The sequence below is a fragment of the Brugia malayi genome (assembly GCF_000002995.4).
Source record: "Brugia malayi strain FR3 genome assembly, contig: Bm_v4_Chr4_scaffold_001, whole genome shotgun sequence".
Taxonomy (NCBI): Eukaryota; Metazoa; Nematoda; class Chromadorea; order Rhabditida; family Onchocercidae; genus Brugia; species Brugia malayi.
This window is the reverse complement of record NW_025062478.1, coordinates 10,545,186-10,615,340: the sequence shown is the minus strand read 5'-3', so window position 1 is coordinate 10,615,340 and position 70,155 is coordinate 10,545,186. Positions and strand designations below refer to the sequence as shown.

Genomic DNA, 70,155 nt, shown 5'->3' with positions numbered 1-70,155 from the left:
TTATTAAATAAATAATTTGTTTAATCTGTGTTATTCGAATAACAAATGAACAGTTTTCATATTGATATACTATCAAAAAGTTAGGGAAAATTTGTGTTCCCGATAATTTAACTCACACCGCTCAAACACTTAAATGTTTCCAACTTTCACTCTTAAATAAATAAACAGCACCAAAGGCGCCAAAGCATCTATCTGCGGATCATTTCATTGCTGCTAAATACAAATCGTATAATTCTGAATATTTCAGCGATACATAAGTAAATATCTTATTATGAAGTATTAGGACGTAGACTCAACTGTGAGATGATCCGATTATTACGAATTTACAATTCTTTAAGCCATATTTTGATGTCTCTGAGAATTATCCATTTATCCTAAGTTTTATATCTCTTGATTTTTCGTTATTCTTCTTTGTATCTTAAAAAATTGATATTATTTCTCACACTCCTTTGTTTTATTGCTAAAATTTTATTTGTAAGGTGAAATTTTTTCATGGTTTCATTTTTGAAATTATGAGAAAATACCTTCAGCATTGATCTATTTATTAACTCAGACTTTGGGCAGAATTAATTTTTGATTTTCATCGATATGCACATTTTTCATCTTTTTTATTCTTTTTTTTTAATGGTTGAATAAGATTGGAAGACTGAGAAAAAGGGAAAAGAACTTTCGGGTAATTTAACCAATTTCTTATATTTTTCATTTCAAGCATAATATGCGGGTAGATCGATATATATATATATGTGGCACAACATGTGGTAATATGGGTTTATCTGCTTAGCGGGTGGTTTATGGCTTTTTCAAAAAAAAAGAGAAAAGAGAAAGAAAGAAAATAATGGGATGAGCAGTAATGAAAATAATACTAGAATTCTTCAATTTCTTTTTTTCTTTCAAAATTAAAAAATTAGAATTGAAATGAATGTTTGCGCAATACTTTCATTCTCTTTCCTTGCTTGCTAATAAAGTTTCAAAAAAAGAAAATAATAATAATCATTTCTTCATATAATAATTTTAAAAATTAATTAAAGAGACAAATTTTTGAAATATACTTTTTGCATAATTGGAATTGAAATGAATGTTTATGAAATTATTATTATTATTATTATTAAAATAAGTTTTTGTTATTAAAATGCTATTTATAAGAATGAAATTAATAAATATATTAAAAAATAACTTATGCGACAATTTACAGTTTATGCGACAAATTAAACTGGAAACTGCGAAGAAGCTAAAAGTAATAAAGTTTATCTCTTAAATAAGATAAATCAAATGATAAATAGTGATAATTGTATGGTTTCAATTGCGGAAGCTATATGATTAAATAAAATATTTTTAAAATGAAACTATCATCATTCATCTTTCTTTTCCATTGATGACATATGCTAATTAGAAATTGCCATGATATACTATATCCTTGTTACGGTATACTGAACTGAAGGCATTATCATAGTTGCGATTTGCGCACACAATGACGTCTGCGCCAGATGTCGGTTAATCCCATTCTTAATTCTTACCTTCCCGCTGTTTATCCTTTTATAGACTCTCTGGAAAATCCGTTTCTCTTCTGATAAACTAACAATTTACTGCACATCCCATCGCCCTTCAACATCAAAATCTTTTGTTTTAGTCGGCAAATATTTCTTCATTATTTACGATTTTTAATCCTTTCATTACTTAGCTTATATCATTTTACCCAAATTATTACCCAAATTAATGAGACTTTAAATTTTAAATTAATGTCATTACTGATCATATGACATCACTGATGTTCGCTAATTCTTTATTGAATTGTTTGATAACTATATGTGATGAAATGACAAGAAGAGAAGAGAGAATTAATTTTGTAATAGAATTAATAGCAGATGTATGTAATAATTTATCATATATATTATGTAATCATTATCATCAGATAATAATAATTGCAGAGTATCCCGGGTAAACCTATGATATAGGGGAGAAATTAATTTGGAATAATCTTTTTTTTTTTGGGAGGCCATTTCATATTTGCCCACCATCGTTAATTATGTGACACAAGTTGAAAACTACTGATAATCATAATTATAACTGCAGAATATCCAGGTAGAATCGCCAAATTTCCTGATATTACTTTTAACTTAATCAATAGAATTGTCAAATTTCTTGATATTACCTTAAAGTTAATCAATAGAATTGTCAAATACGCTAATATTACCTTAAAGTCAATCCATAGACTCAAATTCCTTGAAATAACCTTAAAGTTAATCAATAGAACTGTCAAATACGTTAATATTACCTTAAAGTCAATCCATAGAATCGTCAAATTCCTTGAAATAACCTTAAAGTTAATCTAATAAAATTGCCAAATTCTCTGATATTACCATAAACCTAATTAATATTTTCTCTCGTTGCAAAAGAAGAGAAAATGAAGCAATGACAAAGTTTGAAAATGAAAACATTATCGTACATTTAATCAATTTTTATTCTCATTTCAAAGTTTTGATGAAGCAAAAGTGAAAATAACACGACGAGATGGAATATATCAAATATTTCTGTTCAAATTTTATTATTTATAAGATGAAAGTATGATAAGTATAATAAGTAATTACAGTGTATTCCATCCAAAATAGGACATTCACAAATGTCCCATTAACCATTTATACGAGCACATTAATTTCATTGATTGAACAAAAAAGATTAGATTAAGTCTATGAGAGATATATGCAAAGAAAAGAAAGGAAAAAAAAAAAAAAAAGAAAATAAAGAAAAATTTATTACTCTTAGCGCCAATAAGAAAAAGTAAATATACTATGTGATATTTTTTGCTTTGTATATGCAAATTTCAGCTAACAAAATTCATCTTTCATTATTTCTCCAATGAATGTAAACTTTTAACTTTTGTTGAATTAAAGTAAACTTTTTTATTTCCACTGAAATTATCTCAAATTACAGTTTTTTTCTTTTTTTTTTATTACAAGTTGAAAGAAAGAAGAGAGAGAGAGAGAGAAGGACTAATAAAAAGTTAGTTTTTAATTGCAAATTTTCCTTCATTCAATAAGTAATATTTTTATTACAATCAATTTAAATGTAAATATATCAATTTAATTCTTAATTGTATTTTTTTTCAGCAAAATATTTGAATAAAATAAAATTTCTTTTTATGACATTTAGTAATTATTCAAAGAAATTACAGTGATTACTCAAAGAAATGTTTACTAAAAATAACTTTTTTATCCTTCCCTTATTGATGTTTATCATTTCAATGAATTGTTTTTAATTATTATAAAATTTATGCATTAATTCAAACTAGCAATTGAAATTTAGTAAACAATCCGTTTTGATCCATCTATTTTATGCCATTTACACTTCTTTCGTCAGCTGTTTCATCACTTTTTCCATGTAATTTAATTAGGATTAAATCACAATTCTATTAATTCGAAATGTTACATTTAATATCAAAATAAAACAACAAAACATTGTTGTAGTAATTAAATTCGATGAAAATTATAGCAATCATTTAATCTTCTCACAGTTTATCGATATTTTTTTTTTTACATTTTTAAAAAAAAAAAAATTCCGAATTTTATTTTGTTGATTGAGGAAGAAAAATTTGATTAATTGGTCATTTCAAAAATTTAATTTAATTTAATTTAAAAGGCACTATGTTGACATGGTTAATAATTTTAAAAATTCATTTCATAAAATTTTATCTACATAAGAGTTTAATTTAGAATTCAGGACGATCAATAAATTCACAAAGATAAAAAAAAAAAAAACAGAGAATGATGAATGTCAACGTTTCATTATCACATTTATTGGCTAACCCATTTGCGCCATCAGTGCACATTGTTTGTTTAAATTAGCTTTTAATATTTGAATTTTTGAAATGCTCAAGAAAAAAAAAAAAAAATCTCTACAAAAGATATTACCTACTACTCAAACATCTGCTTCTGTTAAACATTTCACATTTTTCAATAGTGAAAAAAAAAAAAAAAAAAAAAAAGAAAGAAGAAACAAAGATATTTTATCAGAAATTCTTTCTAAACTCATTTCCCATACATTTCGACAATAATTTCAATTTTTTAATTTGTTAAAAAATAATGTAAACGTATGCTTTTGGCTTATTATTATTTCAAAAATTTGTTTAATAATATTTAATAAAATAAAAATATAAAATAATAACCTTTTTACTATTGCAAATAATAAAATTTGCGATTGTTTTCACTACTATTTATGCAATGACAAATGTCGCCAATTTGAATTTTAAATAACAAATTGAAATAATTTTTTGTAAAAATATTTTTAGTAAGTTTTATGGTATATTTGATAAAAATTGATGGAAAATGTAATCACTTTTTGACTTTTTATATTTTTACACATGCAACAATTGATTAAGAATGTAATATAAAAAATGTTAAAAAAATGATTAAATTTTTCACTACTGTAAATAAAATTAAATAACTTTTACAAATAAATGAACAAAAAATTCAAATTGAAACATTTCTATAAAAAAAATGAAATTAGTTTAATTTATAAAAATCATTAAAAAAAATAACATTTTAAAAACTCATATTATAAATATATAAGTATACATATATAAATAAATAAATAAATAAATAAATATATATATAATATATAATATGGTATTTGTTTTCAATCAAGCTTTAATATATTATTTAAAACTCTGATTTAAATTCTTACTTTAAATTGCTTATTTACATAATGGGAATATAAAACGTTGAACGAGTGAATTTCAATTTTTTAACATTCAATAATCAGCTTGACAGACAATACCTCATTTATACTTACTTTTCCTAGTTATGGGCTAACTTTATGCTGATAACATTATACCAATTAGCTATAGCTATTCGTAATGAAAAACATTAATTTGGTATATTAAATTTAGTATTTAAATAGATATAATATTTAATATGTTTTTGTTTTTTTGTAAACTAAGAAGCGGAAATTATTTATTTTTATTTATTCATCAAAATAAAAAAAAAAAAAAAAATGGGAAAACAGAAATGTAATGAATATATTGTCTTTTGTTAAAAAATTCAGTAATTACTATGTATTATTAATTATCATTCCTGAATTTTAGTACTGGTAGATGTCAACGAATTAATAATTTGTTTGATTAAATTTTACAAATTTCATATTGTTATTGAAAATTATATAATTTATTAAATTATTGAAATGTTTTCATTCATTCATTTATCGACAAATTTACTTGTTTACTTGACTAAGTTAAATAGAAAGATTATCAACTGTTAATGGATAATAAGCAGTTGTTATTTGATACTAACACTACAACAATTGCCATTTTTATTGTTTATTGTTACGTCATTTGATACTTTCTCGATCGATAATAAACAAATAAATGAATTTGATAAATAACAAAAATAGCAATAAAAAAAAAGACAAAAATTCATTTAATCGATTCATTTATGTTTTGATTTATGTAAAAGTGTATTAGATAAATGTTTATTATCCTCTTTTTTTTTTTTTTTTCTTTGATCTTATTTACTCGATCGAATATTTCTTTACCCAAAGTAAAATATTCTTAATTTATAGTAGCATACCTTATGAGACAATAATTAATAAATGATTAATTAACATTTCACACTTTTATTCTCAATAATAATAGAAACTATTTTCCAAAAAATATAAAAAAGTTAAATGTTTTTTTTTTTTGGGAAAACTCCTACCTGTCTCTAATGTACAATCACTAATATAGGGCACAATGAAATTTTATTTATTTATTTTATTTTATTTATTTTTTTTTTTTACGGCTCATTTTGATCTGATTGATTGATTTATTTTTGTTGACATTTTGGATTAATGTATAGCAATCGCAAATGAATGAAAGTAATCCAAAAAAAAAAAAAATGAATGTATTCTACCTACTGCCAAATCCATCATTAATTGATATTGAATAAATAATTAAGCACTTAAAAAGGTGTGATGACAAATAATTGATTGACAACTTTTGTAATTGACAATTACACGAGAAAAAAGGAAAAAAAAAAAAAAAAAACAGGAAGAGAAAAAGGAATGAAAATACCGGAATTTCTATTCAATCATTTTAAATTTAACTACATTATCAGATCAAAATTTATGATTCTTCCTCTCAACGATAACCTAAAATATGATGGAAATGGACTGCGACGATTCAGAATGTTATTTAAATCATAAAATTAGATTATTTTAATATTGCAGAATCATTTTCTCTCTCTTATCATCATATCCTCGTACATAAAAAGTTTTTCAAAAAAAAAAAAAAAATTTATTTCAACTGAATTTTTCACGTTTTCAAATACTAATCTTAACTTTTTGCCTGAATTTAAACTAACTATTCTATCATTTTTAACTTTACTTATTCCTAACCTAAGCAAACTAAAATTTTTTTATAAGAATTAAAATATGGATATAAGCTAGTTTGTCCACAAATTAGTATTTGTATTTATACTGCTATTTTACTTTATTTATTTAAATTGGTCATTTTATCGTATAATTTAAATTAATTTCAATTTATCACTGATAATTTAAATTAGATTATAGCTAATTATATCAATAATCTATCAACTGTTCTTAGAATTATAAATATTATAAACAGTATGAGAAAGATGATAAGGAGGTGTATACATACACATACACACACACACACACACACACACACACACATACACATACATACACATACACGCACACATACACGCACGCACACACACGCACCTGTTCCATCTATTCTAAGCATTGCCAAAGTCATTTAATAATCTCTCAGCAGCGCTCTTTTCGTGCGGCAAAAAATAGCCCAGCAATTATTCTTAAAATTTATCAAATTTAAATTAGAAAAAATTAGTGCAGATTATTTGTTTGTTGTTTGTCGTTTGTTTGTTTGTTGTTGTGTTGTTTGTTTGTTTGTTTGTTTGTTTGTTGTTGTTGTTTGTTTGTTTGTTGTTGTTGTGTTGCTGTTTGTTTGTTTGAAAAAAGTGATCTAAACATTATCATTATTTCCTCATTTTTCATTCCTTATCACTCGAATTTATCAGCATACTCATTTAGCTGACAAAATTTCATTAGCCTATCCTCAAATACATCGCTTTCATCTATGCTTCATTGTTATTTTAAATTTTAACATTTAATTCTTTTACTTTCCTTTTGCCTTCTTATTTATCGCTAATACCCAATTTAAAAAAAAAAAAAACTTCAAATTTTGAAGATTAGAAAAATTTCAGCTTTATATTTTGCCTTGTGAAAATTTCTGCTTCTTCTTTTCTTCTTTTCTTTTTTTTTTTTTGTTGCTATTTGAATTTGAACTTATTTGGTGCTGCATTTTTTATTTTTCATTTCATTTTTTTCTTTTCTTCTTCAGAAATATTTTTATGCAATTCCTTTCATTCTTCTATCTTCCAAGAAAGGAAGAAAAAAAACTGAAAAATTTATTCAAATTATTAAAAAAGTTAAAAACTTTTTTTTTCTTTCTATTTATATTTATATAAAAAATTGTCACTTCTTTTCCGATGAAAATTTTTATGAAAATTTATAAGAAAAAAAAAAAAGAAAAAAAAGTTAAGTCAAATAAAATCTATTTGATGTTTAACATTTTATAATTTAGTAAAACTATCATTTTGTTGTTCGATCTTATCTCATATGAAATATAATAATTGACAGTTGTTTATGTTAGCTGAACAACTTTTAACAATTTAGACAGTTGTTCATATGTGACTCAAATCATAATTCTCTCTTTTTATTTGTTTATTTATTTATTTTTTCTTTTAAACAAACAATTTCTAGCTTATTAATAAGCAATAATTAAAGCTAAAAGGAATTTTAACAACTTTCCACTGCAATTTCTAAGTATTGTTTATTAGCATAATTGATTGTAGACTTTTATCTATAGAGTCTTCTTTTTTTTTTTAAATCCTTTTGAAATAAATTATTTCAATTTAGTTAATGCAATTATGCTTTTCATTGCTGTGAACAGATCATCGCTGATCACTAATGATAACATTTGATCTGATAGATCGAAAAGTAATGATTAATCATTAATTATTATCAGTAAGTGTTAATGATCAATGTTAAACGATTGAAAACTTTTTAAATTTATTTTTTCATTTCTTTTCATTTCGTTTTTTTTTTTTTTTTTTTGTCCAATTTTTACTTTCATTAAATGATAAGAGATTGTAATTGAAAAATTAAAAAGGATTAGCAGTAAAATAAATTTTTAAAAAAATAATTTCTGAGCTGTATTTAAAATGTCTAAAGTTGCAAATTGCTTTAAAATTAATTTTATTTTATTTTTTACATTTTATATTTTATTTTTTTTTTTAAAATTCATTTTACCTTTTTATATTTTATTTTTTTATTTTTTTTTAAAAATATTTTTTATATTATTCAGATATCATATCAAAATAATTCATAACTGCTTCAGTTATTTTTAATTTCTCTCTAATCTTATTATCATATTACTCTTATCTCTTCATTTTCAGTATTTTCAATTACTGATAAAATATTACAGCTAAAAGAAATAACAATTGTACATTATAAATTAATAAAATGTTAATGTTTTTCTTTTATTTTTTTTTTTATTTTTTAACACAACAATAACAGTAACAATAGTAGTAGTAACAATGACAATTGTTAGAAATGATTGTATCACAACAATGACAATTATCGAGAATGATTACCAAACAAAATTTACGATTCGTTACTTTCAAATGAAATTAAATCATTTCTTCTCACTGTTCAACTTCTTTCATCTCTTTTTCACACATTCATAAAACAAATCGTACCAACAATTTTTAGCTATTTAAATCATTTAATTTATTATATCAATTATCAATCAGATTTATCCTTTATCATTTTTCATACTTTATCATCATTATCATAAAACTCTAAAATATTTGTTAGTGAATTATTTATACATTCTTCATTTCCATTTCATTCATCATATTAAATGAATTAATACTTACACTATTCATGGCATAATTTATCAAATTTCCGGCTAACATTAAATTAGAAAGTGATAAGCAATAAGTGTATATTAAACTATTCATATATACAATAAAAATTATTTCAATAATTTGATTAAATTAGATATTGAATAATTTAATTAAAAGATGAAAATCACTTACATTATTTCATTATATCAATATTCTTTGAAAAAATTTTTCATCATTTTTCACTTGTTTTTATTCAAATTATTGGATACAAAAATTTCAACAAATTTTTACGCAATTTTTCCGCCAATTAATTTTTTATTTAAATGTGAAGAATTAGTGTGTTAATAAGGATGTGCTAAAAGATGAATGCTTAGTTAATAAGATCAAACAAGAATTGTAATTGTAATTGTAGTCAAAACAAATATACATATAAACAACAAGGAAAACGACATGCAATGAAAAGGCAGCTGTTGTCCCATTATCTCCTCTTCCTTCCAACAATTTCAAATTCCCATCATCATACTTCATCACCACACCCACCCATCCACCTTTCATTTGCAGGAAAAAGATCAGACTGAATTAGTTGTAGTTGTTGTTGTTGTTGCTTTTTGTTACAGCAAAAAGTAGTGATAGTAAGATGTTATGTTGTTATTGTTGTTGCTATTATTGCTGTTGTTGTTGTTATTTATGCATAATATTTATTGTAAAAGAAAAAAAAAAGTTATTCAATAATTTTCAGTATGATGTTCATTTGAGAAAAATAAAAGAAAAAAAAAGAAAGAAGAATTTTGATGTACTTCAATTTCATATTAATTAGTTGCTACTTGAAGGACGAATAAAACACAAACTTGTTTACTTTCTTGATGTGTGATTAAAAAAAAAAAAAAAAAAACATAAGCTTCTCTCTCTCTCTCTCTCTCCTTTTTTTACTAAGCTAAATGTTGTTTATTATTATTCAATTTTTTAAATCGTGACTGAAATTAAATATTTTGGAGAAATTTCAATGCTTCAATCTAATTTCATTTCTATACTTTGATATAACTCTGTGTAATACATTACATTATCAAGCATAAAATAATTGATTATTATTATTCATAATATTGTGATCTATTTACATAATAGATAGTTTCATTTGGTGTTAAAATTTATTTTTTTGTTAGAATTCTCCCACTAATTCAAGAATTATTTCCAAAATTGGCGAATTTTCAATTGAAAGTTAATCGTTGCTTCAAAATTTCTAACAAATATTTCAGTAAAACCTGAAAAAAAAAGAAAAGTTCTAGGAGTTATCGATGCATTTTAATGAAAATGAAATAAACTGGAAATGAAATAAGTATGATAAATTCATGAGTAAAGTTATTGCAGAAAAAAAAAAAAAATGCTTAAACAGAAATTTCTAGGATTAAATTTTGAAATGAAAATGATTGATTCAGAAATAATTGCTATTCAAATCTCAGTGGATTTCAAATGGTACCTTTAATGTCGCATGCTTGTAGCATAAACTTGCCTTTATCAACTTTATCGTTTTTTTTTTTTCTCCATATGACATAAAATAAGAAATCATTCATTCAAATGATGAATTAATTTTTAATGGAAGCTTTATTGAAGTGAAGCATTTTTTACAAAAAATAAAAAATAAAAAAAGAAAAAAGGAGCGGTGAGTGACAAATTAGAGGGAAAAGCTTCTCTGGGGTCCATATGTTAGCTCAAGCATTAAGCTTCAAAGCCTAGCTTTGAACCTTTTCCACTGGACAACGCTTTAAATCATTCTTCCGGGGCAAATTCACCCTCTCATCTTCATCTCTGCTTTGTTCACTACGTTCCTTTGTCGTACATTGCTGTTATTTCTGATATGTATGTGTATGTATGTATGTATGTATGTGCGGATGTCTGTGTAACACACAGCAAATATTCATTTATATTTGAAATTTTGATTTCTCAAATAATGATTGAAAAGGAGACTTTTTTTTTTTGCATTCTGTTACAGTTTTAATTAGAAGTAAACTTCCATCTTTTCCTAAATTCTCCATGTAATCACTTTCTACAAATATTAAATACGCCTCAAGCATACAATATTACAACGATTATTTCATTTCGTTTATATCACTTTGATCAATCATTCCATTCAAATTGCATCACTTTGATCAACTGTTACTTATCATTCATCTTTTTCTCAATTAACAACAATCTCTTCTCTTTTCTAATATGCATTCTGTAAATCTTTCCACGTTCAGTTTGAAATGCTGTTTCGATAAAATAAACTGATAAAATTGTTATCTTATCATTATCATCTGAACTATTCGTAATTCCAACAATTGAAAGGGGACGACTAATTCTGATTTGTACTTTAGACCTATTGAAATTATCAAATATCCATTTAGATTAAAATTATGGGAACATTTAACTTTTTTTTTTTTTTAAATAGATTTATATGTGACATTGCAATTCGGGAAAGTGCGAGTAGGCAAATGGAAACTGCAATTGTAGAAAATTTGATAGTTTTTTTTTTTTTTTTTGCTCTCTCTTTTAAACAATTTTTAGCAATAAATGATAGATGTTGTTTTCATTTTCTGCTAAAACTATTTTGGTCAGTTAAATAATTCAAAAGTTTTACTCTTCACTCCTCTTCCCACTTTATTATTCATTTATCTATTTTTATGGCTAATTATAATTTTGTTTTTCTTTTCTTTTTCCTTTTTTTTTTTTTGCTTGATTTTTTGGAAGGTGAAATGAACTTCATTTAATATTAAGCTTTTAAAAGCAAAATGTTAAGCTTTAGTTTTTTTTTCACAACGTTTTACTAATGCATTCAAAAATAAAAATTATGAACTAACAAGTAAAATGATAGAAGTTACGCTTGAAAAGCACGTCAATACGTGAACAGTCACGTTAATATGCATTAGTTGCAACAAATATGAGAAAGAATTAGTGAATGTTTATAACATTAAATTGTAATGCATCAAAAAAAATAAAAATAAAAAATCTTTCGAATTCCTGAAAAATGATAGGTATGTGAATGATAGTGTGAGCAGGAAAAATTGAAGACAATTTAAAAAAAAAAAAAGTTTTTAAGTTTTGAGAAATGATTCCACACAATAAAAAGGAATTGCACTAAAAATGTTTAACATTTCTTAAGTTTCAGTTGTACTACCAACTACTAAAGTATTTCAGATTTTGAATGATATGAAGAAATGAAAGGTCTTTTTCTGATAAGATGTGATATGATATGATATGATATGACATAATATGATGTTTTCTGATATCATCAATGTGACATTGATACAAATATGCAAAATATCTTTTCTAATATAATATAAGTATACAAATTATTGTTTTCAAATACTGATAATGCAACTTTAAAATTAGTTTTTATATTTTAACAATCAAGAGAAAATGAAAATTCTTAAATATTGTTATAAATTATGAATAGGCATTGTTATGCAAATTTATTTAAAATGATTTTTGCTAGTAAAATTTGTATGCCTTATAATTTTTCTTCTAATTTAGTTGCTATTATGAGAAAAGAAATATCTGAAATTAGAAAATATTTCTGCATCTAACAAAAGGCTATTTATTTTCTTCTTTTAATTCATCATTCTGTTTTTCGACAATCAGTAAATGTTGTAAAAACTGGAATGTTTCTATTTCCGTAAATGTTAAATGAGAAAAAAGAAAATAAATAAATAAATAAAAAATAATTTTTATTTTCCTAAAATGCTTCTTTCCTTACCACCGCTACTAATTCATAATTAAACGTTTAGCATTTGATTGTTCAATTGAAAAAAAAAAAAAAAAAAAAGTGCTTTTCGAGAATGTTCACTTCATTTTTTTCTTGTTCAAACTTTTCCGTTTCTCTTCATTTTTTTCTTCCGAATTCTTCCGTTTCTCTTCAATTTTTCATTTCATTTCATTCTATCCTTAAAGAAAAGAAAAAAGAAAAGTTATTTTGTAAATAGAGCATTTGATTATTAAAGTGGTTTTGTTATTATTATTGTTTTTTTTTTTTTATTTCCACTAAAATGTTTATTTGACTTAAAGGAGATTCAATGCTGATTAAGAAGAGATTAAAATCTGAAGAAAGACAAAACAGAGAAAGCGAGGGAGAGAGAGAGAGAGAGGTAAAAATAGAAGTTTAAGTTTAATTTCTAATCTTTTTATTTCTCTAGTTTTCATAAGTTTTTTTTTTTTTTTTTTCCAGGATATAACAATTGTTTATTTTACATTTAATAATCTTCATTTTAAAATATTAAATTTCCTTTAAAAAAAAAAAAACTTCATTACGGTGATAAATTTGTTCAAAAAAAAAAAAAAAAAGCTATAAATTGAATCATTTGATATAGCATCAACTAAAGCACCGGAAGAAAGAACGGAAGTTTATAAAAATGAACGATAAATTTTACGAAATTCAAATTTTCAAAATGGCTAATAGTTTGAGAAGAATGAAGGAAAAAAAAAAGTGAATGAATGAAAGAAAGAAAGAAAAAAGAAAAATGAAACGATTTTCTTTTCTTTTCATTCTTACTTACTTCTATTTACTATGTATTATACAAATAGCTAAATCTCATTGCTACTACTATCAATCATATCGAAAATGTCCCAACAAATTATTTGTAAATTTCAGAGATTATTTTCTTTAACGCCATGTTTTCTACTACATTCAAAAAATCTCTAACACAATTGATCATTTAGTTAAAAGTTTTTTCTTTTTTAAACCAAATTAATTTAAAATTAACACATGTTCATTTTGGTAAAATGATTATAGCATAAATACTTTTTATTTATATTGGTTTAGATCAATTGACAAATGACACACACTTAATCTAATCATTTCATTTATGCTCATTAACCAATCTAAATTTATTGTTTATTCAATTTTTCAATTCTTATTTCGAATGATTGAAAGTGATTAACTAATTTCGAATAGAAATTAATAGTTTATATCATATATTTGAATAATTAATATTGAATTAAAAAACAAAAAAAGACTATCAACTAGTATTAATTCAAAAATTAGTTTATTATTTTTTATATAAAATTAGATTAGAGATAATCGTTTAATGATTACTTTTGACAAATGCGCTCTCATTGATATCATCAAGTACAATATGTGTGACAAATATTCATGATATGAGACAGCAGATAATCTTGTTTATAATATTTCTATGTGATTTTGCTACTTCATTCATTTCATATATATTTTCGGGCATCAAATCATCGTCAAATTATCTTGGATTAATAAATATGCATTATCCGCTTATATTCAGATAATTAATTTGAGCTGAACGGTATGTCATGAACACCTGCGGTACCCTTCAAACCTAAAATATATCATCCATTGATGGTAATTCTCAGTAAATATTATAATTTGTGAAAATTTGAAAAAAAAAAAAAGTATATTTTATTTGAAAAACAAAAAAACGAAATAAATTATTTAGAAATGTTAGAAATAAAAATATATATTAATTCATTGTAACTGAATGAATGAGTAAATATCAAAATAACGTCAATTGATTTCCTTTATAGAATGAAAAAAGAGCCAAGAAGAAAATAATGGCCTAGGTTCTTTTTTATATATTAAAATCATTCAAAGGGAAATAATGGATGCTCTCTCTCTCTCTTTTTTTTTTTTTTTTTTTTTTTGCTCTCTTCTTGATTATTTTGTTGAATTGATATAAACTTTATATTTTTTTTTCTTTTCGTTTTTAATTTAAAATTTAATAAAAAAAAAATGTTTAGTCCTGCAATAGCTATTTTATGTGTTAATATGAGTAAAAATTGTGATGCATCATTATTAAATATTTATAATTTCAACCAAATGGATAAATATTAAAAATTTATTTGAGTGAGTGAAAGACAAAAATTAGTAGAATGAAAAATAATTTAAAAATATTTGTTTATCTAAAAATGAATTTAGTTGAATGAGCAATTAAAACTTTTAGTTTCTGTACTTATAATTTCTTTCATTTGAAATCAAATTCATTAAAATTTAGTAATTTGCTTGCAGTTTGCAATTTTTCCAAATTTATAAATTGCGGAAGAAATTTTGCAAATTACTACTGCTTATTGGTTTTTTACTTATATGCATTTCCTTTGCATTGAAAACTAGCCTAGCCTTATAAATAACGAGCCAACATATTTTAGAATATCCATTTGAAATTATTTGAAATTTTCAATGTATTTTAAATTGATACTATGATAAATGTTACAATCAATTACTGAAAAATTATTGTCATTTCTAAGCTTTCGTTTTAAAAAAAAAAAAAAAAAAGAATTCTTAAAATGAAATTTATAATTTCAATTATTCGTTGCTTAAAACAAATTAAAATTTCATGCATAAACTATTATTGTATTATTGGAAATAGCAAAAAAAAAAGAGAGAGAGAACACTTTTATTGAAAGTCAAAGCAATTAATTCGTTCTTAAATTAATTTCAGAATGCAATTAGTATGTTGGATAAATTCCTCAAAGAGTAATAAATTTCACTTTTTTTTTTCTTTTTTTCTTTTTCTCTCTCTCTCCCTCTTTTTTTTTTTTTTTTTTGGCAAATTGTTCGAGCAAAAGAGAAACGGAAGGGTAAACCTGTTGTTGTCAATAATAAAATGCTTCTTTCTCCTTAATCTTCCGATTTTTCACCTCCTTACTTTTCCTTTCTCTAAGCTTTTATTTTGTTCTGCTATTTTCTTATTAGCAATAAATTTGTTTATTATAAATTAAACTATAACAATTTGGGGGAGGAGAGAATGAATACGGGTAATGAGCGGGTAAATGAAATGAAAAGTAAGAAGAAAGAAAATGGGAGGGATGGAGGGAGAAAGTTAGTGGAATTTTAGTTTGTATTGTTGACCTTCAGAAACAGTTGAAACATATCTATGCTAATTACTCCTTTGTTCTTTTTTCTTCCCGCTACTTTACCCATTTTATTATCTTCGTACTTAGTAATTCATAATTCAATTAAGTATTGTTCTCTTTATTCCTTACAAAAATCGATCGATCATTTTATTACTATTATTATTATTATTTATTAATTATTTAATTATTGGCGTAAAAGAGTTGGGAAAAGTTTTTCCTTTTTCTGTCACATAAATTTTATAAATATCAATTTTTTTTTTCTATTGGAGACATTTAAATTTAATAAATTATTTCTAGTAACTTTAATTTCAAATTTAATTTTATAAATAAACTATAAATGTTCCATTTTTTCGATTGATTTTCTATCTTCCTTTCTTAGACTACTAATTCAGATATTTCATTTCATTATTGCATAAGTTAAATTTACTTTTTTTTTTCATCCTTTTCTCTTTTTACTCTTCTTGTAAATATTACGAGTTTTTTTTTTTTGAAAAAATTTCATTAAAAAAAAAAAAAAAAAAATTAAAGGAAATTTTTTACTGCAAAATTTTTGCAAACAAAGGTGGCAAATAAGAACAGAAAGTTTTGTGAACTATTTTTGCTACCAATTTATAGGATCGAAATACACAAAAGCTAGCAGCAATTAATCATTTTGAAAACGCTTATATAATCTTATCTTAAGAATCGATCATATAAAACATACATACCAGTGGTGCCTACCTCTGCCATTTTTTTCATCGGTATTTCAATTCTATATTTCAGTTATTTCAATTAAACTACCTCTATTTATTCGGTACTCTTTCCGTTTACTGTGCTATCTTTTGTTCCGGTATCAAAAATTTTCCGGATACTAACTGATATGCACTCATCATTGCACGACGAATAAACTAAAACGATCAACAAAAAGAATTTTCTGTTACAATTAATTACTGAATGAAAAATGGAGGACGAATTGAAATGTTTATTTTGCAAAGAATTTTTTACAGGTATAAATTGAAATTAATTCTTCCAAAATCCCTTCCAACTATATTCTAATCAATTTTTTTCTTTTATCTGAAAAAAAAAAAAAAATCTTCTAGCGATTCGAACAAAATTTTTTTTATCTTTAACCTTTTTTTACCTTTAACCTTTCCTTATCTGAATAATTTCAAAAGTTCCCACGCTAGATTATTTAGTGATTATGATAAGTAAATAGGAAATGATTTATCATCATACCTTTGTGTTCATGTCAACAGGTATGTCAATCATTTTTAACAAGTAGGAAGTAACTGTGTGACACTTGCTGGCCTATCAAATGACCACTTGTTAGTGGTCAGTTTGAGAAAACGCAAAAGTTTATTTTTCCCATTAGATACAATTTTTCAACTATAGTCATATACTTTTTCTTTTTTTTTGCTTTCGAAAAGCAATAATTTATCATATAATTTTTGTAAGAGCAAATCTGATAATTAAATCTGATAAGAGTGATATTTGATAAATATGTTAATACGATCAGTTGACAAAGATAAATTAAATCGAGAAAAAAAAAAAAAAAAAAAAAAGAAACGAAGTAGTTTTCTTTGCTCTCTTCGTTTTCGTGCTTAATTCTTTCTTCAAAAATAAATTTACTCTATGAACCGATAAAATCTTATCAACACCATTTAAAAATCAAAACAATTAAATGTATACTATTTGTATAAACATTTACAGAAGATTGTAATCATTAAAATTTCAATATTTATCAAAAATAGAACCTCCAATTATCACTGCTATACTATCGCTTATCAGTGATAAAATTCCACTATCATTGTTAATTTTTGTTCTTTCAATTTCATAAGATTCTGAATAATGATACTGTTATAACTAATTTATAAGTTTTTCTTAATGGTCAAAAAAAAATTCTTTTTTTATAGAACCAATACTTCTCAGTTGCGCACATAGCTATTGTCGTCGATGTGTGGTACAGTGTCAACAACCGGTTTGTCATAACGCATCAACCATATCACCGCCACATTCTCACAGCGGTACGACAACATCCGGAACGGCACCATTTACGCATCTTCATAATACCACACCGTTATCACTACCTTCAAGCAGCGGTTTGCAATCATTTACAAGTTATTATCATCAGATTATGCTCTCATAGGTTCAAAGGTTGACTGTTCCATTACTCCGTTTGCTTTCGTGAATATTTTAACTGATATAATTAGTTTAGTGATACAATAAGTGAACAAAAGTGCAGAACATAAACAATTAAATAAATTCAAATTTAAAAATGAAAAAAGAATGTCACATAATTGATTTAAATTAGTGGGTAAAGTATCTAACGATTTAATTAGGAATTATATTTATTATAATCCATAATTATTATCATCAAATAAAAGTGAAATTATAATATTTAGTGTAAGAATTAGTATTTTGTTACATTGCAAATAGCAAAAACGTTTATGTTAAAATATCTTGGGAGGTGCAACAGCTATCAATATTTCATTTTTTTTTTTGAATTTTTTAAAAAAAAATCTAAAATTTTCGAGTTTTAAATTTTTCTTTAAAAAAAAAAAAATTGTTAAGAGTAATTTCATGTGCTAATATTTCATTTTTATATACATCTATAAATGAAAAGTTTGATCAATTCCATTTTTTTTTTAGTAAATTTTTTAAAGCAAATTGAAATTCATATTTTTTTTTTTTTTTTTTTAAAGGTGCTAGTGATACAATCTCATTATGCATTTCGGATCAGGATATTGAAAGCGACAAACTTTCGATCATATCAGAAACTGATAGTGGGGTTGTTGTCTCCGGTAGAAGTAAATCTTTTTTTTTTTCTTATATATAATTAAAGTTTCTTTTAAACAATGTAATATTTGTTGTATTTTATTATTGCACATTATCAGAATGCTTTCTATAATTAGAATAACTTTTTCAGATTCTCGACCACCATCATTAATCGGTTCAGCAGCTGCACATTCTTTTCCTTCCGGTTATCTTGGTGGACATCGTCTACCGTCTATTTTAACACCGTCCACCTCAGGATGGATTGTTACCTGTAAAGCATGCTATAAACGAACAGTTTTTCCAGATGAACAAACTGTTATGCTAATGCCTATTAATAATGCACTTGTCAATGTTATCAAAAGGTATCTGAAAAAAAAAAAGAAGGGGCACTGATAAGTAAATTAGTGATATTCTTGCTCTAATGCCATGTTTATCACTACAAAACAATAAATTCTGAATGTAATGAATGAATCAATGAATTTCAGGTATCATTCAGGTAATCTATCAGCTCGAGATAAAAGTGGTAGTAGTGAACAGATCTATAATTGCCAGGTATGTTTGATCAGTTCATCGATACTTTTAGACTAATTAAAATCTGTACCTAAATGATTCATGAAAGGAGAAATATCACGTACGATCACGTTTAAGTATCGGAGAAATTGATGAAATACTAATTGATGTGTTAGATTGTTATCATAGATTTATCAGCCAATTGCTAAGGCATTGTAAAATTGATTAATTGATATTTTGATATGATAACAATATTTGTGATAGTTGAACATAAAGAAATGATTTTTTTCATGAATGTCAAAGAGTTGATGCAAAATAAATGCACCGAGGTAAGTCAGTGAGGTGTAGCTTTTGCTCAAAGGTTGCATTTCAGCTATGTGATACCGAGGAACCAGCAATAGCTAATGTTTTCTGTGAACAATGTGACATTTACTACTGTCAATCATGCCAAAATTCATTACATCCAGCTCGTGGACCTTTAGCTTCCCATAAATTGGTGCCACCATCTGCAAGGTATTATCTATTGTTACCAAGAATTAATTTGATTAATCGTTGTTTTTTTTTTTTTCTTTTTTTTCTCTCTACGAAAATGCAATAAATAATAATAAATCACAATTGCTTATTGTTAATTTTTCCATCAAAATGTTTTTAATTACAACTATTTTTTTATAATTTTTGAATAAATTATCCATCTGTTGAAATTTTGGAAGAATACTGTCAAATGTTTTTTTTTTTTTTTTTTTTTTTGAGATAAAAATAAATGGAAAATGTAAGCAATATGATAGAATATATGCAGGAATTTATTTTTTTTTTCTTTCCTTTCTTCCTTTCTTTTATTCTAAACTAGCACATGAACTTTGATTTGACCCAGACAATAATTTTAGAAGGTCATATCGGACAGCGATCGGTTTGCCAAAAGATTCGAAATGTCCAAATCATCCGCTTGAAAACCTCTCAATGTACTGTATGATTTGTCGATTAGCAGTCTGTTGTCAATGTTTACAAGAAACGAAACATTCCAATCATGATGTGCAGAGTCTTGATAAAATTTGCAAAACACAAAAGGTTCGATTAATTTTTCATATAAATACAAATTTTTTACAAAATTTTTTTATTTATTATTTTAATAAAATTTGCAAAACACAAAAGGTTCGATTAATTTTTCATATAAATCGATTTTTCATATAAATACAAATTTTTTACAAAATTTTATTATTTATTATTTTAATAAAATTTGCAAAACACAAAAGGTTCGATTAATTTTTCATATAAATACAAATTTTTTACAAAATTTTTTTATTTATTATTTTAATAAAATTTGCAAAAACACAAAAGATTCAATTAATTTTTCATATAAATCGATTTTTCATATAAATACAAATTTTTTACAAAATTTTATTATTTATTATTTTAATAAAATTTGCAAAACACAAAAGGTTCGATTAATTTTTCATATAAATCGATTTTTCATATAAATACAAATTTTTTACAAAATTTTTTTATTTATTATTTTAATAAAATTTGCAAAAACACAAAAGATTCAATTAATTTTTCATATAAATCGATTTTTCATATAAATACAAATTTTTTACAAAATTTTATTATTTATTATTTTAATAAAATTTGCAAAACACAAAAGATTCGATTATTTTATTATATAAAATTATTTATTACTTAGATTTAATTAATCATAATAGAGAACACTGAATACATAAACAACACATAACATCTTTATTGTATTAGCAACAACTATGCTCATACATCTTTATTGTATTAGCAACAACTATACTCATACATCTTTATTGTATTAGCAATATGAAGCTCACTATCTGAAAAATATTACCGAAATTTATTGTGCTAATAGATGACGAGAATAATTTCTCATCCAATTAAAATGTTAAAGATTTGAAATTCGAAATCTTTATTTTATTTTTAGATTTCTTCTCCTCCAATATTAATACTTCACAATTTTTGTTTTCTGTTTTTGTTTTTCAAAACTTTAGATGGCATATTTTATTACTTTTGAAATGTAGGAAAATCGTATACATGACTCAATTAAACATTAGACATTAGAGACATATTAATGACCTCTTTTATTGTCCTCAATTTTATTTATTATGAAGAATGGCAAATTGACTTTTAATTTATCTTTTAATTGATATCGATCATACTTTTGACCACAAAGACAATGGGAAATAGTAATTTCTCACTTTCTCATTTAATTAAAATTTTGAAGTGTGAAAAAAGAAATTTGAACCAATCGAGAATGAAAAACTTATTGATAATATCAAGTTTTGTTTAAAAATTTTTGATTTTTGTATATTATTAGCTGACAGATTAGTCTATGTAAGATGTAAAAACTAAAAGGGAAAATAAGATTTTTATGAAATTGTTTTATAATCTACAAGGTGTCTATGTTACAAAAGCTATGAAGTTTAATAATATTACTGATAATATAGGAGCAAATTCCATTATCTTCTGATAAGATCTTTCCTGCTGATATATATTAATTTTTTTTTTTCAAAATTTAATTCCAAAATTTCTAAAATTTAATTATTGCATGAGAATATTAATATTATTTATAACTTTTTCGTTATTTCTCTTTTTTTTTTTCGTAATTTTTTGCTATTACCTTTGATGCTTTTTTTTAAATGATTTTTCAGCTTTCAAAATTATGATGCATTTATGATTAAACTGTGCTATTCAGCAATCTTTTGCTTGCTTGCTTGCTTGCATGCATGCATGCATGAATGATTTTCCAAATAATTTCTTAGTAAGCTCAACTTTATACTTTGCACAATTAAGCTTCAGTTGAGAATTTAGGCTTACATTGGCATGCCAAGGAGTTAAATTTCAGGCCTAATCAACCCTTAACTTCACTTCGTCTTCTTAATTCCTTGTTTACTTCGTTCATAGCATCCCAACAGAATAATTTGTTTCACTTTGATTACCAAATATTTGATTGATCAATTTGCTGAATGAAAATATTAAACTGAATGAGGGACAGAATTCACATATTCCTCACAACATAATGAATCTAAATTATAATCAACCAATAATTTCAACATTAATCTATATTATAAAATGCAAATAATCAACATATATAAATAAGAAATACAATAAATAAATAATGAGATCAAAGATCACAATGATTGCAATATTCATCGATCATTTTGATAAAAATATGAAAATTATTGCAATAAAAAAAAAAAAAAAACTACATGGATGAATGTTTTGAAATAACTGATTTTTAATAATTTTTGAAGTCTTTTTTTGTTTTTGTCTGATATTTTTTGGGATATACTTCGAAATTAAAGCTTTTAATTATTTGAATATTTCCGGTTGCTTTCAGAAGCATATTTGTCTCTGATTTTCAAATTTTTTCCACTTCATTTATTTGCTCACAGCGCTAATTGAAAAACATCTTATATTACTTAGATTATAAATGATTTAATTGTCATTTCAATATTAGTATTTGAACGATTGTAGAAATCAAATTTTAACTTTCTACATTTCAAGAAATCTAAATTTAACTTTTTACATTTTATTATGTTAACGATCCATAATTATTTGCTATATCTTTTAATAATTCTATTTTGTTGAGCGAATTCTTACCTATACTTCTTACTTATACTGAACAGAATGCTTACTTATACTAGCACATGAGAAAAAAAGAAAGAAACATAAATATCATTTTACCAATTAAAAGTTTACTGATGAATAAAAAAATTTAAAGCGATAAAAGTGTTAATCAAAATTATTGATTGAATCTGATTGATTGATTGATTGATGAAATATTCGAGTCCAGTCTCGAAGATGACATTTATCAAAGAAATGACAATTATCTCAGCGATATAATGTCAGTAAGAAATAATTATGAATTTCATTACTTAAAATTACTGACAGAAATAAGTGTAAACGTGATAACACATCGGCGGAAGAGTAATGGCACGAATCTATTATTACTATTAATGATACTTTTTAATAATTTATAATTATCAAATTAATCAGCAGCTGTATATTAGGATTTTATTATTGAATTTTAATATACTTTTAATTCGATCTTAAAAATCATTCACTTATTTGGCTAAATTGATTGCTTTTAGCAAAAAATAAGGTGAAGGAGAGGTGAATTACTTCATTTTTTTTTTCTAACTTTACTACTAATAAGTATCGATTATCGTTTTATGAAATATTCGAGTTCAATCTCGAAGATAACTCGAAGATAATTCAATTTGATAGTATTAAATTTCATTTATATATTAAATTTGTTATAGTTTTAGTATAATGTGCAATGTTCTATCTCATTTAGATTCAAATAGCATTTCAAATAAATGATAGTTGTGAAGGTGTGAAAGGTAATATTTAAATTTAGTTTAAGGTTACAATTTTTCTCTTTGTTCCTTTTTGAAGGTGTGAAATTCCAGACGGTTTTAGAGATGAAAGAAAATACCGTGAAAGAGAGATTTACGATGCGGTATCTTATTTCGTTTTATTCCTTCGTTCACATCTAACCTTTTCCCAACAATGGAGTTTCAACCTTTTGGATGACCTGTTATTGCAACATATATTTCATCTCCAATCTTTTAAATTTAATTTTTTCAATTTTTCATAAACTTTACTTATTCCAAACATCCAATTACTTCTAAGAAAAAAAAGAGAAAAAGAAATAATGTGAAAACTATGAATGGAAAATGATTCGTTTTCCCATGAGAGAAAATTTTATCAATTTTTTAGATTAACCAATGATAGAAAAAACGAAGAAGGAAACAAATGACAGTAAAAGTTTATTAAAAAAAAAAAGATTTCAGAGAATAGAACAACTGATCTCTTCAAATATCTATAAAATATTGACAATGACAGTGACAATGAGCTGACATTTATTATCCATCTACCACCTATCAATCTAATCAAATATATCACTGTCCTGTTTTACAGAAATTCATCCTACCGCAAAATTTATGATGAAGAAGTGATCGTACAACTGTTCTCGATATTTGAAAGGATAAAAGAAATAATGAGAGAGAGAGAGAGAGAGAGAGGGAGGGAGAGGGTTGAATTGCACTTCGAAGCTTTCACATTTTAACAGCTTGTAACGAGGTCATATTATTCCATCTAACGACGATATATAAGCTAATTTGTCAGCGATTTCTCTTTGATCTTTCCTAGCCACAAGATAATAATAAAGGAAATGAAAGAGTGTGAGATAAAACTGTGATCAAAGGATAAAAGGGAAAAATTATTGATAGTATTAAAAGTAAGGAAGGGAATGTGTGCTAATTTTATTGCTATTTATTTCATAGTAAAGTGTTAATTACTCCAATATACCATAAAATGATAATTGGCTATTTTCGATATTGAGGAACCAAACGTGTTAATTTATCATGATTAGCGTGAGTCACGTGAAAATCTCGTAGTATATTTAATTTTAAATCTAAAGACTAATGTTAATAATCGAAAATTTGCAATAATTTGGAAAATGATTGATAAATAAGATAAAAATTTGAGAGAAATTAAATTTTAAACTTTTATATCTCTATGCAATTATGTGTATATTTTGCTCTATTAAATTATATAATTTTGTGGAAGATCATTTATTATCTACTTTGCTAGGAAAATTTAATTTCTTCATGGATTATTTCAGGCAAAAAAGCAGAAGAAACATTCTATGATTAATTGACATTAGAAGAAGAAATTTTTTCCTCCAATATTTTATTCCAAATTTCAATTTCAATTTTGTGATAAATTGAAAGTTAATTTATTGGAAAATGCAATCATATCTGACAAAGATTAAATGCTAACTTTTATAATAATGATGAATTTAAAGCTTATGGAAAATTATGACCAATAACGATTTAGTATTACAACTGGTCTATTTTATAAATGAATCATCATCATTTGACCTGATGATGATGATGATGATGAATTAGACTGAAAATTGTATAATTTTGGATTCTAGGGCATAGAATATCTGATATGACAGCTAAATCTCATCGGATTGGTCAATCAAGCTTCAGCAAGCATGTAATTTTCTTTTTCTTCCCTCTGAGCAACCATAAAATTGTGGTCATTAAATTGCCAATATCGAAGAACGGTGGCAAATCAATAGAACGAAACAGCTAACAGTAATTTACTTCTAGGCTTTTACTCTTTATATTACCTCATAAAATACTTAAAATCTTTGCCAATAAGCAAACATTAATAGAATGAGTTTAATAGCAAACATTTACAGAAAATAAATTTTTCATTTGTTCTCATATATCTTATTTATGTAAAATTAGTCGGAATACATATACCTTTTAAAGTTTTTTTTGTTTTGAAATTTAATTAATCGAAATTTGAAATTTGAGTAAATTTACACACGCTTACAGCTTTTATATCATTAAAATTAAACCATTCATAGCAAAATAATTTCCCAAATTCAAGGTTTAGTTTTGTTTAATGATGCTTGGTTACACATTATTTCATGGGAAAAAATTAATTTACTACATTTAAAATTTAATGCTCGAGTAAAAATAGTTAAAGAAGTGTTTCGGACTCGGATATATTGAAGGATAAAATTAGCCAGAATACATATATCTTTCAAATTTTTTTTTTTGAAATTTAAAAAAAAAAACTGAAATTTGTTTTTTCAAATTTTGAATAATTTTCAAACGACACACACACACACACACACACACACACACACGCATATATACATTGAGTTCTTAATAATTTGAAAAATTGTCTCGAAAGTTGTGGAATTGCTTTAAATATGTTGATGAGCTGTCCTGCGACTGTAAAATACTTAACAAAATTAAGTTTCGTATACTTTTAGCAAAATGAGTGTTACATAATTTATAAAAAAAAAAAAAAAAGGGAAAGAGAATTATGAAAATGATCAAATTACAAGTCAAAATTTTATTTGAATAGTTAACATTTCTGATAATGGCACATGAAGAATCGATGAGGAATAAATAACATTGTCAATTTTAATTTTGACAATTTTTTTCATATTTTAATGAAAATGAAAAGTAAACTACCGTCAATGTGTCATCTTATCATTTTGATCTCTCACAGCTGTGTGAAAGAAGAATGAAAAGATGGAAGAAGGAAGTAGAAAAATTATTCAAAAGATGATGATTTTTCCTTTCTTTCAAAATTGAATGAAATTGTGTGAAATTTATGAATTATTCATAATTGTTTTTTTTTTTTTTTTTTGTAAAATCTTACGGTATGCAATTTTGAAAATAATGCGGGAAATTTCATTATGAATTAATCACTCAACTTTTACATCTTTTTTTCTTTTTTTTTTTAATTTTTTAATTATCAAACACTATGAATATAGATTTTTTGGTTGAGTTTATTTGCATTCGCAAACAGCAATTTTAGCATTTCAAATATTTCAAATGTTCCAAATTGTTTTATTATCAATTTTCAAAAATATTTAGCAATGTCTCGGGATGTTCCAGGAAAAGAGACAAAGAGAGAGGGAAAGGGAGAGAGAGAGAGAAAAATTAAGCTGTGATTATAAATGGCTTTCAAAAGACTTTTTCCTTTTTTTTTTTTTTATAAGATGGTGGACAATTTGTGAACTGATTGAAACAATCGGAAACAATCAGCAAATACCACTGCTGTGCTATCCATCAGATAATGCAAGATTGATGGACAATTTCGGATTGATGTCTTTGCGAGTGATATGTCGTTGCTAATTAACTTTGAGATGCTTAGCTGCTAGTCTAGTAGTAGTAGCAAAATGATGAAATAAATGTGTGTTTTGTTGTTGGAATACAAACAAATGCAATGAATTTTAATCATTTAACAAAATTTTCTTCAATCAATCAATCAAGCAGTCAATCAATAATTCTTGTGTAACACACAATTTCAATGTTATAATTAATTGAACAGTGCTTCTTCTTGTTGTCCTCACCAAACAGATATGCATTCAATAAGAATTTAAATGAAGTCATATGTGATAATAATAATAATAACAATAACAATAATAACAATAATAATAATAATAAAATAATAATAATGATAATAATAATAATGATAATAATAATAATAGTAATAATGATAATAATAATAAGTAGATAAATAGATGAATAACTAAATAAAATAAATAATTATATCAATGGTAGTAATAACAGTGGTGCTAATGTTGATTAATTATAATTAATAATATAAATAATTGTAATTAATCAATAAGAATTTAAGTGAAATTATATGTAATAATAATAAATAAATAAATAAATAAATAAATAAATAAATAAATAAAATAATTGTAGCAATGGTAGTAATAGTGCTAATATTGATTAATTATAATTAATAATATCATTGCTAGAATTGAATTCTTTTCAACAAAAATTCTTTCTTCTCAACAACAATAAATCTTATTTGTTCATTTTAATTTATTTCAGGCTGAATTATCACAAATTCTGCAACTTTTAAGTGAAAAAGCAAAACATGCAACAGAAGATATTACTCGACTCAAGCAACTCAATGATGCTATTTCTGTATGTTAAAAATTATTTGAGAAATAGTGGAATTTCTAAAATATCTCAAAGCAATCGATCCTTTATTATTGTAATTATATGAAATTCAAAATATATTTGAAATAATTTTCAGGTAAATTGTTTTGATTTTCAACATAGATTAACCGTACAGGTGGATTCATTGATTGAACAGTTACAAGAGAGAAAGCAAAAGCTTTTGCAGTATGTGGAAGAAGAAAAAGAATTTAAGGTAATTACATTGAATTATTAGTAAAGTGTTCGTTGGCAATTCAAATTTTTAAGTTGTTAAATAAATACTGTTAACTGATATTATCATATGTTAAATTTAACTAACAACAGTGTAAATTTAAATTAGTCATTTAAATCAACAATAATAGATCAAATGATGATAACTGATAACAGTGATCACAGTATCAGCTATGCTGACCATTGGAAGGGTCGTGAAACTGTTATTATCACGAAGAGATGATATCACTCAACTTTATGCACTAATGTGATAATGTTCACTTGGCCGTCTTTCAGAGACGAATATTCAAAGAGCAAATCGGACGTTGTACCACAAAATTATCAAAGACAACCGCTCTCATACAATTTTGCATTGAAGTTCTCAAGGAACCTGATCCAGCAACTTATTTACAGGTTCGTTTATCTAAATTTCAATCGATTTGATCTGATGATACTAATATCTTTTGAATAAATTTTTCTTCTCGTATAATCTTTTGGAAACTTTCATCAAATTTTAGCTGAAAAAATTTCTATTTTAACTTTTCTCATAAAAATAAATGTATCAATCAATATTTTGACATTAAATTTAATCCTTTAAAAAGTTACTTAATTAATAATTAATTAGTAGTCAATCTACTGTCTATCAAAAGTTATTTTTTTTTACTGTTAATCGAAAAATCAGTCAATTATACTTGAAACAAGTAATAATGTGTAATGTTGTTTTTAACTGAAACAAAAAATATTTTAGGTAAGTAGCGCTTTGATTAATCGTGCCACAACGCAAGAATTCCTATGGCATAAGGAGATGCAGACGACACCGGAAGCGGATCCGGAATTTATATTAAACTTAGATGTGAACAATTTGCAGTATGCCATACAGACATTAGATTTTGCGCAATTGAAAGGTTTCTTTTTGGTTAAATTTAAAATATATTTTTACAATTTCGAGTATCGAATATCAACAGAAAATTATCATATATACAAATTTATATAACAATTTTCTGCAACATCTATTATTATTACATTCATAAAACAATAGCTAAGGTAGTAATGCATTAAAAAAAAAAAAAAAAAAACTTAAAAGTTTAATTATTAAAAAAAGTAAAATTAGCAATTTAATCAGAGCAATAAAATTAGCTTACAAAATTCAAAGCAAATTCTTATCAGATCAAACTAAAGATAAGTTTCAAAATTAAGCGAAACTAAATTAATTATATATTATAAAGAACTAATTTTTTAAGTGGATTCGCTAAAGGAATTATTTTTTTTTTTTTTGAGGGCATTTTAAGATAACGTTAAATGTACAAAAAGTTATAGCACAGTTTTTTAAATTTTCAAAAGTTTTTTTTTTTTTTTTAATCTTTTACATTTTCTTTTTTTTACGAAAGACAACAAATTTGAATACTTAAATAATATTTTTCTAATACTTAAATATTGTTAGCAAGAATTACCTCATTCAGGTGATCGATTGATAAGAAAGAACGGTGATTCAATCATTGGTAAAGTATATTTAATGGTGTAAATTTAAGTATAGCATGCAACGATACTAATTAGTATTCAAAGTTTTAAATTTTAATAATATGTTTATGAATTTGCTAAAATAAATACGATCTAGGAAGGTATCCTAGATAATTCCGAAAGTTTGCCTTCATTAGTTTAAAACAGTACTATATTGATAAAAAAAATGATTTATATCATTTGTTCATTTATATTAAATAATTAAATTGTTATTAAATTAAATTCGCATTAAATTGTTATAAATTGATCCATAAAAGGTTCAGAACGAATCTTACAAATTTAATTTATATTAGGAATAGAATTAATGTCAATTTTAATTGGTAATTTGTAATATTCTGTTGATCCGTCGTGTTGTTATTGTTATTGTTTCGTGGTTGTGGTGATTATTTGTTAAGCAAATTAAATATTTTGCTTAATTTGCCGCATTAAATTGTTATAAATTGACTGTTCCACTTTTTTTAATATATAGAAATAATTAAATACAGTAACATATAATTCATAAATTTAATTACTTTTTTTACAGCCCCAAATGCGCCTTTAATTGAAACGGCGGAATGTGTTGCGGAAAATAATTCGGTAACTATTGCGTGGAAAGCGCAAAATGATGATTGCGCAATTGATGGTTATATATTAGAGATCGATTCCGGTTCTGATGATGGATTATTCAAGGTTAATTTCCTATGCATATAATTTAACTGTGCTATAATACTGTAACAATTTCCAATTGCTATAAATAATATATACTGTAAGAAAGGATTATATTGCAATTAATATTTATTACAAATAAATGATAAAATAATTTATCTTTTCAAAAAAAAAGAAAAAAAAAATTCTAAATATTCTAAATGAAAAAAAAAAAATTCCAAATTAGTTATTCAATTCCAAATTTGATTTTTACAGGAAGTATATTGTGGCAGAGATACGATATGTACAATTGATGGCTTACATTTTAATACAGTTTACAATGCGCGTGTTAAAGCATTTAATGCAGCCGGAGAAAGCTCATATAGCGATATGATATGTCTTCAGACGGCTGGCGGTTAGTGTTCCGTTACTTATTCCGGAAATATAAATTCTGATAGAAAGCAAGACATATCTTAATTGTCAGTAATAATCTTATTCTCGAGAATTCATTCTGTGTAAAAAATTTTTCGTTCAATTCATCAATCACTGAATGGATTGATCGATCGATCGATCCATTCATTTGTTTATCCGGTTCTTACGTAAATTTACGTTTAATCAAGAATTTTTTTCTTTCCAGTGGCATGGTTCCAATTAAACAAATCAGCTTCACAAAATGATTTAACAATATCCAATGAATGTATGTCAGTAACCGGAACAACAATGGAATATAGAACCCTATGCGGATCCATTGCTTTCTCCCGCGGAATACATTACTGGGAAGTGACGGTAGAGCGTCATGCAGGAAATGCAGATGTTGTGGTTGGCGTAGCGCAAAATGCATTCAATCGTGGAATTATGCTTGGTATTAACCTTCAAACTTTCAACAAGAATCTTTTATCAGTTCAAAATAAAAAGCAATCAGAGAAACTAATATTTTATATTGCTATATAAAATGAATACGGATAATATCAGTAAATGTGATCAGGAAAAGATTTACACGGTTGGTCAATGTACATCGATGGTGAACGTTCGTGGTACTTGCATAACGGAATGCATCATAGTCGGATTATCGGTGGTATTAGTGTTGGATCGGTGATCGGAATACTACTAGATTGTGATAAGGGTACTCTTGCATTCTTTGTCAACGATACACGACGAAATTATGAAGGACAATTAGTTGCATTCCGGTATTTTAATTATATATTATTAAAAGATAAAGGAAAGCATAGAATAGTTTTTTTTTTTTTTTCTTTATTACTTATTTTACTGAAATTACTGCATTTTCATGTACTTAGAGGGTGCATCCTTTTTTGTGTAGTAGAAGTAAATAAGTAAAATACATATAAATAGAGAAAGAGATCTAAAAGTAAGCAAAGTAATGTTTATCTTTAAAAAATATGTCGCATGATTTTTATAAATAAATAAGTAAGTAAATAAATAAATAAATAAAGGGAGAGAGGGAAAGAGATATAAAAGTAGGTGAAGTAATATTTGTATTTAAGGAATATGCCGCATGGTTTGTATTATCCGGCGTTTAGTGTCAACTGTGATACATTGATAACGGTACATACCGGTTTACCTATTCCGTCGAGCTCAGGAAGCAGTGATTGCAGTGACACATGATGTATTCCATAGCAATTCCTTTTTTTTTTTCTGCTAAAATATTTCAAATTTTGTTTTGTTGTATAAAGAAATTAACACAGTGTTACACTGCTCTCTGTTTATCAATGATCTGTAATGATAACAAGGCAGGGAATATTGATTAGCATTACTGATTATTTGATATCTAATATTTTTAACATTACATCTGCATGAATTTAATGATACATTCAATTAATGTAACTTTCTAAACATTCATAAAACAATTCTTAATTACACACAAAAAGATACAATTATTGTCATTGTAGTAGGAATGTTTTCTTTTCTTTTTTTTTTTCTCCTTCTAACGAATCAGTAATTACTATCTTTTCTTACTTACTGCTAATTATTTATTAATTAAATATTGAACATTAGTATGCATTTAAAAACAGAAGCAATACAGACATCGAGAGCTATAAATATGCAATGATCAAATAATATATTAAATACTAAATTAGAGTAAAATTATTTCAAAGATATTCAAGAATGAAGTCTAATTTCAAGCGATTTGCAAGATATTCGAGAATGAAGTCTAATTTCAAGCGATTTGCAAGATATTCGAGAATGAAATAAAAATAAAATCTAATATTAATGAACCCAAAGAATGAATAGATTTTGTTATATTTTATTTGTGATATTTTGAAATAACATATTTTATAGTTTGTTGTTTTTCTTCGAGAATACTTCACAATGTTTTTTTTTCTCTTTTTTCTTCTTTTTGCATTTCTTTAACACTGCCACTATGTAATGTATAATTTTGTCAAGAAAAAGAACTGCAATGAAAATAAATTTTTGGAAAAATTTATTGCTGAAGAATGTTTTTTTATAACAATAATTTCGGTTTTTATGAGAGAACTCAAATAGTTTTTCATTTAGGATTACATTTCAAAATTTCCATAACAAATTTTCCCCTCTTTTTTTTTTTTCAATAAAATTTGATATTTACAAAGACTTTTCTCTGTCTTTGTTCATTCATTCTTTGTTTTTTTTTCATCATCGATTCCAGACACTTCAAACAAATTCCATTATTCTTTCTCTTTCTTTTTTTTTTAAATTATTAAATATGATAATATTTAAAATTGAAATCACAAATTAAATTGCAACATAGCGCTTTGTACAAAAAATACAACGTTGGAAATTAGAAGAAATATCAATTTTACCGCAATGCAATAAGTTAAATACAAAATTGGAGAATTTTAATTGTATCAGATTTGATAGTAAATGCGATTAATTCTATCTAAGAAATGATTGTGATCAAGTAATGCCAAAATTCTTCAAATATATCAAATATGCAAATGAAATGATTGAAATTACCGAAATGTTTACTTTACTTAATTCTTCTAATTCTGAATAAAGTAATTATTAAATGTACAATTAATTGTTCATGCTTCTTACTTTCTCATCAATTATTAGCATAATTTGATTGATTCTCGTAATCTTAGCTATTGACATTTGTTAATCGATATATTTGGTATATTTTACAAATTCTTATCAATGCTATCAGCAAATCTAATTTTTTATTATAATTATTTCGCTAACAATAATCTACAATTCAAAAAAAAAAATCCATGATTAATATACGATAGATTAATTTATGGATTCTTATGACTTTAACTATAATTAATGCTCTAAAGCATAAAATAACCATATTTAAATATAACATTCGAAAGGAAAAAAAAATTCAAATATAATACTTTAAATATAGCATTAATAATATATTATCTGTAATAGGAAACTAAAAAAAAAAAAAAAAAAGAAACATCAATAAAAATGTTAGATGTTTTGAATAATTTAAAAATGTACATACATTTGTGGAAAAGATAGTGATAATGTTTAATTTTACTGATAAGATATGAATATAACTGCTTAATTGTTAAAAAAAAAAAAAAAAACGAAATTGATTTTATTTTCAATCAATGAATTGCCTACCCACTGTATATGATTGTTTTTCACTACAACAAAATCGTATAATAACAAGGATAACAAGTATTATAAAACTAATGATGACAATTAAACTGAGAAAAATATTAAGCCAACTGTCCATTACACGTGACCATATCATCCACCAAGACTTTATCTCAGGAGATTGCATCGAATGTTGTAAAATTTGTCCATAACGATTCACCATAAATGTTAATCCATAAAGATAATTAGCATTAGCAAATAGTGATTCTAAAATTATACAAAAAATAATTATCATTTTTGTCATCTTTGAAATATATTCTCAAAAAATCGATGATATCGATGATATTAGTGATTAAATAATAATAAAAAAGATATTAGTGATTAAATAAGAATGGCGAATATCTAATCTATTCTTTTTTCTTTTTTCTTTTTTTTTTTTGGTTAAAAAGTACTGAATTTAGCCATTTCTTCTCCCTTACTGTCTTCGTATATCAAATAATATTTTCAATTTCTAAAATCAACTCAATTATTCAAAATGTAATTATTGATTATTTAAAATTTATCTTATACCTTAGCTCATAACGAATAAATATGAATGCTATTTGTATATGCAATGGATCATCGATCATAATTTGATCGATAATCAACTACTAATCAATCAATCAATCAATCAAATAATCAGTATCCAATTTTATTCTACCAAAATTTTTTGTCATTACACTACGATGATTTCAGTGTTATCAATTCAGAATCAAATAGTTATAATAAAACAATTACTGTATAACTTTTAAGTATATCACTTCTTTTTATTCTAACTTTTTCCACTGCATAATTTGATTTTACACAATAAGATTCTAAAGTTTCCATTAAAATATTAATTTTGAAATAAAAAATACCAGCTTCTCGATTTATTCTCATGATAATATTTGATGTGAGAGCTCTTCCTATCACTTCACCCACTGATGTATAAACCTAAAACAAATAGGTAATTGAAATTGAAGTTGAAACCAATCAATTATTTTCAAATTTAAAATTAAATTTGCAAACTAACAGCTTTCCAATCAGCAACTGCAACAATCAATGCATCATCAGCACATTGACCACGGTTTTGTCGTCGTCGTAACATTTCAGCAAATATCTGAATTGTATGATTCAGATCCTCTCCATTCCTGAAAAACGAAATGGTTTTTTTTTTTTTTTTTCCTTTATTAAAGTATTTTAAAGAAATGAATACATTATGTTTGAAATTGTCTTAATTGCATATTTTTAGATTCTACTCAATAAAAAAAGTTTTGCAAAATTAGATTCAAAATCACTATCATATCAAACAGTGAAATTATTTGTGATAAAATTACAAAAGAAGAAAGTGATTTATTGTAAATAAACTAAAGATAATTAAATTAATCAAATAGATATAAAGCATACTTACATCGTCTTATCACCGTTCATTCCAATTGATCTGATAATAGCAATTGATATTGTATATCCATGTGAATTATTTGGAGGACAATAACCATACGATTTATCCACATCCAGGCATGGACAATTTGTCGCATAACGAATTCGTTGCAAATGCTTTGATAAATATTCTGCTCCTAAATAGAAACATAAAAATTATTGTATCAGTAAGTAAAAAGAAAGCAAATATCTGAATATGATAAAGAGTTAGTCGAACTTACCGGAAAGTGTATGATTGAAACGTTTTAGTAATTGATCCGGATCACATGCAAATCCTGGAGAGCTAAGATTACAAAGATCCGGTCTAACTAATGAATCCGGAAATGTTTCAACAGTATAATTCGATGAACAATAAATGAATGGAAATATCAATGATAACAATGGTATAATCATAATAATATGAATAGACATACTCTCCTCGAATATAATTAATGCATTACTGTAAATCCAACATTTACATTTTAGCGTGACGAAATTTTAATAAAATTTTTTTTTTTTGGAGACATTTAATAGCAAAAATTAATAATGCAAATAATAAATTCCTTTATAGAATGTTGAAGTGAATTTCACAGTTACTCTTAGCAAATACAAAAATTTGCAAATCTTTAAAGATTGAAAGTGAGAGGTGCAGAAATCCATCAATGTTGACAGATGTGACAAAGATATGTGCAATGAAATGCAAATATTACAGAAGTAAACAGAGGAAGGTGAAGTCATACTTCTTAAGTTTCACTAATTCTCTTTACAATCATTTCTATCGATCGATATAGAAGCAGTTTTATTCCATTACTCTACCTATATTTGCTAAAGTTCATCTAATTTTGAAGTATGTATGTGTGCATGTGTATGTGTGTGTGTGTCTGTACATAAGCTAAAGTTATTTATTAGCAGGATATAAACATTTTGTTCCGGTAAGAAAATGATTCACCCAAAAAGCATACGAAAGCATATCTTTCACTTTACTCACTTACCTTTTTCCGCTTTCTCACCTTTTTATCATTATTTATTTTTGACGGGAAAAGATTAAATCTTAATTTATATTTAACTATATGCTAATTACCCGCAAATCTCTCTAACAATCAATAAAAATTTAATTATAATTTAATGTATTACTAATGTACATAAAAAATTATATCAAATATTCATTTTAAATAAAAGTTGCACATTTGCTATTATGGAAGAATGAATGGAATCAATTCAATAGAATTGATTAAAATAAATGAAATTCACATGCTATCATGGAAGAATGAATGAATTCGATTCAATAGAATTGATTAAAATCAATCGATGGAATTAAATTCATAAAAAATAAAAAGAGAAAAAAAGATTTCAAAAAAAAAATAAATAAAAATAAATAAATAGCATTTAAAGAATATAAAAAAGCATTCAAAAATAACAAAAAAAAAAAAAAAATTCTATCGATAAGAAAAGCTTTTCCTACAAAGCAAATTATTTAGCAATGAGCAATTAATGACATTCATCGATTTTAGCCATTTTGTGGATTTATTTTTTTACGCTTTTTACTCTTCTACACAACTTTTTATGCCGAACAATGGAAGTTGAATATAGAATTTTTCGTTAAGTAAATTAATCATTTTGAAATGCTCACAAATTTGTAAAACAATCATTTTAGAATTTTAGTTAATTCAAAATGTCAAGCAGCATCGCTCCAACTTGATCAGTTTCAGACCTTTCTGTGTTTAGTATATTTACTCGGTATTTTATCGTTGAAATTTCAAATGCTAGAAGAATTCGAGAAATATGAATTGCAGAATTAATAATTATGAAACTTTCGCTTTTTTTTTTTTTGAATAATAGAACTCACTCTATTCTTTACAGGAAAATATTCCGTAGGCAGAATGATACGGAAGAAAATGATGAGAATTATTAAATGATGCAATTTTAATATTCTAATACACTCGAATTATGGCGATAATTTATTCGTTTTATTTTGAACTTCCGGTCATAATCAGATTACAACCTGAAGAATTTCCAGAGTAACCTTTTCGGTTGCTAGTTACATATGTATCATTCAATCTAAGTTAATGTTTAGACTAAAATGTAAAATGTTTCAAAAAGTTACACCGTTTACTAGTGAATAATCACTATGTACAATCAGACATTATATAAAGAAAAGCAAAAAAAGAAATCATCGGAAAACAAAAAAAGAAAGAAATGAAAGCCATTATTATAAGAATCATGGAAGATGATGATGCAGTGATGCAATAATAATATTCCTTCTCATTCATATTACATAAAGAATAAATAAGTTTCTTATTTATAATGAGATATGACCCTAACCGGAATCTTTCAATCCTGCACAACTTACTCCGACACCGCTTTAAATTTCAAAACATATTTCTGAGAAATGAAATCTTTTCAAACTATCATAATCATTCCGTAGGATCAAATTAAGAATCAGTATTGTAATATATTCCAACATTTTCTCGTCTTTCCCAAAATCTGAATCGATATTTTCTTTCTTGCAAAAAATTTTTTTCGTCTTCATTTTAAATAGCGACATATAATCTATTTTATATAATTCAAAAAGAAAAAATGGATGGATGGATCAGAATTTACGGTTTTTTTCTTATCTCCTATCTAAATTTATAATAAGATCTCAGGAATATACGAGAAAAGTTGCAAAAAAGTACAACGGTAAGCGACAATCAATGTGCAATTAAAATAGTATAACTGATAACAAGTATCAATTGATACAATATTATTGTAAATCCAAATTTCATCATGGAAATTTCATATTGAAAATGAAAGAAGAAAAAGCAAATAATTCTAATCCTTTTTCTAAGTTATATGATGGAAATTTTCGTAAACACTAATGTCATTTTGGATTTGCTAAGTCTTACAATTAAAGCACTGAAAATAGCTATCAAAAGATAGCAAAGTTTTAATTAAATTTAAATTTCAATCAATTTCAAACTTAATCCATAAATCAGACATAATAATTTAATGAATAACCGCGAATTTGAAGAACAATAAAATCATTGAGTTGCTCATGGATTATCATGTTAAAACTGCCAACTATTAATGTAACTATCACTTGCAATTTATGAAATAAATCTAAAATTTAACAAATCAAACATGTTATTTAGATGGAGAAAGATTACTGATTAGTTATGATTAGTTTCTACAATTCACATTACTGATCATCACTTGTAAATAAATTGAAAAAAAAAGAAAGAATGCAATATATATAATCAACACTTATTTACAATTTTCTAATTTTAACACATTTAATAGTATTAAGCGATTGAAGAATTAAATAAAGAATAAATGAAAGCTTTGTTTCAATGAATATAAAAGAACAATCTTCTTTCCAATAAATCGATATTGCACAGTTGTTGATTACGCTCAAAATGAGTTAGATTTCAACACTGAAAGCGTACCTGGATTAAAGAAATATCTTAAAACCTCCTGTAAATTAGACAACTATAAGCAAGCAAAAAAAGAAAAAGCAAAATATAACAATTTCCGGTTGAAGCATTTGATGGTTACCTGAATGATATTTGCCAAAATCTAAACAAATGTATTCTCTAGCAAATATTCTTGTATGATTAGCAGCAATCTGGACAAATTCATGAGCAAATTATTCATATCTCAATTCTAATCTAACAATACAACAGCATAATGCTTTCAATTGCGAAAAGATTTGAAGGCATAAGTAAGAATGCATATTAGGCATAATAAACTGAAAAGTGAAAAAAAAAAAAAGAAAAGAACCCTGAAACTGTGACGTATATAATTAGTTCAGGTAAGTAATGACCACAAAGTAAAGCAGACAAAGAATAAATATAAGCCAAAAAAGGAGACAAGTACTACAAGTACTTCATTGTAATGATTGTAATATACTTTTATGGAAAATATTATACCTGGATGAATATGCAATAAAATAACTTTGCATATAACATTCCTGAAATTTTTAGAAGACTACTTTAACTAACTTTTTCTGCTAGTAATTCTAATCTTCATAAAAGTGAGGAATAAAACCTAACTAATTAAGCATCCAAATGAATAACAACGAAATGATTATTTCATTTGCCTATCATGATAAAGGATAATTTTAGATATCAAACAGTAAAGTGGAGCTAAACAACAATAGATCAAGAGAAATGTTTCCAGTTATCATTTTTCCTGTTATTCCATTGTAGGATTCAACTAAAAGCATTCTCCGAAGTTTAACAAAGAATAGGGAATTCAATTGATTGCGATGATTAATGTTTGAATTACGTATGTATAAAATTGTTTCCAGGTAAATGTACAAGTACGATTTATTCCTACCATACAAATGAATTATGAACAAGTGCAATAAAACCAGTATGAGGTGATTCTTCCACATCTGGAAAAGAAAATACAGTGAGAAAAGAATGAAACAATAGCAAATGTAGAAAAACAAAAAACAAAAAAAAAAATACAACGAAAAGAATCACTATCGAATATAGGAAGAGGAAGAAAGTGATGTCCTTAACGTAAATGAGATGAAAAACATTTGACGAGAACACGGGAGGGGCGAAGGAGACAGGTGACAACAAATTCGTGACTAAATATACTGCAAGACTAGAAAAGAAATTGCTCAAAGTATATACTGCTCGTGTGTCTGAATTTCTTTTTAGTTTTTATGCAAAATCATTAATAATGATAAAAGTCTGTACGACATGTCATTGGTTTTTATTTTTACTTATGCAATAGCTTTCATAATGTCTCTTTATTTGAAGTACCGTACCCAAAAATGTTAAGGAAATTGAAATTGTAAAATTAAACTACATCCCTAAATGAAATGACACCTCAAAATAAATCATTACTTTTTAAAATATTGTTACTAAAATTATTCTAACTACCTTTAAAAGTACTGGGAGAAGAGGATCCAATTGGTTGGTAAAATGTAATTCTGAAAAAAAAAAAAATCACTCAGATATGACATATTTTACACAACAGGTATGCCTAAAAGACACATAAAAATAAAATTCTCATTTCTGTGTTGTGATAATTAAATTCAAAATTAAATTTCCAAATCAGGAAACATGCCTAATCAAAATAACATTAAAAGGTCATAGGCCTATAGCATACTAATTTTCATATCCTTATTTGATCACTGTTAGATATAGAATATTTTCCATTATTTACAAGACTTACATAAGGGATCTCTTTATTTTGCTAAGCAGACAGGTAATCAGCTACTCGATCTATGATCCATTTTAGGCATTGTAATAAGATGTCGCCGTTTCTTCCTTAAACTTCGCCTCAGTAATTCTTTCTCCTGCAACAATATATCTCGCACCAAACCACGTACTACATTACGTATAACATCATCATCCGTTTCTGCATCATGTGATGGATTCAATGTAAAGCTTGATGAACTTCTGAAAATAGGAAATATTATGGAAAAATGCTGAAAAATGGATTTCAAACCGGAAGATACTCTAAACCAATACAGGATGATCTATCTTAATGATGGAGCAACTGATGTTTCAAATAGGTTCACACCAAGAAAAATTAAAAGTAGATCATCAAAGTTGAATGCAGCTGGAAATTAAAAATATGAATTATCTTTATGATTATAATCATCTTTTTAAAGTTATCATCTTCTCCTTTCCTCTTCTAGTTATATCTAAAGTGAGAGAATTATGCGATATGAATGACAGAGTTCATTTATACGTCTATATGCATTACCTAGAAATAGCTGACGACGAATGAACCGATGGTGAGCTTTCATTGCTGCCGCTTGTAGTACCAAATGAAATCTTTCGGTAGTAAAATGAATCATCGTCACTTATCTAAAAAAAATAAATAAATAAAGCAACGTGAAATGAATTTAATGAAAAATAAATGAAATGAATTTTGTATAATCATGAAGGAACAAAAAAATGAAATAGTAAGCTATAGAATTGCAATTTCATGACACGCAGGATATGGCATCACTATGAAATTAATTTCATCAATATTATTGCTATAATAACTATATACTAAAAAATATTTCCAAAGATGGCCAAAAAGTTAATTTATAAAATCATTCTGTCCATTCACTTTCTCTATGTTTTTAAGAATTATTAGAATTCAAAAAAAGGAATAATGCTTCTTACGCGAGTTTTTAGGAAAAAAAAAAAACACAGTTTACCTCATAAACGACGTAATTGATTACATCTCGAACTACTTCCTTTACTACACTCGTATCTGTAGAATCATCTTCTACTACAGAACAACTGGACAGAGATGTTTCAGATTGCATTGTTACATTTTTTTCATAATTCTTTTCTTTGTGTTGTAACTGTTCTGTCGGATGATTTACACTAATAGCTTGTTCATAATTAGAGCATTTCTCAACGTCAAGCTTTAGAGCAATATTATCCGTGAATTTAACCACAAATGTAGCATCGCCAAAATAGTCCTGTATTGGTGGCGTATCTGGTCCACGTTGTAAAGTAACGACAGCAGTGAATTGCACAGAATTAGACTGAAGATCTTCGTCAGATTCGTGCTTCTGAGCTGTAATTTCTTCGTGAGAATTAATCGCATTTCTCGTATCACAGCTTTCATCTTTTCCTTGAACATCTTCAGATAATGTGCATTTTATGCTCTTCTCACCATTTCGAAATTCAAAGCTTCCTGATAATTCATCGATACTAGAAAATCCAGAACTTTCTGACTCTTTTGATTTTTCAGCTATAAAATTTTCGACTTCTAGGGTTGCATCTTCTCTACTCAAAAATTCGGGTTCCCGTCTATCCACCCCAGAACTTTCGCTGAGTGATCGCTGTAGTGAAATACAATCATCTGATTTAGCTTTTGCCGTTTTTTGAATCGATGGACCCACCTGTTCCACCTAAAAATTGCGAAGAATGGACAATTTTTAACAAAAGAAAAATTCCACTAAAACTGCGAAGTTAATTTTTTCATGTTCAAGGTGAAATCAGACATAGTAATCTAGCCAAATACGGCTTCATCAACAATACTGAAGTACCTTAAATCTTGACTTTATTCGAGCGACATCTCGCGGATTTGTTTCATTCAAACTTGATGTTGAAACTGTAAATCGCCGTGATATTTTTTTTACCGGTGTATTTACTCCAGCTTCAAGATAGTCACCGGGAGCTATTGAAGGAAGAGATGGACATTTTGACAATTCGCCTGAATTCAGAATTTATTTTTTGCAACAAGAATTTTCTAGTTTTATCTCATTCAAACTTAACGTCGAAACTGTAAAGCATTGTGATATTTTTTCCTGCTTAGTCTTTTGACGGACTTCTGCCACTATATAAATACATGAGAAGCAAGGACAAGGTATTATAATTAATATTTTAGTAGCATCAAAAAACTGAAGAAAGTTGCTACCTATAGACCGAAATACTGGCAAAACATCAACAAAGAATTAGTTCTATTGCTTAACGTGATTTTAGATACTGATGTTATTCGACGAATCTACAAATAGCTTTGACAATGTCACAATTCAACAGTTAAGGATAGACTGTATTAGATAAATGGACATTTTTATTAGTTAGATAAAAATGATTTATCAAAGTATTAAAAACCGATAGAATCATACTTTTCGTAAACAATGCCGGGTGACTTTCATCCGATTGTTTTTTGATAGTAGTGATGCTGTCCGGAATTTTCTCAATGAGTGCTAATGAATGATGAGTCATCTGCGCAACACGTTCCTAAATTGATAAATGAACAATGAATAATGGACGTTTAAAGACATCAATTTATGTCCTTCAACCGTACTACACCTAATTAATGGAATTCAAATAAAGAGTGGAACATGATGTATCGTTGGTATTTGATGTGAAGCAATTCAAGCATTAACTGTGTAAATATTATATTTGTATGAACATTTATATACATACAAATATAACATTCATCTTATTTTTGATCACTTTAACTTTTTTGCTGCATAAAAACTGTTAAATAGGAGAAAAAAACTTCTACTTGCTTCATATTCTTCATTTTTCTTCATATGAGTTCATTCATTATTTCTCTTATTGACGAATTGCCCCAATGGCGACAGAATTGTATAATTCTGAGCAAAGCTTTTATAAAAGAAATTCCACTAATGAAGGAAAAAAAATGGCATAGGAGAAACTGGCACTCACTGAGATATCATGGACAGTCTCGGTGCATGTTAAAGATGAAGATCGACCTAATAACCAAATCGGACTCTTTGATGTTGTGGCTATTTTTCGTTGGGCAACCTCTAAATTATTAATTTGTCCATTTCTTGTCATTTTTGTTTTCTGTTTTTCTTCTTCATCTTCTTTCTCTTCATCCTTCTTCATTTCCGTATTCTCTTCGCTATGTGTCACATCCGTTGCAGCGACAACGTCTTCGACTGTTGTAAGGACCGAAAGCTTTTTAAGTGCAATTTCTTTATTTCGTTCGCAAAACATTTTAATTTCATCATAATAAACTTCAAATTGCTCCTGATATTCTTTAACCTGAAAGACAGGTGTTTTTGTATTCAAATAGAAAAGAAAACAAGTAATTTATCAGTAATACTTGCTCTCCAAGCATCACAAGAGATATTGTACTTATATAATTTTAGAAAAAATTAATCTCAAACTTCATAATATATTGATGTACACGACGTATTAAAGAAAATAAACTAACTAGAAAAAGTCATACTAACCGAGTGTAATGAAAAGTGCAAACATTGCATAGAAAATTGGTTGCATATTAAGCAGATTTAAGAGGTTAGTTCACAACTTGACTATGCTATTAAGCAAAATGCACTATTAGATAGCTGGCCAAGTGTGTTAGTCATATAATCATATAGGAACTATCCTATTCATCTCACTGTACCATATATTACATTATAATAAAGAAATCCATTAAAGTTTAAGCCATTTATTCCACTAATACTAACTGAATTAACATCTAACTTCGGAATTTTCTAAAACAAATTTGATTTGCATAAAATAAACATTTCAAATAATGCTAAAAACATGCTACTTAAATAAAAAAACGCAAAACCTTTAAGCTACTGGATTGGGCAACCGATATATCCAAATTCAGAACTGTTAGTGAAGTATTCATTTTCATTGCGAGATGAAGTGCCAATAAGCCAGCCGATCCAATATGGGGATTATCTCGTAAATCTAGCCGTATCATCACTTTATTATCGGCTAAACATTCTGCCAACACAATTGCACCTAAAAACAGTTCCATAACCGCTTTAAATTTGACTGAACCAGAAAATAAAAACAGATCAATGCATTAACCCAATACAATTATACATGAAATATCTATTACATTTACTTTCTACTCCGACATTTAATCTTAAGGAAACCTGACTGATGCTAAAAAATTCTTAAATAATTGGCGAAACAATATGTAAGTATGCAAAATACAATAGCAGTAATTTCAAGTAATTTACTCAATTTTCTTTTTTCAGTAATTTAATAAAAGATACTCAGCATTTCAAAGATATTCAGGTTAAAATATTTAAAAAAAAACCGTCTGATAGATGACATGGCGAATTAAGGTAGCTATTACATAATCAGCAATTCGCATAATCACAATATTAAATAAGTGACAAAATTAAACATCAAGAGAATTCCGGATTTACTAAAAAGATCTCATAAAGTTTAAACAGATGAAAGAGTGAACATACTTTGACAGTCAAGATTTGTCGCCTGCAAGCCAAGCCTCTGCAAACTACAATTCTTTTGTAATGCTGGCTTCAACTTAACAATACCTTCCAATAACAGGCTGTTATTACCAATATTCAGAGTTTCCAATTTACTATTCTCTATCTGAAGTGTAAAAATTGACACGTTAACCAGTTTCCCAAAAGATTTTTGCTCTAAGAACTATGTCTGATGTATTTGGAGCACTAATATTTGCCACTGTTTTAATTCAATAATGTTAGCTATCATTTATTAAATATTACTGGTTTCTATAGTTCATTCAAAAATTCATACAAAATAGTTCGATAAATCTATCAAATTATCCCAAAAAAAAAGATAATAAAAAATCCATCAGTAAAGACTAATAAAAAAGAGTAACCGAGAACCAACCAATGCTTGCGCCAATGCTTCCATTCCACTACTTGTTAATCTATTATTCCACAGTACCAGTGCTGATAACGAACTACTTTTCGTTGTTTCACGGTGTCTCAGTGCGTCACAAATATGACGTAAACCACCATCCTAAATTCATAATAGAATATTTGACGATTTGGCTATATTAAAACTGACTATTACCACAGCACAATGATTAATAATAACAGCAAGACATTAAGTCACATTAAAGGTAACACAATACGAATTACAGAACTTTTTTACTGGCTCCATTATTATTACTCAGTATTTTAAGATTTTCTATGGGACATTGAGTAATATATTCTTCATCTATCAACCAATAAAGAAGATTCCATTTTATTCACTTAAAATTTTCAAATAAATACACACAAACCTGCAACTGATTGTTCCGTAGGTCAAGCAGTTGAATTGATACACTGGTGATGATAATCTGATAAATATGAGCACCATCTGCAGGCTGTAAATTATTCTCACCCAAATAAAGCTCTCGCAGCATCGTATTTCCCTTTAGTGCACATCCTGTAATAAGATCACGTACGTTTGAAAGTTGCATATTGTATTTTATGCAAGTTCAGGACAAGAATGTTTCATTTAAACAATTTAGTATTAACACTGAATTTTCCACCTCAAGGAGAGACAGTGCTTACATTATTCATTCGGAGATACACTTTACAAAGAGTACCAGTAGTTCTAATATTAATCAATAGTACTAATAGTGATTTAACTTATCTCCTTGTTACTTCATTGGACAAAATATTTCACAGATTAAAAAAATCATATTCCCTTATCATTTTATGTAATGAAATCAATCCGAATTTTTCCGCATTCAAGAAACTTTATCCCGTATTTTTCATAATTATAATCCTTGAAACACTATTACATTTTCGAATTCCATAGACACTTCCGTCATCTGATATTAATGAAAAATATATCGCACGAACCGACTAAAATCAAGTTTCGCCCAGAAAGAGAAACATTTTCCAAATGTAGAATAGTTAACGATGACTGGGAACGTAAAGCTCGAGCCAACACTGGTACGGCACGATCAGATAAGGATGTGTAGCGCAAATTTAAATATTGCATAGAAGGTGCCTAAACAACAACAAAAAAAAAAAAAGTTCAACGTAAACGAAGGTCAAGAATTCAAAGTATACGTATCTTTATGAAATTGATAAATTAAACTATAGAGGAAAAAAGCGAATGTATCGAAATAGACAAAGATCTGAAGTAAGCTTAAATGTTTGGGTAAATCCATTTTCAGATGAGAAAGATTTCCTCAGAACATTAAAAACATTACACCAGATTGCAAAGGCTTGAAAACCTCTATAACATCATTTTAATATCAAAACTGTAGTCAAAAATTGAAAATAGTTTTGTGAAAACATAAAACCAATTCTATTTTAGAACATGACGAAAAAACTTACATCCCTTACAGCTTTACATATGGCTTGCCAACCGCGCAAATTGATTTGCTTATTGAACGATAAATTTAATTTCACTGCAGAGTCATAAAATTCAAGCATCTCACCAAGGCAGACAGCACTCTGAAACAAATAATCCATATTAAGAATCACACACCAAGATAATGAGAAATCATTCCTAGAATTTCACTATTAAAAGCTGCAAAAAGATTCCGTAAGGTTCATGAATTAAAATTTCTAACATTACAGAAGCAGTGAAATTATTATGAATTATATTCGGTCCTGCAGACCGCAGGTTGTTTGGGAAAAAGACTGATAATTCCTTATATTGGAACAAATTCTTTCATTTCCCATTACGGTGCAAGTGCTAATTGGACTAAGCTTTGACATTTCTGGTAGCATTAAGAAATATCAACAGGATTAACAAATATATGACGAAAAATCTTTACAAAATAATAAATTAGCTATGCATAAATGAGTCTGAACAACTTACATCATCATCTAAAAAGGTATATTCGAAATCAAGCATGTCAAACTGAACTTTATTGAAAATTTCTTCCAAACATTCCATATCAGCAGAAGATAAGCGATGACCTAAATTTATTTCTCTCAATGGTAATCATTAATTATGACTTTATAGCAGTTTTGTTTTTGAAAAGAAATTAACTAAATTTTCATCATTGCTTAAACAATGGAAGAAAAAGAAAATTAAATTTACAGCTTCACAGCATTTAAAATCTATTACTATGACAAGGAAAAAAAAAAAAAAAAAACAAAAAACAAACCCTTTAAAGAGAGACATTCTTGCCGTACACCGACCACTTGATGAAAACACTGAAATAGCTTTTACCAGAGAAAATAAAGGAATCAATAATCAATGAGTTCAAGATTTGATATTTTCTTTATCCTTATAATTCTCGAATAAAGCTGACAAATATCCAAAAATCACAAAATTCTACTCATAAAACAAACAACCGAACGCAGGATGGTTTAACGCTGATCTTTCTGAACAAACCTATTATCCCTACACTATTTTATTAACTTCCCTTACAGCTGGGGCTGAGATGAGAAACAAGGAGACAGCTGATCAACACATATTATTTATTTCGATTTATTTGAAACTTTCGGATATTTCTACAGCTTAATACTTTTTAACGCTAGTATTTCCCAAAAATTAGTTAAGCTCCATTTTTAATGAATTCTGTTATAATATTTTAATCAATGGTTGTCAGTCGAATGTTTCTTCTCGGCTACGAAGACTTTTAATATTCTTATAAGGCATATTACGCATAATGAAGTTGTATAGTGAAGAGATAAGAGGAAATGTGACAAAAACTGTATCTTAGGTGTCACCAACTTTATCGAACGAATTGCAGAAACTGTTTGATGGAGTAAATGAACTTGATAAAAATTGCTACTGCGTCTGAAATCCTAATGTCTCTCCTTCTCAAAGTAAATCAAAAAAAGTTAAATTAAAAAATTACTGCTATTTGTTCTTGCACAGTTTGGATTGGATCGATTCTCAAACGTCTGCAAGCATTTAGGTAGGAAAGACTGATGGCACTGGTGTCATTTGCATCTGCAAATATGATACGGATAACAAACACACATGATGAATTAGTCGCAAATGACTGCTTATTGCAAAATTACAAATTTTCGACAAATCTACGATGTGTTTGATAATTTTTGTTACTTTTGAAGTTTATCAAAGAAATCCTTTTCAGTGGCAATCAATATAAATACGAATATTCGGTACGACAGAATCGAAAGCAACATGAAATTGACAAAAAGAATAGCAACGAATTCAGATCAGTTTAACTCTGCTCGAATTATGATCATTTTTCTTATTTTATTAATGAACTCCATATTTCCCTGGCAAATTTTTTTGAAGAGAGCTCTGGATTAAATTAATTGGATCAGTAAAAAAAAATTACTTGAACAATACATTCAATTCTTATCAACAAGTTAAATTTATCTCACTCTTATTAGTGAAGACATTTGTCGGTGCATCGTAGAAATCCGTTACAATAACATCCGGAAAATGAACATTTCGTCTATGAGAACAATGCTGTATCTTTTCTTCTGCATCTGTGATTTCTGAAAAAGTCACAGTCCAAACTCTTAGCAACAAATTAAACGAAACGATATGATGACTTCTCTAGCTAAATTTTCTTAGGATGCTTTGCAAAGAACTAATTTTGACTAGCATCATAGCACAACAAAGGAAGGCATTAAAATAAAATGACAAGAAGTTTCTAAAAACTTTCACTGATGATACAAATGGTAAACGCTCTCATAAAGCAAATAAATACTAATTGTAAAAGTACAACTGATAAGATGATTGCTTCTGTTTGGATATCTTAGTAAGTAATTAATTTTCTTCCTACCATATGGAACACTAACCTTTCGAATCGTCCAGTGTTATTTTTTGAAGTTGTTGTTGTTCTTTCTGGACAACGGTGCAATTATTACTAATATCAGAAATATATTTCACCGAATTTCTTTCGCTTTCAATGGAGTTCAAATTGGCTGACAATACTGAAGGTGATGATAATAATGAAGAAGTTGTTGCTGCTCCTACTACTACTGCTGGTGGTGTTGTTGCTGTTGTTGAAGCAGATGATACTAGCTGTTGTTCCTGCTGTTGCTGCTGTTCATTGTTTGATGATGACGTATCATGCAAACCCAAGAAATCTTGTAAACCCGCGAAAAATTTCATGGACATTCCAATACTAACACTTCAGTCACCGGATATAAAATATCAAAAAATAAGAGAAAAGAGAAAAAACAAGTAGAGGATAAAAGAAGAGAAAAATTTCCTTGTATAGAATTGCTAATCAAAAGCAAAGCTTTTGATATTGTTCTTATTAACGTTGTTGTTGATTTCTGAAAGAACAGTGACGTCATGCAAATCAGAATGCAGCAATAAGTAAACAGTAATTATTAGCAATAGTACGTTTTTAGTACAAATATAGCACGTTTTTACTTCTTTTACGTTTAATAATTCAAATAATCAGTCGAACAGTCGTCAACTGTTCGGCTGCACCACCAGCAGCAGTAGTACCATTTTTCATTTAGCTGATCCTTATTATTCAGATTTGCTAATATCTGTTCATATTTTTGATCACTTTTCATTGAATTCAAATGATTTACTTTAAAAATCTGCAAATTTTTATTCATTTTTCAACTATGTCATTTTTTGAACGCGTCATTTCGCCATAGCAACACACAACATATCTAAACTATTCATCAGTAATACGATCATTTGTTTTATTGTTGATGTTCTTAGTTCAATGACACATGTCAGTTTAATTATATTCTAGCGATAGATCGTAAATGATAATGTCACAGTAAAATTTCGAGCTACAGAGAATGAAAAAAAAAAAAAAAAGAAAGAAACGTATAGTATAGCGTGTTATATTGTAAAATATGACGTATAATACGAAATATAAAGTATACATACAACGTAAAAATTTTTTTCATGTAAAGAAAATTTTCTAAGAGTAAAAATGAAAGAGAATCCTATACAAATCTATTCGTCACTTTTCATCCTCTCACACTTAACTCTCTTTCTCCTCCCGCATTTCACTCAACCTTTTAACATTTCTACCAAGCACATCTCAATTCTTTTTCGTTTTCTAATTCAATTCGACTATTTGGTTGAAAATAAAAGGTACTTTTACAACACAATTTAATGCAGCCGATGGGAGTAAAAACTTAGTAAACAAACAATAAAATTTCTCAGTGTTCGAGTGCAAAACCAGTTAAGCCAAAATGAATTTCCTTTAGAGTGGAAATATAGTTGTTTATGAAGAGGACGGAGAGATTGATAAGATTACGAGAAGTTGCAAGTGAGGGATTGAGAGCATCGGAATAAATAGTGTAGACGATATGTAGTATAGAAGGTTAGAGTATATCCATAAAAATAAGAAAACAATAAGTAATTGACGTGGAAGGAATATGCTTGTCTATTTCAATGATTGTAGAATGTGATGAGAATGCGTTGCTGAAGTATTATGTGAAATGAATGCGTAATTCGTAAAGTTTTCGAATTAAATGCATTTAATCAGGGACAATTTAAATGAACAAGTTTATAGCTTGTTTAATAATATAATTGATAATGGTAATAATGATAACTAATAATAATAATAATATTTAGTAATAATGATAGTAGTAATAATAATTAATAATAATGATATTTAATAATAATAATAATTAATAATAATAATATTTAGTAATAATAATTAGCAATAGAATTTAGTAATAATTAGTAATATAGTGATGATTAATAGTTAATTAACTAGTTACGCGCCATCAACTCAATCATCGAAGATTTTCACGAAAATATTATGTTATCTATTACTAATCAATACTTATTACTATTATTTATTATTATTGACACTATTATTATTATTACTAAATATTATTATTACTATTACTATTATTATTATTATTATTATTATTATTATTATTATTATTATTATTATTATTATTATCGTTATTATTAATATTATTATTATTATTATTATTACTATTGTTATTATTATTATTAATTATTATTACTATTATTATTAATTATTATTATATTTACTATTAATTATTATAACTTTCTAGTAGTTTCTCACTTTAGTTTCTGAATTTCAAGTATTATTAACTTTTGCATTCATTTAAATTTTTTGATTAATTACTAAACCATATTATTCAATCCCAGTTCCAATTCCATATGGAATTATACTTTAACTTGAGTATCTCTTGTCTCATGCATATTTAAAGCTTTCCATGTTTCTTTCCCATTTTCTGCCAAGTGTTTACGTTTACGTAGTCTCTGGTCGCAATTATCCGTCGTACAATTCATACGCTAAACGTTCCCTACGCTTGTACGTCTCTATTTTTGATTTACTTTAACTACTACACTGATTTTTGAACTATTAAATTAAATCGCAGTCATAGCTCATTTAGCATCATATTATAATATTTAAAAAAAAAAAAAAAAAGAAATCTATTCGTTGTCACTGTCAGTAATTAATTAATTAGCACTATTCAAGCTAACAAGCAGAAAAGTTTGTTTGCTTTCTTTTTTTCAAATTCTCATGTCACAGAGGGCGTGTGCGTGGGTGTGTGCGTGGGTTTGTCTGTAATTACCCTAGAATATAAAATGAGAGAGATGAGTAGCCATAGATGATAAGGAAGAATCTTTTTACTTCTTTCATTGCTTAACCTTCTTGCTGCATTTTACTGCACTCCAATGTCATGCATTCTACTACCTGCACTGCATGCATCAGCCATTATGCAGCATGCATCTTTGTACTATTTCTTTACTTTTTTCTTATTTTTTCAAAATTCAAATTGATATATTTATTTACTTGTTTATCGATCTATTTATATTTATATATTTTCCACAAATATCCTTTCTCTCTCTCTGTGTATGTGTGTGTATGAGTACTCAGTTCTCATCATGATACACTTTGAAATACATTTCGCTCTTGAGTAGGAGGTCTTTTTAAAAAAAAGCAGTGCAATGCCGAGAAAGTAATGTCTACTCTATTGTCGAGAGTGACTGTGACACACACACACACATTGACATACAAGACATACTTCGAGTGGAAAACTATCTCAACATTTGTCAAAAAAAAATCGTTGAATGGATCAATTTATCAATTTCGATGGGATGTATGAGTGTATGTGTATGTATGTATGCATGTGATTGGTAAATGTTGTGGACATTCACTCTAACAGCTAAGCATACTCTTTGGCTTTATTCTCCGTTCACATTTCCGATGCGAATCGAACGGTGTCTCAATTTTTTGGAACACACTGCGGTGTCATCATCATTTTATTCATTGCTGTCCTTCATACCATCGTCATCATCATCACCATCGTTGTTGTTGTCTTTGTCCTTATTGCTGTCGTCTCCATTGTTGTTTTGTCCTTGTTGTTGTCATTGTCTTTGTTGTTTTCGTTGCCGTATTGTTGTTGCTGTATTGTTGTTGTCTTTAATGTTGTTTTGTTCTTCTTATCATTACTGATATTGATGTGATCATTTATCACTGCCATCGATGATAACATTGCTATCACTAAACAGCTGTAGCTATTATCACTATTGTTATTGCTATTGCTATTGCTTAGCTTCCATTCAATCATTCCCTTTTCATGTGACACAATGACGGATGAAATTTGCATGTTGCTGAATTGAACAGCAGATGAAATGGAGAAATGTGTTTTGAATGAGTAAAAGGAAAGAGGAGAATTTCTTTTTCATTTCCTTTTGAAAATAAAAAGGATAAGCGACAGAGATAAAATAAAGAGAGAGAGAGAGAGAGGGAGGGAGGGAGGGAGAGAGGGAGGGAGATGTTAAAAGGGAAAAGAAGATAAAAGTATACGTAATATGTTCAAAGCATTTAAATGCTCTTTTTTTTTTCCATCCTTTCTCCATCTCTCCCTCTCTCTCTCTCTCTCTCTCCCCTCATATTAGATAATTTCTTGTTTTCTTCTCTTCCTCTCATCCATTTATTATAGAAATATTTATGTTTGTATATATATATGTGCTACTCCTGATAATGATGATGATAATTTGAGTATGTGTATGTTCATCACACATACACATACACACACATACATACACACACAGACACAGACATACAAATTCCTCGTTCCTCTTTTATCTTACCCTTCATTTTTGCCACACTCAAATTCTCTTTTCCATTGCCATATTTTAATTTTTCCTTTGTTTCGTCTTGTTTTCTTCTTAAAAATGTGATAAAGCAGACAGAGTTGGTTCATTAGCAGGAAAGAATGGATTGAATTTCCCCGCATTCTTGTGATAATGTAAATTTACCCATTACCATTTGGTTGATGGTTTCTGGTACTTTGTTTGATAAACGAAAAGTTTTTGTTTGTATGGCTTATGCTATTATAATTGGTTCATTAGGATTTATACAAGCTTATTATGTATGTCACATGCTAAAAGGTATTTTCCCATCTTCTGCTATTGTCGTCGTGTTTACCCATTGAATTTTATGAGAGCATCAGGTAAGGTAAAATTGAGGTATATGAATATTCATTCTATTACTACGATAAATAAATATTCTCAATATAGTTGTGTTATTGTGTGTGCATAAGTTTGTTATCGATTTGCACTTCTGCAATCATAAATTATTTACTTTATTATCACTTTTCATCTACTCTTTTTTTTTCTTTACAAAAAAATATTTCATATTTCCATCAAAAATTTCAGTTTAACATCACAGTATATCTATTACTATATCAATTTAATCATATATCTGTTATTATGATAATATTAATTATCAGTCATTAAATAAATTTAAATTAAGTAATCTGCTTTTTTTTTCTTTGTAAGCGATTCGTCAAGGAACGAAGTTGATGAAAAAAAAAAAAAAATCAAATTTTCTAAGTTTATTCCCTTCTTCTTTCTTTGAAGTTATTCTCGTATTCGTCGTTTCTTCATTCTCTTCCAGTACTGTTAATTTCATTAATTATTCTTTGGGATATCTTGAAGATGCATCGATTCGTACTATTATTATTCTACTGCATCCTTGATATCGTAACATATTTTTTTTTATTTAAAGACAAATCCTCCAGAAAAAAAAAAAAAAACGAATTCCCAAAAGGATATGAATTTTCTGCCATAGTTTCTCACTTATAAAATGGGATGATCTTAAGATAAAGAAGAGAGAAAGAAAAAAGTATTTCTGACCGATTTCCACAAAATTTCTAAAAATGGTTTAGATAATCAAGAATTGAAGATTTTGAGAGAAAAAGAAGAAAAGAGAATTTATTTGGAGCAAATTTACTCCTATATTATGTTAGATTTGAAATCGGTCATTGGAATTGTTTATTATAATTGAAACTGGCTAATTAAAATCGAAATCAGTAATAAAAGTTGTCGTTTGTTTTAAATTATATTTTAATCTAACATATACAACTTCGTTAGGTATTTTGAAAGACTTTCTAATTCTTTTTAAAGATATTCTCATGTGACATTTGATGTGATTTTAGCTTTTGCGACAATATAACTAATTATTCATTAATTATTTAATGATTATTAATCAAATTTTCATTTTGTATTAATAGGATAATGATACTACTCATTCGTCTGGCATTTCCTCTTATAAGGCGACAATGTGACATTGGTATTAATGGATGAGAAAAAAGAAGGGAACAATTGAACAAAATTCAGCAATTCAGCAAAATAATCAATAAAGTCTATCAGATAATTTGATTTAATCACAATTTGTATTATTATTTGCAACGGAAATTTTATTTCCCTTTTTTTTCCTTCCAAAATCGGAATAATTTTGGAAGGAAAGCGGAAAGCACAGTGAAGAAGAAGTGAGTGAAAAAAACATAAATGGCATTACCAAGATTACGAGCTAATGCAAGTATTGAAGAAAGAATGGTTCATCCAAATCATATGATTTATCAGAAATTGGAAAATTTGGTGCAAACAATGTTAGATCCCGAGAATGGAGTACCAATTAAGACTGTCAAAAGTTTCCTAACAAAAGTATACTTTTTATCTTATTCATTCCTCTTTCATTTTTATTCTTTCTAATATTTGATTAAAATTAGAAAATTTACAAGTAATATAAAAAGGTTTAAGCTATTAATTATTTGCATACATATAGGTAGAGAACATAGTTTTCTTACTTTTGTCAGATATTTAAAATAATTATTTCATGATGAAATTGTTATATTTGTACTCGTCAACAGTTTCACTCTCTAGTACCATAAAATTATGTGATATATTACTTTCCAATTCGCTATTTATGTGTTGTCACTTATTACAGTAATATCTTTTAGAGTATCACTACTATTTTAAAATAATTTTATACCTTGAAGTTCCATCGTTCTTATCTTTATTTGTAAAATAGATAAAAGCAAAAAAAAAAAAAACACCGATCTAAGAAACTTAGTTTTCTATGATTTTGAAAAAACTTAGATTTTATGATTTGAGTGGGATTGTTAATACTGCAAAAGAAAAAAAACTTCAAACTTTATACTTTTTTCATGTATCTCCTTTATTTCTTCTTCAGATCCCTTCCGTTTTTACTGGTCAAGATCTCATTGCTTGGATTATGAAAAATATGAATATGACAGATCTCGGTATATTTTTTTGCAGATTCTTTCTTTTTGTTTCCAAAAATTCGTATACTAACTGGCACACAAATAATTAAAATATGATTGCATGAGCCTAGTTTAGAAATATATCTCAAATTTGGCTGAAAATGAATTGAATGATTAAAATTTAACATCATAAATGGTTTTACCTAATGACAAGTTATGAGTATCAGTTTTAAAATAATTATTCAACTAGTTCGTTATAAGATATATTATTTTCACTGATACTATAATAAAGAAATTATATTACTAATGATGGTGGAGAATGCTTAAGCTAATATGTCTTACACAATTTGACTTTTCAAAGGAATGAAAATTGTTGAATAAAAATTTCTTTTTTTCAGCTGATGCACTTCATTTATCCCATTTAATCGCATCTCATGGCTATTTGTTTCAAATTGATGATCATGTTTTAACTGTGAAAAATGACGGCACTTTTTATCGCTTTCAAACTCCTTATTTCTGGCCATCAAATTGTTGGGAACCGGAAAATATGGATTACGGTTGGTTATTTTCTCAGCTAATATTCAGTTGATTTTATTAATGCTAATTATAATATGTGATATCATTTGTCTACTTTGGTTACTATTGAAACGATAGTTCCTCTCTCTCTCAATTTAACCTATTTCATGTGTCATCATTGTCCTAGACTATGCATATTGGAGATTAAAATTGATGCTGTCTCCAAGATCATTTAGCTTTTGAAAATGGGAATTTGTTTACAATTCGTTATGTCTAGGAAACGGTTCAATGTAGAGCATAAGTTGTCCGGAAAAACTTTGTTATTTTAGGTATATTAAATGGCCTCAGCTAATTTGACCAGTGATATGGATATATCATAAATAACAAAATTTTATCGATTTATTAAACAAGAATTTTAATATCTTAAAAATTTTTTCAACTGTTTGCAGCTGTGTATTTGTGCAAACGTACTATGCAAAATAAAGCACATTTGGAATTAGAGGATTTCGAGGCGGAGAATTTAGCAAAATTACAAAAAATGTTTAGTCGAAAATGGGAATTTGTTTTTATGCAAGCTGAAGCTCAGTATAGGTATTTATTTTTCATACATTTCCTTTTTTATATTACAACATTACCATTCTTCTATAGTCAGTATTTTATTGTTTGACGTTTTTAGCGTTCAAATGAATAGTATTGGAAGGGGCGTTATCTTTACTACACTTCCGAATCAAAACTTTTTCATTTTTTTTAGAAAAGCTTTTCCATACTACTTTCGAATATTAGCATATCTTTTCTCTTTCTATATAATTCATCAAATATGGAGTTAATCTTGATTTCGACTTTATATGTATTTACTGTAGGGTTGACAAAAAACGTGATCGCCAAGAACGACAAATTTTGGATAGTCAAGAACGTGCTTTTTGGGATGTTCATAGGCCTGTCCCGGGTTGTGTAAACACAACAGAAGTTGATTTCCGGAAATTATCAAGATCAGGTATGATGATGATAGATGCCTATTCTTTGCTCAATTATTACAGTGAGAATAAGTGGGCATATTGAACATGAGAAGAATTTTTCTATCATTTTATCACTATGCAAATAATTCTATATAGTCATACAAAATGGAAGAATTAATTCAGTTATTGATTAGCAAATCCTTTATTAGTTTTTGCTATAATTAAAAATAACTTTTAAATGTTAATAAATGTTACGTGAATTTAATTATAGGGCGACCGAAGTACAGTTCATCTACTCATGCTGCTGTTGCATCATGTTCGAATATCACTTTACCATATTCGACTTCTGCTGCAGCTGCACATGCAGCTGCACAAACGCCTTCTTGCTCAGTTTCCATTTTAAATGGTGCAGCTAATAGTGCATCTTCCTCTGGGACAAGTCAACAAACATCACCTTATGTATCACCATCATCATCAGTGCGACACTACAGCCAAACACCTGGTATTAGACGGTGTACTCGAGTGCAGGATACATTAAAACAAGAGGTGTGTAGTTTCTGCTTGATATGAGATATTCTATGGTAAATGTAAATTTCTCTATAATCACAGTAGAATACTTCAGAATTAACTTATTATAGGGTTACATAGTTATTATGAATGTCTTAGTGCTAGACAGAAAAGATTCTTGTAAGTCGAAATTGCGGTTAAATTTCATATGATTTTTATAAAGAAGCGATAAACAACTTTCTATCAGTTTTCCTTTTTATTAGAAACTATGGTTCAGTTTATTTTAGTTTCTTATTATTTGTAAAATGTGAGTGCTTTATTTGCATTGCAGCGTATCTCATAGTGTTAAATTTGTTGGTATGTTGAAAAAGGTTTTTTTTTTTTTTGTATACCACTATGTACTTTAGAAAAGTATTTTTGTGGATTTTTAGATATTTTAGATTGCTTTCAGATTAGTGCTTTGGAAGCACGGCTAACGAAGAACGTTCTCAAAACGTCCAAGGTTGTCGAGAAGTAAGTTTTTGTTTTATTGCATCAGCATTAGTTGAATATTTAAAGGAATTTTAGCTCCGGTTTGACGACTTTCTATATTCTGAAAATTTTCTGCAGATACATTCAGTTTGATAATAACCATTGTGGTTATATTTTTTTTTTAACTTCTCTAGTTGGCTAAATTTATTTATTTATTTTTTGAAATTTTATTTAAAAGATAGCATCGGACAATATGGCTGAGTGGTTAGTGTTTAGCACTCTTACCCTTTTTACCAATAATTTATCTTAATTTCATCCTTTATCTATCTCTTTTAATTAATATTTAACTTAACATATTGAAATATGAACGAAAATGAACATATTAAAATATAGAAAGAAAAACACTAAATATAAATAAATTAGTTGTGAATAAAGATATATGTGTAATTTCTTCAGTTATTTACAATATTTCGATCATCGTCGTGTTTTCGATCCATTTCTAACTCAACCTGGTACAGCTGCTGATTCTTTCCAGAGTCATTCAAATCCATGGATTTCCGACACCGTCGATTATTGGCAGCATGACAAAATGTATGGAAATATTAAAGAAATTAAAAAAAAAAAAAATTACATTGTCACTGTTGACATAACCTTTTGTGATGAATTTGAAGCTGAGAGATTATGGTGAATTTGAGATACGTTGCATTAAGTAATTGAATCAATAACTTAAAATTTTATTATTTAGGTATTCTTTTGATTATATTACTAATCACTTCAAAATAAGAGAAAAGTGTAATATGAGAAAAAATATATAGCTAAGATTAATAATATATCATTTTACATTATTGTCGACTGATTCAGGGAAATGTTTAGTACTACAGTAATAGATATTTTTCCTTTTCTAGCACTGGTGATATATCAATGCGTCGTTTGAAATTGTGGGAAGAAAGTTTTGAAGAATTATTATGCGATGAAATAGGCAGGGAAACGTTGCAGAAATTCTCCGACAAAGAGTATTCTGGAGAGAACTTACGCTTTTGGTGGCAGGTGAGTCGCACTGTTTTCAGAATCTTTTTTTTACCTATTATCAACAAAATATATGATTTCACTATTTATTTTACATCAATTTCCTTATGTTAGCTTCTTATATCATCTATTCTTAGATCAGCTTTTTACTATCTTTATATCAATTATCATTAATGACGAATATGATGTGTTTTCATGATAACTAATAGATACATACTTCTGGACCGGAGAAAGTCATTTATTTTTGCGTAAAGGAATGCCAGGATAATAAACTCATTTTGTCGAATTTGTTAAATTATTGTTCTAATTATTTTATTGGTAAATTAGTCGTCATATGAAAAGAATTTTTCTTTTCACTTAGGTCCAAAAATTACGGAAATGTGCATGTCGTATGGTACCTGTGCTAGTAACTGAAATATACAATGAATTTATTGATAAAAATGCAACATCACCGGTTAATATTGATTGTAAAGTGATGGATCAGACGGAAGAAAATTTGAAAGATCCAAACCGTTGGTCATTTGATGAGGCTGCGGTATAAATTTAGTCTTTTTTAATTTTTTAATAAAAACTTTTTTTAATCATGTTATTGTAGTAAATAGTTGCTATCAGATGTTGATGCAACTTATATTTATTGTAGCAAATCTCATAACTATTATAAATGAATGAGGTTCAAAAGATAAAAGATCAAAATGCAGTTTTGTCCATGTAAAAGTCGTAGAAATTTCAGGATCACATTTTTTGTTTAATGAAAAATGACAGTTATCAACGATTTCTGCGTTCCGAAAATTATAGAGAATTGCTCAATCAATCGAAGAAAAAGGTTAGTTTTAGAGCACAAACTTATAGCGGTAATTTTAACACGAATAATTTTGCCATATCTTCTAAAAATGGCATTTAATATGGATGGCAAAGGGATTCGGATATATTTCTCTATGATCAGATTCCACTATGTTTGCTAACAAAGAAATAAATGTTTCAGATGGTTAGTTTGCTTATTCGACTGTTAATTGAAAATAATGAAATTCAATAAATGAATGTTTTATTTCTCATTCTTCCATATTTTCCGTCTAAGCGCCCATTTTCCAAAACTTTTTTAATTTTCCTTTTGTTTCCCATGGTTGACTTGTATTTTTGCGTTATATTTTTAGATAGGCAGTTTTTTTTTTTTTCTATTTTAGAATATCCGTATAACAAAAAATATTATTATTTGATATTTATCTACAATTTCTGTTCAAAAATTTAATTTTTCTTTTTTGAATTAAAAGCGAAAGGTTTGCTATTGGAAAGAAAATGAATGTCATTTAATTTTCTTTTTTACCTTTTATTTTATATCATGTTGTTGTTTCCCGTGTGTAGATGAATGCTTAGTTTTGCACATTATTTCCTTTTTCTCCAATAAAAAGCATGTTTAGAGTGTTATGCTAGAATTTTTGTATAAATGTTATCACTTATCTTTGTTATATCTCAGTTATGTAACTTTTTCCCCAGTATTTGTTTTTCAACTTAATATAAATTATTTTTGTACTACTGTTAATGATTAACCTGCAAAATTAAACTTACTTGTTGTTAAATATTCGTTTGATATCTTTACTTTCAGTAATTTGTAAGTCAATATATCAAGAATTAACTTACAAATTTTGAAAGCGAAGTATGTTTGTTTTAATTTTTTTCTTTTCATATATATTCTCCAATCCACAATCCATTAACACATAAACATCTTTATTTTTAAGTGAGCATGATAAGTTCTCAATTTAATTGATAATTTTCTTATCATTTTAAGGTAAGACCTATACATTTGACTTTATAATCATCGATCGTGAACTGTGATGAAGGAGGAAGGCGGAAGCGGATGGTCAGGAAGAGTGATAACTTATCAGTTGATATCTGATATCCTTCCCATCCAAAACAATACATTAACGATACTTTGCTTTGCTTACTAAATAGATTTTAGACTCATCATTTTAATAATCAACCTTTAATTATCCTCATTAATTTTTCTTATTTTTATTTCCATCTTGGTTTTTTTTTGTTATATTGTTTTGCCTCATTTCTGTTTGTTTCTTTTTCCACTTTGTTTTTTAGAGAACTGCACCGTTCTCAACGCTGATCGCGCGTAAGGCATCACGGAAGATTTCACGTGGCACACGTATTGCCAGTGGTGCTGCCACTGGAACTGTCATACTGTTATGATTAATATTATCACTACCTCAACAGCTACTACTTCCATTACTCCGACAAATATTAGCACCAACTTCATTATCATCGTCATCATGTAATCACTATCATTAATACTTCTTCAGTTGGAGCAACACCTCATCGGACTGTTATCCGATTGAATTCTCAATTTTCTTTACTCCACTTTCCCAGTCACCTTTGGTGACTGAGAGGTTGATGACTTTACCAAAGCATGTACGTATTAATTAATTAACCTTTGCTTGCTTCATTTTATTCCTTACTCCACTTTTTTTTTTTTTTCAAAATTAACCTATACTTTATACTTTATTCTTTTCATTTCTAAGGCGAACTCTATAGTTACTATAAAATTGAGATAACACTCCCATTCCTTTATTCTTTTACTTTCTTATTATTAGGTAACTGATATTATTACACCTGTGCTAGAACTTGTTCCGTGCCAGTTGTGTGCGTTATACCGTTCCGTTCTAGCTCCCTTTGATCTTCTCTGTGCACTTTAATCTATGTGTGTGTGTGTGTGTGTGTGTGTGTGCGTGTGTGTGCGTGTGTGTATGCGTGTTTATGTATGTGTGTATGTCATACAAGATCGCATGATTTGATCTTTTGAATTACTTGGCTGATCAATCGATATACGTGATGGATCATTCGAAATGTTTGATGGATCAGTTGGAATATTTGATAGGTTTTAAACTCTTACGAGTGAAACTATCTTTTTGTTTTATTTCATGTTTTGTGCTTTCTTTAGAGTTTTATTTTTGGCATATCTATTTTAAATATCTATTTAAAATTTTTTCAATTTCATGGCATTCTTTTCTTTAGCTGTATTTGATCTGAATTTTTTAAATTCAGAAGTTCAAAGGGAGGATAGAAAAAAAGTTTGTGCATATGGGTGCTTTTTTGAGAGAGAGAGAGAGAGAGAGAGAGAGAAAGGAAGAGTTGATGAGTACACAGGTTACAGTTCAGAATTTGATAACCTCAGGTAGGAAAATGGTGATAGCAAAGTAGAATTATTACATTTGTTTTGTCAGTTTAAATGTAATGCAAACCAATGATGAATTAACTGTTTATTAATTGATTACAGAAATAAGTGATAAAAGATGTGCATTTCAGGTACCGGTAAAAGTAGCACGTGAAATAGGCATCCGTTTTCCAAATTTGCCGGGTTTCTCGTCCAGTATGGTTCGTCGTGAAGCACAACTAACAACATCTGCCAGTGCTGCTACCTCGGGAGCTGCTGGGATGACATCATCTATCACCACTTCCGCAATCGTTACATCATCGGCGACACCAACTACTGAACTGATTTAAGTTTAGAATGCGTGTGTGTTTTTAATGCGCTTTCATCTTTTTCATTTTTGTATTAAATTTTGATTGCAATTTCGCTTCTATCTTTCAAGATTATTGTGTGACAAATTTGTATTATGTTTCAAGTGATTTGTTGAAAACATCAAATGGACTTGAGAAGAGTAGGAAGTTTTGATTTTATTTTTATCAAAAATAAATAATAGTTTTGATTGATGCTTGAGAATTTGGAATAGTGGATGATTTTGTTAAAAATAAGTTTTGCTGAAGACTAACAAGAGATTTTTTTGGTAGACATGGAAAAAATTATATGGGCCTAAGGAATACTGATTTTTCTTTTTTTTTATTAGGAAGGAATATTGTGTTAACAAATTGTATCTCTTATTACTTGATGTGTCACGTAGAGTGTCGCCTAATTTAATTAGGTAAATGGGATCATATATTTTGTTTTTTCAATTTTTTTTTCATTGAATATGTTTGTCAAGCAATGAAAAAGAAAATCTGAGTAGTTATTCATTCCTTCCTATGAAACTTCCGATCTTAAGATACTCAAGTTTTATGTTCATTTTCTTCCTTCATATTTTTTTACGAAAGACGATGCAAATTAGACTTTCAATATCTTAAACATATATTTCAGTGGTTTTCAGGCGTTGCTAAGCTTATAAGTTGACATAAAATTTATAAATGTAGAAAACTTACTTGATCAAAGTAAAGTAATCGTCTTTCTCATTTTTTTTTTTCGAAGATTATCACATTTCTTCATCGTTTTCCCTTTCGGTTTGAGATGGTATGGTTTTTGCGGGTAATGAATGAAAAGAATTTTAATTAAATTATTTTTATATTGCCAAAAAATATTGGTAAATCTGATGTTATTGATAAATATTTATATATATATATATACATATTTCTTTTCTTTAGAGTCCGTTATTAGCACTATGTCCTCCAGTACAATAAGATCTCTTCTCATATTATCATGATCTCTTAGTTTTTCTTTTTTTTTTTTTTTTGAATTCGTCTTTTTTTTTTATTCGATGTCGTTTTGCTTACTATTTATAGATAGTTAAGGATTAGTTTATACATTTACATTGTACTATTTCTTCGCATTCCTTTTGCCCAATCTCTAGTTTTTTTTTTTTTTTTTTATTTTGAAAATCGAAATAATGGAATTATATCATTCATATTCATTCATAAAAAGATTCCTGAAAATCTAAGTATCAAAATGATGAAAGAATATATTTAAAAAAAATTTGATATTTTTCCAGAAGTTCGACGATAAATGATGAAACCTATTAAACTATCGATTTTTGCATACTATTTTTCTATTTTGTTTCTTTTGTCAAGATTATTTGACATTCTAAAGAATTTTGTGACAACAAATCGTAATAGTAGTACAGGAAGTTTCCGGAAGTGAAAATGTGTACTATTTACGTAATAATACACGCATTCTCTGTCGTAGATTTTTTTGATAGGTTTATCAATGGTCAAGAACAAGCAGGAAATTGAAAGATTTATATGAGTATAGAATAAATAATTCAATAGATTTAGTAATAATGATGATAGTTTGACTGTGGAAGCAAAATCGTTATCGTCGAATACGTTTCGTTGTGGTGAAATTGCAGTAAGATTATAAAATCTTTATTAAGACAATATGAATTTAAGATGAAAAATACTAATATACAGGGTAGCAAAATAAATAGGAGGATGTATAATTTTCATGTAGTTGTAGTTGAATTTTTGTCAAAGTAAGCAATTAATAGTAAAACAATCTCTTATTTGTCCCAGAAGTTAATAGTCCTTCAAAAAGATGATAATAATCGAGATTAGTCCTTTAGAAGGAGATAATCATGATAGAGATTCTTACTTCAGAAGAAGAGTATTATTAGTATTAGGTTTGTATATATTTAAAGTTGAGAATGGTTTATAACAGAATTACAATAGATTATACTAGACACTACACCGGATTGCTTGCAAGAGACATTACACCGGATTGCACGAGACATGCATGACAGATGCATACTGTTTAGGGATTATAAGATTAAACCGGAAGATTAAGATGTAGATTTTTGTTAGATCAGTATAACAAATGAATATGCAATACAGCTGAGTTGAGAAATCTAAAAATTCTAAAATTAAATGATTCATAAACATTGTTAACAATTACTTACAATTTAAATAAAAATTTATTTGTATTATTTTATAAATTTATTTGAAGTTTCGCGACACTCTCTATTGTTTTGTTGTGTTATTTGCTTGTTAGATTTCATTTGAAATTGCTCTGCGAAATACATGAACTATGTGATGAAAGATAGGAGAAAAGGATTGATGTGAGGTATATATATATATATGTTGGCAAATCTTTTTTATGTTTTTATTATTTGAAAGAAAAAGAAAAAAACTTGAAATGCTGTAACAGAGCTTTTTGATGATGGAAGAAGAATGCTTCAAGTTTTGTTAACTTTTTTCTTTTTTCATAAAGGCGGCAAATGAATGATTTGATTGATTGATGGAATAACTTTTTAGTTAACTGCTAGAAAAAAAAAAAAAGAAGAGAAACTTTCATTTCACTCATCATTTTATTACAATTCATTCTTGCACTAAGAAGACTTTTTACTTCTACAACTAACAGGGAAATTCTTATGAATTCGATTTTATAAATATTGAAATTTGAAATAGATGAAAAGATTGGATCTAATTAAATTATTCAAATTTTGCTCAAAATGTTTATCACATGAAATCAACAATGAAATATTCCTATGCAAGAATTGAATTCAAAGGAATTAGATAGAAATATGGTTCAATCTTTTCCATCTTTTTATTTATTATGAAATTTGCTGAATTTTTTTTTTTTTTTTTTTTTTTTAACAAATTTAATAGCTTTCACAAATCTTGACAATTAATTAAATTACTTATTCCAAAGACATTATCAATTGTTTATTCACATAGCAGCAATACGATGCACAAAAAGCTATAAAGCATTTTATTGTAAGAGGTATATCAAAATGATCAAACTGTTATCATTGTTTTTTAAATTATCTGATAAACCACATCATTAGCTGTTTCCCTTCAGTTCATAACATTCTTTTGAGAAATATCTTGCGAATAAGATGAAGGAAATGTCATATGATTCATTTTTTTTTAATGAAAGATTTTAATAACAAAACAAAAGTGTTATTTCGTTTATAACAAATAAATATATATAATTATTAACATGGATAATCTTTTCATTATGCTAAAAATATATTTTCATATGTAACAACATGATCAATTATTCTTTCAACTCTATTATATATATACAAAGAAATATGCAAATGAAGCGAAAAGTAATTTTATGGCAAATTCAATTTTAGTTTTCTTAAGTTTAATTTAAGATTTGTGAAAATTGATTAGTAAATGCATACCATAAAGACATATGTCAATGTTTGAAAATTAAAAATTGAATAAAAGTAATAAACTATCTCAAGACAACATAAAAATACAAATAAATGAATATAAGAGTAAAGATCCATAATATACATATCTTTGTGCAAAAAGAAAGATGGAAGCATTTTAAAAGTAATGTCTTAATTTTTTAATTATATTAAAAAAAAAAAGATTGGTAGATAATTTAATAGAATTTAAGAATCCATGTATTATTAAAAATAGATGCTTGGTTAATGATTAGTTTTCTTTTGTTTGTCTTTTTTTTTAAAAAAAATAAAGCTAATATTTCTTGTTAATCTAACCTTAATTAATATAACCTCATTTGAATTAAAATTATTCATCAATAACTGTTTATAATTCACCGATAATACAAAACATTTCACATTGAAAGTCGGAACAATGTCAATCTAAAAAAGAATTAACAAATCTCTTTGTTTAATCTGTCACTTTCATTAATTTTTTGAATTGAGCTACTACTAAAGAAAAGGAAAAATAAACCATTCCGATAATTCTTCTTTTGTGGTAATTCGCTGCAACCCTAATTTATCTGCGACTAAAAAAAAAGCACCAAAAATTTACGTATATGATATTCAGGAATAAATCATATGAATTGTTTACATTCCGGAAAAGGGGAATCCAATGTAATTTGCACATATAGGAATTAACAGGTAATGAAATACTTACTGGTATTCGCTAAATGATTTACCAACCACCTCCACCACCCTGGTCATTCACAGCAACTGTTGGATAAAGTCCTTTACCACCTGCACCGGCATTACGATCACTACCTGCGTTACCTCCACCAGGTTGGAATGGTGCTGCAGGATAAGCACCACCACCCTGATAACCTGGAGAGGCAGGAATATCACGACGTTTACTACCACCACTTAAAAGTTGACCGGCTAAATGACCCAAACCGACGCCTCCGAGACCTCCCAGGAAATTGTTGAAAGCTCCACCTCTTCCACCTGAGGACCTACCAGTACCCTCACCCATCGGTCCCCTACCACCACTCTCAATATCGGAAGGCCCTTGTCTTCGTGGGCTATTGCTGCTACCACCACCCTTTCGACAACAACAGCAGTAGCACAAACAACAACAACAACAAAGGATAGGCAAAATAATGAGAACAAGTATAATCCAAAACCAAAGTGGTATATGAGGCAGAAGACTTCCTCGCTTTTTGCCACCATCTGGTCGAGGGATTATATCATGCGGTGATGGAGGAACAACTGGACCAAAACCACCTCTATCATCGACAGCACCTTTGTCACCACTTGGTACTTCGGCTCTTCCTTGTTTTGATATAGCTTTTTCCCATGTTTGTTGTATGATATTGCCCAATGCTTGCGGATACTCTCCTTGTTGGAAAAGTTGCTTCTATAACATCATGCTTCTATTACTCCTTATCAAAAGATACAATTAAGTGATTGATCAGACCGATCGACTAATTCAATAATTTCTTAGGTATAATGAGAGAGAAATTAATCAATAATTAATTTCTCTATCTATTTTATTATAATACTTGATACACTACCAAAAATACGACCGATTTTTATTTTTTTTTTAAGAAAGAAAGAAAAATACAACTCCAATCCTCACATTATATTCTCGTAGTAACGATAAAATTGATTACAGCTTGATTTTTAATTTTGCCATATGTAAACTTTGGTAACGATGATTTTAAATCTTCTATAAAAATTCAAAATGTAATCAGGGAACTTTTATTATTTATCATCTTAAAGTCTGATCTATTGAAAAGTAATAATTCGGATTCCTCACGACTGAAACATCATGCTAACTTTTAGAACACAACGAGTTTCAATAACTATACTCGATTCGTTTTTAAGCCAAACATAGGTGAGAGAGATATCATGGAAGAAAAATGCAAAATTTATAAATTACCTGAGAATTGAATATTTGAGTAAATTCTTGTGCATACACGGGAACCCGTGAATCACGCGCTACCCAAAATCGACGATCATCGATTGCAACCATAAAAACGACTGATTTATGACACTGACCATCTAATGTCCATTTTCGAAGAATTTGATTTGCCATTTCTTTGATAGCCTTCAAAATTCGTTCATTTCATGGTAAATTAATGTAAAATCACTTCTTTTCAATAATGAATTCTATTTTTTCATCTTAATGTTATGAATAAAAATAAAATCAAATGCCTTAAATAAGTTCAAAGTAAGAAAATATCAGAAGAAGAGTCATTCTTCGTCAAACTGTGAGATACAAAGTAAAAAGAAAAAATGAAGCAATAAGGGACAAAACTCTGAAATACATTTCGGAAAGAATAGTATCATCTTTAGATATTCAGAAAATAAACTTTTCTATTACTATTACTAATACTAATACCACTGTTGACAACAATCTTAATACAAAATCGAGAATTAACTTAACTAACCTCATCAGAATTTCCTTTAATATGTTTAACAATAGCCATTGCTGCTGTAATTCCCTTTTTCTGACAAAAGTCAGGAGCATGATCCTATAAATGAACATTGGAATTTATATAAATATAAATTGAAATAAAAAATTAAACTATTGGAATTTATTTCCATTGATCAATTTAAATTTTCATTAATGAAAGGAATGAAATGGAATAATAGTTAAAATTATGAAATTTCTTTATATTAGAATTTATTTTCATTTATCGAACCAAATTGATGATTATAAAAAAAAAAGAAATAAACCTGTCGGGTACGTGATTCCAACTGATGTAATTCATGATTTAATCGATAACGCTGTGATTCAGTTAATATTTCATCTGGATCACATATATTTGATGTTGTTCGCATATTACATCGTTTATAATCACCAGCTGTTGGATTCGGAAAATTTGATACATCCCATTCCAGAGAGAAACAACCGGAAAGGAATAGGAATAGTGAAATAAACCGTAATGAACCAATTGATGATGAACCCATTCCTGAAAAAAATATTACTATAAAAATAATCCGGAAAGAAAACATTTTACATTTAAAAGATTAAATAACCAATAAATCAAACTATTTAAAAAAAACATAATGTCTAAATTTCAATAATATTATGTATTAAATTGGTAGTTATTCATTTGTAACTGTAACTGACAGGAGAGATAATAGACAAGCAGTAAGTATTTATAACAGGTCAAAGGTTAAAAACATTAATAAATTATATTGAAGTATACTACATGTATACAAGCATATGATAATAAATCGATAAACTTTTACATTATCAGTAGTCTCGCATTGTCAACAAACATTGTAAAATTATTTTTTTATTCAAAATTATTCAAAAAGTTCAAAGTAGAATATTGTAAAATAGGGAACAAAAGAGATATATTATTAAAAAGAAATAATAAACGTCAAAGCAAACTGAAATTAATTAAACATTAATCCGAATCTTAAATAATATTGAAGAAATTAGAACTTCTATTACCCTTTTACTCTAAATCAAAGTTCTGTCTATTTTTCTTCAGCAGCTTTAATAACTTTTAAAAATATATTTAAAAGAATTACTTCAAATTTCCTCCCAGAGTTCATTCTAGAAAATTACTGGAAAAAGTTTACAGTAGCATAAATGTTTCGAATTAAAATTTTTCATCTTCATTAAGATAATAATAAAAGTGCAGAAGGAAAAAGCTAACAAAATGAAGAAATCAGGAAAAAATTTATATAATAAATAGTAATAATAATAGTATAATACAATAATAAATAGTAATAATCAATAGTTAAATAATACTAAGTAAATATTGTAAAAAAAATAATTTATAATGATAACAGTGACATTAAATAATACCTGTTGTTTTGGAAAATGGGACATATCACATATTCTTGTCAACTTTTATGTTGTTGCCTAGCAACTTTAGCAATAATTGGAATGAAATTAATTATCATAAACTCATAATTCTTTTAACTGTAATGAAAAAATGAATTGAAATTAATTTTATCACCAATATGTATGATTAATAAATTAAAGAAATATTATCGTTCGAACTTATTTCTATAAATTAATAATATTTTGATGATAATAACAACAGCAATAATAATAGCAATAACAATGATGATAAGGACAATTAATAATGGTAATACTAATTAATTAACGATAATAGCAATTAACAAATAATGATAGTAAATAAATAAACTAATTAATAATAATAATAATATTGAAGTGACAAATATGAAATAAGCAATTAATTAAATGAGCAAGCATGTTAAATAAATAAATAAATTGAAATATCTTAATTAATGTCGAATAAACCGAATAAGTACATTTGCATCTTTTATAGGTCAATATTGCAAGTTCGCTAAATA

At 27.0% G+C, this 70,155-nt stretch overlaps 5 protein-coding genes and 1 further gene across 7 annotated transcripts; 3 read left to right on the top strand and 3 right to left on the bottom strand.

Annotated features, from left to right (window-relative positions):
- Positions 1-16,710: 16,710 nt before the first annotated feature.
- On the top strand, positions 16,711-31,519 carry Bma-madd-2 (B-box zinc finger family protein; the record flags this gene model as incomplete). The annotated part of the gene is made up of 16 exons (XM_043082358.1): positions 16,711-16,756; positions 17,663-17,848; positions 18,452-18,556; positions 18,676-18,886; positions 19,010-19,076; positions 19,408-19,547; positions 19,919-20,099; positions 27,434-27,529; positions 27,642-27,758; positions 28,052-28,168; positions 28,503-28,659; positions 29,796-29,941; positions 30,173-30,311; positions 30,534-30,758; positions 30,882-31,083; positions 31,399-31,519. 16 exons carry the CDS (start codon positions 16,711-16,713, stop codon positions 31,517-31,519), a joined length of 2,256 nt encoding a protein of 751 aa, XP_042938292.1.
- Positions 31,520-33,443: 1,924 nt separating this feature from the next.
- Bm5179 (Uncharacterized protein) lies at positions 33,444-35,308 on the bottom strand (the record flags this gene model as incomplete). The annotated part of the gene is made up of 5 exons (XM_001895960.2): positions 33,444-33,706; positions 34,336-34,411; positions 34,491-34,608; positions 34,869-35,034; positions 35,119-35,308. 5 exons carry the CDS (start codon positions 35,306-35,308, stop codon positions 33,444-33,446), a joined length of 813 nt encoding a protein of 270 aa, XP_001895995.2.
- A 4,774-nt stretch (positions 35,309-40,082) lies between these two features.
- Bm3667 (Leucine Rich Repeat family protein) lies at positions 40,083-49,095 on the bottom strand (the record flags this gene model as incomplete). Its single annotated transcript, XM_001895959.1, has 17 exons — positions 40,083-40,272; positions 40,583-40,686; positions 41,028-41,732; positions 41,871-42,037; positions 42,453-42,567; positions 43,003-43,344; positions 43,880-44,058; positions 44,520-44,661; positions 44,926-45,057; positions 45,323-45,468; positions 45,891-46,041; positions 46,374-46,493; positions 46,864-46,964; positions 47,156-47,204; positions 47,855-47,949; positions 48,351-48,467; positions 48,774-49,095. The coding sequence occupies 17 exons, from the start codon at positions 49,093-49,095 to the stop codon at positions 40,083-40,085; spliced, it is 3,177 nt and encodes a 1,058-aa protein (XP_001895994.1).
- A 3,581-nt stretch (positions 49,096-52,676) lies between these two features.
- On the top strand, positions 52,677-52,836 carry Bm15552. The gene has a single exon (XR_006227941.1). The product of XR_006227941.1 is annotated as a pre-microRNA Bm15552 (primary transcript).
- A 1,947-nt stretch (positions 52,837-54,783) lies between these two features.
- Positions 54,784-62,434, top strand: Bma-egl-10 (regulator of G-protein signaling egl-10, putative; the record flags this gene model as incomplete). 2 transcript variants are annotated; one of them, XM_043082357.1, is made up of 12 exons in its annotated part: positions 54,784-54,894; positions 55,424-55,493; positions 55,853-56,011; positions 56,420-56,561; positions 56,831-56,964; positions 57,198-57,472; positions 57,885-57,946; positions 58,361-58,495; positions 58,810-58,951; positions 59,292-59,465; positions 59,661-59,753; positions 62,237-62,434. In XM_043082357.1, the coding sequence occupies 12 exons, from the start codon at positions 54,784-54,786 to the stop codon at positions 62,432-62,434; spliced, it is 1,695 nt and encodes a 564-aa protein (XP_042938291.1). The 2 variants fall into 2 exon arrangements, with proteins under 2 accessions (XP_042938291.1, XP_001895992.2); XM_001895957.2 differs by lacking the exon at positions 62,237-62,434 and adding an exon at positions 61,016-61,123.
- Positions 62,435-66,550: 4,116 nt separating this feature from the next.
- Positions 66,551-68,787, bottom strand: Bm3385 (uncharacterized protein; the record flags this gene model as incomplete). Its single annotated transcript, XM_001895955.1, has 4 exons — positions 66,551-67,228; positions 67,754-67,921; positions 68,265-68,348; positions 68,554-68,787. 4 exons carry the CDS (start codon positions 68,785-68,787, stop codon positions 66,551-66,553), a joined length of 1,164 nt encoding a protein of 387 aa, XP_001895990.1.
- Between the last annotated feature and the right edge of the window lie 1,368 nt (positions 68,788-70,155).